Here is a 72089-nt window from a genome sequence, read left to right on the forward strand (position 1 = left end):
TCTGTCTGTCCGTCTGTAACACGATAACTCAAAAACCGCTAAATCGATTTTAACCAAATTTGGCACAAAAATACTGTGGCACTCGAGAATCTAGCCATTATTTTTTGGTTTGGTTGGGTGGTTGGTAAGGGGGTATGGGAGGGGGTTAAAAATTGAAAAAATCGTAACTCCAAAATTACGCGTAGCTAGCGAAACACGGTTTTCAATTTAAGATTAGGAATAATATTTGGAACAAAATTTGTAATAACATCAAAATCAGTCAAAGTCGCAGTTTTTGAGATAAAAAAAAAATTGGAAAAATTCCTTTAAACTAAAAGAACTGCCTACCAACTTTTTATTAACATATTTTAGTATGGGGGGCTATACGTGCCTCCCGGCGCCAATTTTTTATATTTTTATCGAAAAAAAAATCCTCTGATTATTATGTCTTATTATTTTGGAAACTGATTGTCACAAAAAAACGCTACGTTGAGATAGGATCTAGTGGAATCATAAGCACATATTCGAATAGAATAACCTGTTACTGTGTACAAAGTAATGCTGTGGAAATTATTCTCGGTCACGCAACGGAGCGCTAATGCCCTTTCACTTAATTGCTACGTGTCAGCACGAGGGTTGAATTAATTTATTTTTAAATTACCGTTGTATCGCATCGCGGCGACCAGGTGTGGTGAGGGAAGGCGGACGGAGAACGATGAAAAACCCAGAGAAAAACTACGGGAAAAAACAATGGAAGTGAAGGTGGAATACTTGATGAGACTAGAATTAAATTAAACAGAACATGCGGTATATATTTTATCATTTTCGTTGACATTGAAAAGACTGTTTTATAATTCTAGGTGTATCATGAAATCTTTACTTTAAATATTGTCGCGACCTAGCGCTGGGGTTGTTTGTTAGGGTCGCCATATACCAGGTTCTCTCTTAATCAAAAACAACCATTAGATAAGAATACATTTATTAAGCAAAGGTTTACAATGTGGAGTATTAATACAAAATTATTGGGACGAATTCAGGAAATGCCAAGACTCAATATACCGGGTGCGTCTCAAAAGTGGCTCACCCCCTATAACTTTTTTATTTTTTCAGATAAAACAACGAGATTTGGTATGTTAGTATATGACATAAATTGGGATTGATTGACGTATCCAATTGTTTTCGGTCACTTCCGGTTTCACCGGCAATCAATACAACCTTTGATTTTTAAATGGTATCGGTATTTTTTACTTTATTCGATAGAAAATGACACTCTGAATCGAATGACATATTATATGTCAATTTTTGACATAGTCACTCAAAAACAAATTCTATTTTAAATTTCAATCTAGAGTGCCATGGCTGTATTAAAAACACTAATTTTCAATCAAGAAGTCTTGGAAAAATAGATTTGATTGTCTAATGTTTTTAGTGTCTTGTCCTGGCCGGTTAAAAGATGCCCAAATCGTATTTTTAATCATATCTCAATTGCTTCAAATAGAACGAGGGTGGCTCATTAGCATATTTGGAAAAAGCATTTTTTTACAAATAATTTGATACCACACACTTGGTATTTTGAGTCAAATTGTCGTTATGAACCGCATGTTACAATTTCAAATAAACCGTATGCCAAAATGTCAAAAGTTGACATATGATATGTCATTCTATTCAGAATGTCATTTTCTATCTAATAAAGTAAAAAAGTACCGAGGGTGTCATTTAAAAATCAAAAGTTGTAGTCATTTCCGGTGAAACCGGAAGTGACCGAAAACAATTGAATACGTCAATCAATCCCAATTTATGTCATATACCAAATATCGTTTTTTTGTTATCTGAAGAAATAAAAAAGATATAGGGGTGAGCCACTTTTGAGACGCACACGAGAAGATGTTGCTTACAGGAACATCTTCATTCTTCGCTGTCTGACTAATAATGCAAATCAGTGACTGGCCAACTAACTGAACATTGGACTGCAACGGACTAACCAACTAACTAACTCTTTCCCTGTCTTCAGCATATCCTCTTATATTTGTCCGCTCGTCCTAATCATCGGCGAGTGCGTGCTCAAAAGTTTTCTTTGTATATTTCCACCACCGATGTTTAGTACGAGCTTGCCTTGAAACATCACGCTACACCGACCTGACTTTAATTGTTTTAATTAACAATGTTTACTATAAGAACATGTCTAGGTCAACGTATACGTGAACGATTCCCTTGGATCTACATCAAATTGGTTTACTGGAATTATATTTTACATGAATTGTCCCAAATATTTAAGTCTTGACAATATGGTGTCAGAATTAAAACTAAAAGATTGTCTTTTATTTATTTTTAGTCAAGCTTGAAGTTTTTCACTAAAAAAAAACACCTGCATTGGAGTACGTTTTATGAGTGGTTAGAATTTTTTTTAGAATGAGTGGGGTTAATCACTGCGACCTTACAGATTTATCAATCATGTCCCCTTCTTTGAGTTATAACTCATCATACAGTCCCATGGGTTTGACAAAAGCCAGTATCTGGGACGGTTTTATAGAGGGTAGTTCTCCATCTTTAATATCAGTCGTACTAAAGTTCATGGCACGAATTGTTGTCGTCTCGGCGCACTCAGTGATGAGGTGTACTGGTGTTTCACCATCTTCCCCACAGAATCTGCATTCGCCGTTTCTTCTTAGTTTCAATCTACTGAGGTATTCATTGAGGAGACAGTGTCCTGTTAAAAACCCCGTGACAATCCGAAGATTGTTCTTACTTAGACCCAGGAAGATCTGTGATTTTTCTTGATCATAAACCCTTTATGAGTGGTTGCAATATTGTTGAAATTTCCATACTTGGATTCAAAGTTCCCAAATGTTGTTCCCGATGTCGCTGATGTTGGCTTCTTGTAGTTCCTCCAAAAAACCGTACCCTAAAGTTTTAAAGCACCAGTTTTCAGTCCAGAGTGCTGGACACAGCAGGTGCTCTATGGTTTCTTCTTCTTTTCCGCATTCTCTGCAGTAGTCGTCGTTGAACATCTTCCATCTTGCGTGGTTTACCACCGTGGGGCTGTTTCCAGTGACACCTACAATAATTATGCCTACTAGGTCCTTTTTGTTCTCTAGTTGTTAGGGTAGCGCAGTCCTAACGGTGTTGCCACGTCTTTTGCTGCTTGCTGCAAGTCAACGAAATGTACGTCTAGTACAAAAGAAAAGTGTTTTGGTGTATTGTGGGAAATTGGTGTTTTATTTTGCTTCCATATAGAACATAAAATTGAATCTAAGTCCTACGGCGCTCCAAACATCATAATTTGTAGACATATGATTATCATTTCCTTTTTATTGTAAATGTTATTTATATTTTATAGACATTATATAGAAAAAACCCTTGGATTGAAATGAAATTTGGTATATCGATAGATTAGACCAAGACCAATATGATCGTATAAAAAACATGTCTCTGTAACAGTTACTTTTGACGTAAGAAAGTCAAAAGTCGATGTCGTCCGATCGCGACCAAATTTGATGGGTGAGCGATGATGCACACAGCCCTGCAAAGTTGGATACGACGTCAAAAGTCGATGTTAGTTTACATCTTCTTCAGGGTGGGACTAAGGATTTGATATTGAAGGAAAATGTGCATCGATTTCGGCATAATTGGGGACGGGCTACAGGATGACGCCCTCGACGTTTCGAACCGATGACGATAATCATCAGGATTTTTCTTAATTATGGGTCGATTGGAACCAAACTCCGTACGTTATAATAAATAGGGATACCCGAATGGGGTCCTGAGACGGACAGACAGTGATTTTAATACAAATTTTGTGAAAGTGAATCAAATTATTTTTTAATTTTTAATTTATTACCTTCTCATCATTTCAAACATGTCCTTAATTTAATAGCTGTTAATAAAAAGTTTTCACAATTTTTTTATTTTATAACTTAAAGTAGATATAATATTCTTTTTAAACCTTTATTTGGTGCCTGTAGCTGATGACATGTTGGTGAATATTAATGTTAATTTAGTATATAGGTATAACAACGTATGGTCTAAAAAATGGGCGTTCTATAAAAGGAAACAACCTACACAAATCTTTTTGGCTTTGGGTGCAAACATATATGCTTTCTCTCCCCTGCTAAAGCTCATTTTCTTTCGTCGTTTCTTAGGTCGTCGCCGAAATTTCTCCCACAAGTTATTCCATCCCACGAAGGTGAAGGGTACTCTCAGGATATTTTACACAAGAGCCCCCGCCATGATAAATCCCATCTATTTCTAGCGCGACCTGCTATTACTATTCCGACACTGATGTATGCCCTTTTTATCTCGGTCGACCGTGTTCGCTTCACGATCTTGGCTCCATCTATATGAAAACGCCTCGAACGTATCGTTCCTGCTAAATTCCTCACTAATGACCAGATATCCGCTGTTTCTTTGTGTCAATTAGGGAAATTTGAACTAAAGCAAAGTGCATTGTAATCTTTGAGGTTTCAGTAGAGCATACAGTACAAATGTTTCTATTTATTCTCTATACATCTTAATAAAGGCAAACTCAATACAAAAAAAGCTAATTGCAGATACAAGGTGGCCTATTATTATGAGGAAGTCCAATATCGTTGTTGTTGATAGAGAAATAAAAAAAGCTTTATACAAAAAAGGTTTACAAAAGTGCATGTCCCAAAAATATTTTGTGTATATAGAGTGTCCCAAAATATTGTTCTGTGGGAAATAGGGCAGCCTAAGAACATCTCATCACTGAGTGCGCCGAGACGACATGGTACGATTGATACCGGAGAAGGAGAACTCATCATCATTTAGCTTGTTCCGTCCTCTGTTGAAGAAAAGCCTCCCTTAACTCTAGCCATTTCTTTCTATTTTGTGCCACTTGAATCCAGTTTGTAGTCACTCTCTTAATATCATCTGTCCATCGACTAGTAGGTCGTTTTCTGCTTCTATAAGCTTCGTATCCTGGTCTCCATTCCACAGGTCTCTTTGTCCACCGACTATCTGTTATCCAACCACATGTCCTGCTCAATTCCATTTAAGATGTAAGACAAATATCACCGCATTTCTTAATCATGTTCGATTTCGTATGGTATGATTGGGTATTTTATCTCTAAGTGTACATATGTTCTTTTTTGTCAAAGTAAGTGTTTCAACTCCATACGTGAGGACAGGCAAGACACGCTGTTAAAAAACTTTCTTTTTAAAAATATTGGAAGATCAGATCTCAGTATATGATTTAATTTACACGACAAACCTATTCTTCGTAGAATTTATTGTGTCTGGTTATCCTTTATAATGCCAATCTCATGTCCCAAGTATTTTTTTTAAGTATTTATATATATATATATATATATATATATATATATATATATATATATATATATATATATATATATATATATATATATATATATATATATGTATATACACTTTGTTCCAAAAGTATGTTATTATGTTTAAATTTCCACTCAGTACTAGGTTTGTCATGTATTGTGTTTTTTATAAATTAATTTTTAAACCGACTTTTTCCGAATCATTATTTAGCATATCCAGCGTATTCTGTGCTTCCTATATGTTGGCTGTTAATAAAAACAATATCAGGAAGGAGAACTAACCTCTGTAAAACCATCACTGATACAGGCTTTCATGAAAGCCCTGATGATAGTGAGTATAACTGATGAGTATAACTGAGTATGATAACTGATGAGTTATAACTGATGCGCCCTGAGTATGATGAGTTATAACTCAAGAAAGGGTGACACTAATATAGAACTGTAACGTCGCGTGATTTCGCACACTATATCTACATATTTCACGCAGACAGTAGTATCGACTGACTAGTGAGAAAGAAAATCTAGGAACTAGTGGGGTTGCAGTCGGAAGGGTTTCAAATAGAATGAATACACTTTGTTAATTGTCAAGCTTTCGGAATTTATTTATTTTTTCCTCAAGACATCAACGTAGTAAAAAAAGACCTTCATATTTTTTTCTTAAGTTTTTTACCACGTTGATGTCCTGAGGAAGGAATAAATAAATTCCGAAAACTTGACAATTAACAAAGTGTATTAATTCTATTTCAAACCCTTCCGACTGCTACCCCACTCGTTCCTAGATTCTCTTTCTACATATTTCTATACGTAATGTCTATATTTTTCATCGCCATATCAAATATTTCCCTTTAATTTTTTAGATTTTTTTTCAAATAACGAAATGATTTACTTATACATGTTGTTTTATGTTGTTATCCTGTAAAATAGATGCCACTTCTCTTATGTGATCCCCACCGTATTTGTCTTGTTTTTATTTATCACTCGTTGACCCCTACTTGTCCCTATTATCCCCCTGATTCGTCCAAAGCAATAAAATTAATTAAAAGCCCAATAAAACTCCCTGGAAAACACAAAAGACCCACACCGAATTGACTGCTGTTTGTTTCAAAAAGGTGGAAAATAGAAAAAAACGAGACAGACCGTACAAAAGGTATAGCGCTACAGAAGCAGTCGAAATGTTCCTTTAAATAAATATTTGGCGTGGAAGGAAGGTCTCAGGTGCGCGAAGGAACAACTAAACGGATTTCTTTCCCCGACGCTAAAATTTGTTTCTTTTTGCCGTTTGATTGAATTTCCCGTCGATATAAAACTGGAAGGAAAAATTCCGACGATTTTGTCTTAAATTCTGCTTTCGAGGTAATATTTCTTTTCACGGAACATTTAAATTCGTTCGGTACAATCTCCTGTGCGATGGAATTCCAATCAATTTCTTTCGTCGGAGAATTATTAGCAGTTAATTTGATAAAATTATTTTGAAGAAGAGTAAATAAATTCAACGCTTCACAACGTCTTATTCACTATAATTTAATTAACCAGTTAATGAAAAATATCGATCGCTGCAAGAAAATTAACAGATTTAAAAAAAAAAAAATGTGTTTGCACTATGTGCCCATATTTGAAGTGAAACTTCTTACTAACAGCTATTAAATTGAAAGTTTGAAGGATATATATTTTTTATGAATGGCTTTTTATAAACTTCAAAAAAATAGTGATAATATAAAAACGTATACTATTTTAGCTTTATAATGTTATAATGTATTACTAATTTTTATTAAAAAATGATAATTCTCAAGCACCCGGCAGGATAACCCTGGCAGCTGTGGCCATTAAACCAAAATATTACTACATCTATATCTCTGACTACTACTAACCAACAATTTGTGTTCTGTGGTCTGTTTTAGTTTAAATGTTTTGTTTATTATTCAGTATTTATAGTGATTTACAGTAATTTTATTAAATTAAACGAATATTCTTGTTGATTATTGATTGAAACAAATATGACAGTATCCTTCAATGAAAATACGAGTTACTAACTCAAAATTCCAATTCTGAGCTGACAAATGAGCTAGATGCTTTACCTAGACCGTTATTCAGAAGCTACAAACCTAACGATGAAAATATGCATGAAAATTTACTTCCTAGTTCACAACCAGAGGATATTGGTACAGTATCAAGTATTATAGTGATTTTCTTAGCCACGTATGGCACAGATCATTACCGAGTGTTGCCACAAGCTTATTTTTCATGTCATGATTTGCCGCAAAACTTCGGCAGCATATTCTGCAGATAAAAATAAGTAAAAAAGTTCGTATAATTGTATGTCCTAAAATGCTTAATTTCGGCATTATATATTATATAATAATATATTAATCCGCATACAAGGTGTAAAGATTTCATTTTTATTCCGATTTTCTCCAAACTGAATGAAAATTGGGGTCTGCGAGTTTTTTGACATGAGAATTGCGATTTATTGTTCTAAATAATTATTTTATACAAAAAAAAATTATTGATTAATATTGACATCACAATACTGTGATGTCAATATGAATGCTTTTTGTAGGGGGCGCTATCTACATGTGTTTTAACTATTTTGAAGAGTAATAACTTTTCGTCCGTACCTGTACAAATCTATAGAGTGAAAAAATATACCTTTCCGTCACTTTTTACGTAAAAAATGTCTCTTGGTAAAAATCGCTACGAGCAATCGTTCTCAAGATATTTTGAATGGAAATAGTCAATGCATGTCATTACTGACAAAAATAAATGCGTTGGTAGATTAGATTAGATTAGAATAAGTGGGAGGGGGGTTAATCTCTGCGACCTTAGAGATCTATTGTGTCCCCCTTTCTTGAGTTATAACTCAGCATACAGTCCCAGGACTTCCTACGGAGACCCGTGTCCCTCACAGTCGAGGAGCTACGACCCAGGCCGGGTAGACGAAACGGTAGCTTGTGTCGCCTGTTGGGTTTAGAGGTAGGAGGTAGGCTCCCGACCCTTGGAGGAGGTGGTAGCTTGTATGCCACTTGCGGAGGATGGTCTCACGCAAGTGTCAGCCACCTCTCCTGTAGTTCTCTTTGGGTTTGGCCCCTTGGAACTTTCATTGTTACTGTTCCCAGTGTCGCTAGGGGGTTTCCCCACAGCTTCACCGGTGATGTTTTTATTACTATTATTACCAGATCTCATAGTGTTCCTATGAGTCGCTAGGGACAGTCGGTCCACTTCTACAGAGCCCCGCATGTAGAAGTAAGGGGTAAAATACAATGGGGTGCCCCCCGGTGCCCCAAGGTTGAGGCTGTCCGTAGCCCCGCCCGGTATCGTTATATGTCTTGGTGCAGTTCCCTGGCCACGACACTACAGTCAGGGACAAGACGATGAGTGAGATGCTTCTTAGACCAAGCCAAGTGCTAGGGGGGATCCCCCCCCCCAGCACCTGACCAGGAGCTTCCCCACCAACGACAAGGTCTTGCATCTCCTAGGGGAAGTTGTTATATGGGAGCGAAACCTGGGTGCCGCACAGTGATCTGGCTGGGTCAGAAAGCGGTCAAAAGTCATTTTGGTCATAATAAAGAGATTTTAAGAATACGAAAAAAAGACGATTTTTTTTATTATTGAATTTCAAAAAAGAATCCGTTTTTTCCAAAAAACTCAGCTTTTTTATTGCATCTTGGTGAACATCCTAAAGCGCAACTTTACCCCATTTAATCATGTTCGTATCTATTACGATTACCGAGATACCAGTGCTCGTACCTCGAATTTGTAGCACCCTGTATATTCAACTTAAGATATAAGTTAAAACGATTCGAGGTGAAAATATAATTATCACCACAAATCCCTTAAAAAATGCTTGGTTCGTTAATAACGCATCGGACAACATTCGTTATACAGAGTTTATCTCTGTTGTCCTCATGGGCGGGTCATGGCGGATAAATATATAATTTAGATTTACTTAGTAAGCCTTGGAGTATGATTCTTATATACTAGCTAGCCGGACTAAGGTGGACTTTAAAAGATAAATTTTGTGAAACTAGCAAGAACATCTTTTAAATTAACATTTTATTAAAACAATTTTACGTAAAATTAAAAACGCCCTTACCATTTTTTTTGATACTACTTAAAAGCAGTCCACCAGTCCTTACCCTACACGTAGATGTCTTTAATTTCTTCCACGAACAATTTTTGCCTTAGTTATAATTTGTTTTCCTTTTTTTCTTTAGGCTTATGGTGATTACGGTCCAAAATTATACTAAATGAACCCTCGATAACTTAAAAAAAATAATTTAGTAATTCACTTATATTGCGTCATATCTCTGGGGTCATTTAAGTATTTAAATAGCATCGGTTAAGTAAGATACCAGGAAGTTGAATTTGACCACTTATGACCTATCCCCAGATCACTGTGTGCTGTACCGCCGACACATGAAGGCATTAAGCAAGTTGCAACAGAGACACCTTAGACAACTCTTAAGAATCCGGTGGTTCCACCATGTCTCAAACGTATCGGTCCTCGAAAAAGCTAACTGTGGGAGTATTGAAGTCATGGTTACAAAATCCCGCTTAAGATGGGCTGGTCACGTATGCAGAATGCAAGAAAACCGCATACCAAAATCTCTGCTTTACGGTGAGCTTGTAGACGGTAAGAGGAGGCCGGGTGGACAACTCAAAAGGTACAAGGACATTTTCCACGAAAACTTAAAGGGGATTAACATGCAGAATTATTGGAAAGGAGCAGTTCACAATAGAACTCAATGGAAGAATTGTAAAAAACCAGTTAACAGCGACAACCAAAAAGTAAAGAGGCAACAAAGCAATGAGATTTTTGAATGTTCGGAGTGCGGTAGGCAAATAACATCACGTATCGGGCTTTTCAGTCACAGAAAAGCTGATGAAAGGAAACGCCTTGCGTGACCATCTTTTGATGCGTGCGAATACTCGTCAGCGAGTAATGGCAGCATGTATGTATATGTATAGTTGTCTGAAATAATAAATTTCGGAAATTTTTTTTTTTTTTTAATTAATCATAATATTTTTTTTTCGAAAAAATGGTGATAAAGCAGTTTCTATTGAACTTTTGGCACAATTTTTTTTTTAAATTGATGGTTTCAGTCTAATAACTATTTAGTCAACATGTTTAATTTATGTCAGTGATGACGGGTATTGATAATTTCGATTCCAAATAACTCGAGAACCAATACTCTTTGAGAACATTTTTACAAAGAGACCTTGTTTACGTAAAAAAACGTTGTAAATGTAAATTTTTTTACTCAGTAGTTTTATACGAATAGTGATGAAAAAAATATTACCCTTCAAACTAGTTAAAAAATTAAAGTCCCTAGATATACAGGGTGTCCCAGAAATAAGTGCAAATATTTTAACTGGTAGTATAGTTCAACACCAGAAACACGCCTATGAGGTTTTTTTCGCGAAAAAAAGAATTTTGAAAATTCGAAATTTTTTGAAAATTTTTTTTAGTTTTTAATTAAAAAACATAATTTTTTGATAATAAAGAAAAAATCCAGAAAGATCCAGTGGTTCTCAAAATTTTAGCAAAAATTATTTTTTTTTTGGAAATTTTCAAAGTAAAATAACTCCGTTATTTTGGACTTATTTGAAAAACGATAAAGAGAAAATATGTTTCTTTTATCGAGAACTACCACCCCTTAAAATTTTTGCACTTATTTCTGGGACACCCTGTATAAAGTACCGCAATTACCGCCATTTTGGCGCCAAAACTAGCGGGAAATTTAAATAGGAGGCCAGCCTTTCGCTCTTGCGGTTCGACGTCAATATGGCCGACCAACCCTTGACAGGTTAGCCGTAAAATAAAATATTATTACTTATGATAGAATTACCTTTATTATTTATAATTAAACATATCTACCTTCATTCTAACGTAATATCAGGTAATATATTGGTATTCGATTTTATAAATTTTATTTTTTTAGGCGTATATAAGTTAAGTGGTTATAAACGAACTAGTTGAAGCCTGGCGCATCCGCCACGACATCGGAAAAAAATACTTCTTTTTATTTTTTTAATTAAATAAAAAACAAAAAATCCGGCGACGACAGTTTTTAGAAGAGTCAATTAACTATATCTTTTGGTAAAAAAGAGCAAGTAGTTACCTCAGTAGAGACGACACAGAAAAACATTGGCATTTTATATATGTGAAGATGGTTTCCGTATAAGTATTTTTCATTTGTATTAGCATTTATTATATTATGTTAGCTTTTAGCGCAAAGTACGCCAACAGAAGTAAGTTAATAGGTAAGAAGAAATAAAGTTGGAATAACATTTAGCATTTTAGTACTTAATTTAGTCGAAGCAATAGGAAAAACTTTGTTTATCAATGAGCAGGAGATACATATGCCACGAGTAAACTTTGCCGATAATACCAGTTATGCCGTACTTAGTTTTGGCAAATAAGCATTATTTAACGAAAGTCTTTGGAACTATGAAGTATGTAGGAATAAACTACAAACTTAAATTTAAAGAATACGAGAAAATTTTGAACCATGGTTGGAACAAATAAATGTAATATTTAAGTTGATATGATACATACCTGCTATTTTTAAAATATATTAATATATTGATAAAAAGATTGTTTCAATTAGTATTACTTCAGGTAGTTTCAGCATTTTCGATATGTAATTGTGCACTTAATTTAAAAATAACTTGGAAAGACATGAAATGCGTAGGAGCTCTATATGTATACTGTATGATTAAGGTTTGTATGTTATGGAGTGATTTTTATACAAAACATTGATTATTAATTGAATAAAAGCAAGGTAATGCCACATAACACAATAAAAATATATTTTGCTCTGCAATTTAATGTCACATTTTTAAAACATACTTTTCAAACAACAAATTTCATAATGTTTAAGTATCATTATTATAAAAAAATTATACTGCTATAAATTTAACATTAAAATAACTAATTGCTATACATATATTAAGTAGGCATAATTTTAACTCGGCAGTATGTAAAACTTCAAATGAATCTTAACAATTTTATAATGTCATGTATAAAAATCAAATTTAAATCACACATTTTTATTTATAAATGATCAAATTTTTAAATATAACTTTACATACTTACATTATATTGTTTACTTTTTATTAGTAATTAAATAAAGCAGTAATTACAATACGAAACAAAAAATATTAATTACCATCAATAAATACATAAAAATTAATCTATTTAAGTCCATGAAAATAACTATATGCATAAACAACATTCTTGATACTAAGATCTGTAATTTATTTCTGCTTTTTTTTTTCATTGTTTTGATTAATATCTCGGTTAGTCCTCGCTAGTAAAACCACCTGAAGCCATGTCATCCAAATCTAGGTATGTACCATAACTTAACTTAATCTTTTAGGTAATTATCCGTTCCTTTGGTCTGATGATAATATATTGTAGATTTATCTAAATTTCTTACTGCGAAATATTGAAAACTAAACTATACTAAACATTTTAGGGAGTGATTACGTATAGATTTTACTTACAGTTAGCATCCTTTTAAAAAGATATGTATGGTAGTTTGCATGTAAGGTCTTTGTTTTGTTCTAGATTAGATTCCTGGAGGTGGCTCTCGGCCTAATCCTAATCCACTGCAACCTTCTCAGATCTATTATTGTGGTCTTGTCTTGTTCTATAATGAAGTTTTATGTACTAATGGGTATTATAGGTACTACAAATAAGATTGTTAAAAATATTCACTGGGGTATAAATACATTCAATCCACTACCTAACGTGTATTGAATAGCGACGATGTTGAAAATACATCAAATGGCGGACTTTTTTTGTAATACACATTTCTTCACTAAATATATCGACTCCTATACAGTATTAACTAATAAATTTGTAGCAATTAGTTGGCTTTATAATTATTTTAAAATATGTGGATAAATATTTTTATTCTGAATTTGACAGCTTCTCAACATTTGGCATGACAAATTCAGACAAATATGACATTTAAACAGTCCTACCACTACAGTTTTTGCAGAAATACCCCAAAAATCCGCCATATTGGCGCCAATAACATTGAACAAACCAATTGCGGTACTTTATGTATCTAGGGACTTTAAAAAAAATATGTAGGTGACGCCCTCTACAAATGGGAGTAATATTAACATCAAAATCAAATTTCTTATATCAACAAACTCCCAGACACCAATTTTCATCCAAATATTGACGTTACTTCAGAAATTATTTGGAAAAAAATCGAAATAAAAATGAAACTTCTACACCCTGTATCTCCAAAACTAAGCATTTTGTGAATATGCTGGCAAAGTTTCCGGAATACAATTCGGACCATCCCGTATAAACTGCACGTTATTCAGATTTAATTTTTCTGTGGATTTTACTAACATTTTTCCCAACTTTAATACGGCTCTTTTTAATTTCAAAAAATCAGAGGAAACGTTGAAAGAAGTACATAACATCGCTTTCCGCGAAATTTCATTATCCTCCGCAACTTCGTTTACGCTTTACGGTACCTTTTTTTATATTCATAAAGCGGCCGAAGCGAGTATTTCCTCCTGCCGGCATGGCGAGGCGCTCATAAAATCTTTAGTCACCTGCCGAACAAAACCGTCGCTTGGCGTGATTTCGACCGAAAAAATTGCCGTCCGCTCGTTTCGACAGCGCACACCTTCGTCTTTTTACTGCTGTCGAAGTATAAGCGCGACATGCAGAATGTTCACTGCGCACTTTCTAAATTAGACCGTTTTTTTTCCTATATAAATTTTGAGCGCCCGCGAACTCATTTCGGCTACGTAGGAGGCTGATAATTTTACACAGTTGAAAATTTTTAGCTGCTAGATTAACTCTTAGGCCCGGTTCCACAAACACAGCTTAAAGTAGAATTTAGAATTTAGAATGAGTGGGAGGGGGGTTAATCACTGCGACCTTACAGATCCATTGTATCCCCCTTTCTTGAGTCTAACTCATCATACAGTCCCAGGGCTTTGACAAAAGCCAGTATCTGGGACGGTTTTATAGGGGGTAGTTCTCCGTCTCCTATATCAGTCGTACCAAAATTCATGGCACGAATGGTTGTCGTCTCGGCGCACTCAGTGATGAGGGGTACTGGTGTTTCCCCATCTTCCCCACAGAATCTGCATTCGCCGTTTCTTCTTAGTTTCAATCTACTGAGGTGTTCATTGAGGAGACAGTGTCCTGTTAAAAACCCCTGACAATCCGAAGATTGTTCTTACTCAGACCCAGGAAGATCTGTAATTTTTCTTGATCATAAGCCCTCAGAAACTTCTTCGAGTGTCTTAGACCATTGCAAGATTTCCATTCCAGGTTGCGGATGGAATCTTCCAAGTTCTTGAGTTCCGCCTTGAGTTGGTTACCACTTGGAAAGCAGAACGGTTCTGGTCCAGTTAGTGGAGTGTTAGCTCCTTTCCTAGCTAGATTATTTGCTTTTTCATTGCCTTCTATCCCTTGGTGAGCAGGCACCCAGAGTAGGAGGACTTTGTTTTCTTTGCCTAATTTATTCAGCTTCTCTATGCATTCTTTGACCAATTTCGAATTGATCGATACTGAGTTGATCGCTTTTAACGCTGCTTGACTATCAGACAAGATGGCTGTTTCTTGTTTCCGATAGTTGCTATCTAAGATAAGTTGTACGCATCTTTCGATAGCGTAGATTTCTGCCTGTAGGATACTAGGGTAAGTGCCCATTGGTTCGGAGTATTTAGCTCTCGGTCCAAACACTCCGATCCCTGTTCCCGTATTGGTTTTGGAAGCATCAGTATACCAAGTTATGGTATGGTCTTTTAACTGCTGGGCAAGCGTTTCGCTCTTCCAGTCCTTTTTATTGCTCAATACTACATTGAGATGTTTCTCAAAGTTGTACGTTCTTGGCATATCGTCCACTGGGAGTTGCAGGAGTGGTATTTCCTTTTTGAGGGTGTTCCAAGCCCCTGATCTGACAATTCTCCCAGTACTAATTCCGTTATTGACTATTCTAATCATTGTCGCATTGGCATATCTACCAATGACAATGTGCAGTGGTGTTAGATCTAGAATGACCTCCATTGCTGCTGTTGGACAGGTTCTCATGGCTCCTGTGATGCAAACGCATGCTTAAGTATGCGTTTTCAGCTTAAAGTAGAAATTATATGATCGGTAATAAACGCTGAGCAAGGTGCCCGGTGGCGTAGAGGTACAGGCTCTCGTCTACCAATCTTAAGGTTGTGGGTTCGAATCCCATACCCGGCAATTCGGCATTTTTATTAAAATAAAAATAGTTTGGGTACCTAGGTCGACTCAGCCTTAAATGAGTACATGGGATTCACAATCCTGAGGTAATAATAGGCGGTTGAAGCATAGTGCTAGCCACATTACCTACCTTGTATACCGAACGGCTCTAGTATGGCAAGCTATACCTTGCTACTCCCAAACCAAACCAAGCCAAAATTACATTGCAAAAAGTGCACAAAACGTCGTCAAAATCGTAACCTCCAATCGTTACTACTTTTCCTCTCGCGTCCCGCGCCTCGTGTGTCGCGGCCTTCAATTTTTACTCCCATCGCGCGTAAAGAAGTTCCACTTAAAAAATATTATGCAGAAAACCTGCAAAAATTTGTCAAATTCAGTATCTTTGTTTTAAAAAAACTTAAATAAACTTACCTCGAAATATTTCGAGGGTTTTCATGATTAACAAATCCAGTCCCTCCTCTATAAAACATTCTTAAGTGAACTAAAAAAAACACGTGTTAGCAAGCCTGCCAAATAGTCTTAATCTTAGAATATGTTGGACTGCAAAACTCTTAAAATCTTAAAAATATACAGTAAAAATACCACCAGAAATGGCATATTATGTTTTTGAAACACTGAAACACCTTGTATAAGTAGGACAAACGAAAAATATTGAGACAAAAAAGTAACTTAAAACACTTTAAAGAAATAATAGATATTTCGATGAAGTCAGACTGATTTCAATGAATTTCAGAGTATTTCGATAAAGTCAGAATTTAACACAATTAAATGGCTCTAACTAGACTATTCTTTTGTTATCATGAAATATGTACATTATGCCGGGTCCAGACCAAGCAGACAAAACAACGACAAGAGAGAAACATTCATGTTTTACGACAAAGTTGTGACAAATCCAATATATTTCTGAGACATTTGTGTCTCATTTTTGTTTTGTTTCAAAATTCGGAGACTTTTCAATGTCCCGTCTCGAGTCGGTAAAATCAAAGTGTCTGTGTTTTGTTCGTATATTTTACGACAAGTTGTCGCCACAGTGTGGATGGCGTGTGCTGCCAAGAGTAGGAGACCAGTGAAATCACACATGGTTAATAAAACTCATTCGCGAAAACTAAACTTTTGACTTTGTTGTACTTTTGTCCTTGCGGTGTGGACAATTTGTCTCAAGTTTGTCTTATCAGAATTCCCCATTTTTTGTCGCAAGTTTATCTTGTTTTTGTGCAAATCGGCATTACAAATTGCTTGTTATTCGGCCATCATTTTCAAATAATTTAGCCTTTGAGAAATTTTAATTAAGCTCTCAATAATTCTTTCTTAAATATTTCTTTATTATGATCTGCAAAATATCACAGAAGCGCGGTAGCTATATTTAATAAAGTTCGCAATTAACTGCGTTCGCTTATTAATTAAACTAAATTTCTTTAATCTACGACTTAAGCCGGTTTTTAGCAGACTTTTATATTAATTAGCCTTAGAATAGGAAAAACGTTTGAAGGATAAACTGTTAATTTTAATCAGAAGATTAATGAGTCGCCGTTTTCTACTATGCAAGGGCGGATTTTCATTTCAACTCATTTGTTATTCTAGAAATAATCTCCCTGGAATTTTATGTTTAAACTTACGAGTAATGTTGAGACTAATTAAGCAGTATAACTGTAGCTATAAAAGCTTTTTATTAAAGCATAAATAATGTATCTAAATTAAAAAACATACTTTAAAAATCTATTATCCATTTCTTCAAACGTTTCTTGGCGATCAAAAAAAAATGTGTGTATTATGTGCACATATTTGAAGTGAGACTTCTTACTAACAGCTTTTAAATTGGAGGATTTGAAGGACCGGACCGACCGCACAGTGTGAAATTTACGGGTTGTAGCTGGAAAAAAAATATTTCAGCGGCTCTTTTAATGAAATATTAGTCTCTTTCGTTTTTATATAAGAAATTTTATCAAGGGAAGGTAGATCATGCACCAAAATAATCGTAGTAGGGCATATACAGGGTCTCTCATAATGTTTAGTACATATGGGAAACTTTTTTACTATATTATCAGTGATTCATAAAATGTTATTTTTAATAAAAAATTTTGTTGATTAGAGAATAGTTTTGAGGTTAGTAACTACGGAGTTTAATATACGGAATGTCTAAAATTCTACAAAATGTGGCGTTGCCGAACCAAAATACATAATCTATAAGAAAGGCAAATAAGAAAGTACTGTATACAAGCAAAATACACTATAAAATTTTTGTGGGTCCAACCGATTTGGAAAAACTTTCTAAATCGGAGAAAATCATACAATCAAAGAAAATAAAATAACCAATTGTTGATTTCTCGACGAACCTTACCGCACAAAGAGACTATTTGAGGTTTTTCTTTCATTTTGGTACTCTTGCTAATACAGATAATCGAAAATCTCCCGTTAACCAATCAGAATTTTTAGATAAGAAGATATGTTTATGCCTATTTTGCCTTTTTCCATTTGTTCTCGATTTTCTGACAAAATATCTATTTCTTATATTTTCTTTGACAGCTCTTGAAAGATTACTAGAATCAAAGCGTTCCAATATAAAATTCACCACAGCGCTTCGCCGCTTCTTTGGAGTGTTAGAAGTACAAACCTCATATACATCCTGACGAGTGAAGCGCGCAGCCATCTTAAAAAATATATATGTATGGCTAAAGCGCACCTAAACGCAGCTAATTTTTTTATGTCGTATGCTTTAATAAGTGGCCTTTCAAGAAATGACACAGTTACCGTGGTATTATGTGGTATTATGTAACAAAAACATATTTAAAGTAGCCAAATTACAATTTTTCATAGGTAACTGCAGGTACTTCTTTAACATTTCTTTTCAGTCAAACTATAAGGCAGAAATATTTTTAAAAAATGATAGCTTACCACGTATGCCTAATATAAAAATCATATCAATGTAGTTATTCCGTGAAAGTAAACACTTCTCACTAAAACGCCTGCAAAATTTGACTAAATGGGCTAGATATTTTAGATGATTTTATCGTTTTGTCCGAAAGATAAAGTAATGAGCATTTTTAAATGATAAGCTTGATTTTAAAAAAAACATATGTTCTTTTATTGATGAATGGACATTCCTTGAATAAATTTTACAATAAGTTAGGACCTGGGATAAAGTTGGTAAATCGAATTAATTCCGCCTAGAACGTCAAAATTTCACACTGTGGACCGGTTTGAAAAAGTGACATAAAATACTGTTTTAATATAAATGTTATTTTCAATTTATTTTTGTGGTCTGTACATTTTCTGTTTCCCCAATAGCCTGCAAATTTTGTGGAATACCACCCAAAAGACATACTTTGCAAACGCCTAATAATGCTAACGCTTAAATTTATTTAGGAAGAGAAAACATTTTGAACCTAACCAACAATTTCTATTTGTAGTGGTTTACAGTAATATTGTTAAATTATACGAATATCCTCGTTGATTATTGGTTTGAAATAAATATGACGATGTCCTCCAATGAAAATGCGAGTTGCTTAACTCTAATAATCCAAATTCTGAGCTAGCAAATGAGTTAAATGCTTTACCTAGACCGTTATTCAGCAGCTACAAATCTATCGATGAAAATATGCGTGAAAATTTACTAGCCAGCAGCACACAACCAGAGGATATTGGTACTCAGGTACAGTATCAAGTTTATATAATTTTAATTTTTTTTTAATATAATGATTTTCTTAGCTTTAAATCAAATGTTTTTCGCTGTTCACGCGATTACTTTTTTTCTCGCTAGCTCGTGTGTCAAGGAATGGTCAAGGTCATGTCGTGTTACCGCGCATAAAGAATTTTCACTTCAAAAAAAATTTATCTACTACCGTTTAGTTATAACGTTTTTACATCACTATTTTTTAGTATTTCAGTTACGTTATGAGATTCATAACACAACTAGTTTTTATAATAATGAAAAACAACTAACGAACATCTAATAGTTATTTACAGTACAAGTATGTTTATGAACATGATTACAACAACGAGTGTGAACGATTAGAACGACGAGGTCGTAGACCGAGTCGTTCTAATCACAAGAGTGTACACATGTACAACGTTTTATCTAGAACCTTGCCAGGAAAAATAAGAAAATGCTGTTTTATTTTTCGTTTATTAGTCGCCCACCTTTAACACCTTTAACAATGACATTTGTCACATTTTTTTCTGAAAAGTCAGTTTGCCCTGTCAAGTAAACGCGAGCACTTTTTGCCCAGAAAAACCATTTCAAAAAAAAAGTAAAAAAAAAAAAGTAAAATAAAAGTAAAAAAAAAATAAAAATAAAAATAAAAAAGAAAAGAAAATAAAAAAAATGATTTTAAAATGATTTTTTTTTTCTTGAAATGGTAGAAATTTACATTAATGATAATTGTATTAATAAAAGAAAAGATATTGAGGATCTTAGTAATATATATTCTTTCTTACTCCATTTTATTAAAAATAAAAATAATATTTAAAATTTGATTTTTTCTTTATTTTTATTTGTAACTTGTGATTAACCTTATATGTTTTTTACGTCTTTTTTTATTAATAATTAAATTTACCTTTCTATGTCAAAATAATTTTTAGTAATGTCAGAAATCATGAATATTTAAGAAGATTTTAACTTTTATACAAAATTTTAGTTCCTTTCTTCCATATAGAAATTGATATATTTTTCTATTTTTATAATTAAACTTTTTACACGTAAGTTTATATAATATTATATTATATTCAGTTGACTTTTGTGATGTTTTAGCCTTGAAAAAGGAAATATATTTTCCGAAAGCTCGGCGTTTGTAATAAATTGTTTAATTTTTTGCCTCTAGACCGCTATCCCCAAGAATTTTCTTCTTAGTTTTGGTTATAATTGATCGGTCAAGACTTCCTCTTTGTACATATATATATATATATATATATATATATATATATATATATATATATATATATATATATATATATATATATGTATATATATATATATATATATATATATTAATTTTTGATACAAATTCCTACTGCTAGTTATTATAAATATTAATAACATATTTTTTGCACTTCTTCAAAACAATTCCTGCTGCTGATGATGATGACGGTGATAACAGTAAAGGTGTAACTGAAATAGATTGGGCTGTTGATCGGTTTGGCTCGCACTCGGGCTGGCATGCTTCCTCAGCGATTCTTGATCCCAAAATGCGCTGCGCAACAATTTTCTTGTTTTCTTTGTGGCTCGCAACATAAAATAAAACATTCATAGACTTGATGCGCTGTATTTCCGTGCAAGATTTTCAAAATATGCTAAAATTACTTTTTCATTGCATTGATTTTTCACCTTTTTGTCATCACACCGTCTCAAAAACTAGTAGTATGTTTTTTCATATTTTGATCGCGACTTTTCCGGCAATAATGATTCCGTGGCACGTATTGCGGCAACTTCTACATCTGAAGGGAGTCTTTCGGAATCACTCATCGTAATTTTTAAAATGATATTTCTGGACAAAAAGTGCTCGCGTTTACTTGACAGAGCAAACTGACTTTTCAGAAAAAAAAAACTCTCTACTTGATGAACAACGTTTGTAACTATAGTCTGAAGCAGGAATAATTCCCGACAATTATAATTAAAAAAATGTGACAAATGTCATAGTTAAAGGTGTTAAATGTGGGCGACTAATAAACGAAAATTAAAACAGCATTTTCTTATTTTTCGGTTGTAGATAAAACGTTGTATATGACACGTACGTTTAAACATGATTACAACACTCGTGTGATTAGAACGACTCGGTCTACGACTCTCGATCTACGACCTCGTCGTTCTAATCGTTCACACTCGTTGTAATCATGTTCATAAACACACTTGTACTGTAAATAACTATTATAAGTCTGTAACAAGCTTTTTAAAAATATTATTAATTCTTAATTTATTTCAATATTTATTGATTGCGTTGCGTCCATATACCGCCTGATCACCCTTTGAAATAGTCACGTACAGCTACCATTCCATTGGAGAGGATATTGCACGAAGTTTATACGTGTGATCACGTAAATAACTTCCAGCCAGCAGCCAAGCTTTAATTAATATGCATGAAATTATTACACCTCTATAGCGCGTCACTCTGATGAAATATTAGTACCCTATATGATAGTTCAACTATCCTCAAACTATATAATTTATACTATCCCCAAATACTATATGTGATAATTTTTACCTTGCATATTTATAACAGGAAAATAAGACTTGAATCTTAGAAAAAGCCTTCAAAAATAATTTTCATAGCAGGTAATCATAGATTACATGTTACGAGTAGCAAACTGTTCATTAAATTTCTTTTTCTTTTAATTATTGTCAAAACTTATATTAAAGTACTTTGAAGTGAAACTCTTTCACGCGCCTTTTTTTCCTCCCACAAAAAATGGTTTGGACAACTATATTATAACGAAGAATAACAGAATTCTGCATTAAAAGCATATATTTTTAAAACAAGTATAAACATAAATATTTTAAAAATATATTTTATCCAACAGCCACTACTTATACAGACATTACTAACATGTATACATGCATATAAAACAAATAATAACACACGCGTGAGGTTTTGAAGTTATAACAAACTAGTGTGTTATAACTTGTAACGAAAATATTTTCGTTACATTTTTCCTTTTATATCGTTTATCCGTTTTTTTTATATATTATCGATTTTTTGCGGAACCTCGATAGTAGTACACATCACTAGCGATGGTTGTTAGTTTAAATTGTTTAAATATTTTATATATTTTCTGGTTGCCTATGGGTTACCGATAATAATTTGTTTATTTTTAATGAAAACGAAGGTTTATTATTAATATTTTGTTTAGTGTTAAATAATTAAGATGCAATTGTTACACACATTTTTTTGAAGGTATGTAGGAAATTTTATCGTATTTATTATTTTTACTATTAATTATACATTTTTATATTGACATTTGGTACTTAACGCATGTCTAAATGAATGGGAGAATTCTATAAAGGGACTTGTTTTGCCGAAAATCTCTCTCTCTCATCTCGATCTTCTTTGCTTAAACACCTAGTTTTTTTCCAGACACCGGCACGAGGTACGACTTGGAAATTATTTATTAGTTTTATTTTTTTTAAACATTTCTTACTATCTATTATGATTTAATTATTTGATTTAATTATTTAATTAGCTTGTAACTTTAAATTCCTTTTTCTATTTTCTCTTTTTATCTTACAGTTCATTTTTTTTATCATCATTTCTTTATCTTCTTATCTTAGTAGCACGTGTATGGTAGTTTTGTACAAATTTTTCTAATACTTTAACTTTTATTTAGTACTAATTATTTTTATCTTTCTTATTTATGTACTGAGACGCAAGCTGTCGAACAGGAACCCTCAGAGGTGTTCGATTTAGTAATCTCAGTGGCCATGCATAGCATCAATCACTGCAGGAGTACTCTCAGAGACGAACCAGGAGGGACTCTGGTAAGTAAGGATTTTTTATAATATTTTTATTATACGACTTATGTCACCTTTAACGAATCCTTGCTTGCCAGAAGGCAACTCTTGTTTTATCTGGACCCTGTAGTGGTGGTGGCTATTGGCAGGCCATTCGACAGATAGATTTTTGTTTTTTTGTTGTTTTTGGGTCACTCTAGGGAACGTATCTTTATCTCGTATCTGCCAAATTTATCTTATCTTACCTTTATCTTATTTGGCGGATGCATTATCTTTGTTCCTAGAGTGACATATCTTTTTTTTAGTTTTTATCTGTCGAATTGCCGCATTTATCGTTTTTCGTATCTTATCCTATCTTTCTATTTACCTTTATCTTTCAAACTAGTTTTTTAATTTATCTTTTAATATCGCATTTTAGTATTAACTTTTGTTCTAATTTAAATTTTCATATATTTCTAGTTTTTTTATCTTACATATTTTTTTATCCTTTTTACACGTGTCTACAAATTAAATCAAATAATTTACTGTAACAATATATATTTTTTTTCAAGTCGTACCGAAGTGATTGTGGTGGTCTGGAATTTTCTAGAGAGAGAGAGCAAAATATTTTTCTTTTATATTTTTTTTATAATTCTAATTTATATTCTTTATATTCTTTAAATAATTTGGACAATCTTTTCAATTATAACTAATTTAAACTGTCATTGCCTATTTTCTTTTGTAAATTTTAATTATAATTTTTACTATAATAATTAGTAGTTGGATTTAGATATTGATTATTGTTTATTTGAATCACTAATATGTTGTTTAATCATAAGTTATTTTTATTGTACCTTCATTGGCAACCAACAGACAGTTCAATTGGTAATTTAAAACACCACCACAAAACTGGGTACTTATCAATTGTGTTGAGTAGAATACTGCTGTTTGTTATCTTCTCGGAAGATACGAGAATTGACCCTCCCCATAAGTAGCTCACGCACTGAGACTGGTGGAGTCTCACAAGCTCTCCAACGTTAGCCGGACAATCACGCGACCCACCAGCGGACGAGTGCAGCGAAGAGGGTGAGGCCTTTCTCCCAACCAACCGAAGCAGAAACACTTAAGTATTCCAGTTGCATATCTAATCTCATATAATCGAGACTGTCACAGCCAATTACATTGATTGTTTATAATTGTTAATTAAATATAAGTCATTAATGAAATTTTCTATTGTCTTATTTAATTCCAAAGCATACTTCCACAAACCAGTAACTTTTAGAATTTTGTGGGTTATAAACTTCAAAGCCACGCCATTTTATAGAAATGATTAAGCTTTATTCATAAATTACTAATGCAATTATTTATTTATATTAACATTAAATGAAAATGTCTCCAGATGCTGTCCCTCCACTGCTTGAAATAGGCTCTGTCATTACAACGGCTCGTTCTGGAACACTTACAACACCGTGAATCTTTTTCTCAATCTCTATTTTATTGTTGATGGACTCATCGATATATCCTTCCGCAACCGTTGCAGATCGCCATCCTCCGTGTCTTTTTAACGTTGTCATGTTCACTCCTGCATTTGCCAGTAATGTAGCGGATGATCTTCTCATACATTGGCCAGTGTATTGCTCAGGTTGTTGTAAGCGCAAGTACTTGCGGAAGATCTTCCTGAACTTTAAAATCTGATTTGCTGGTTGATAATTCACTATTTTATCGTTAAAAAATCGCAATTTACCTAAATGACGTCTTAATGTCAGTGCTATTTATTTTTTACAAAAAAAAACGCACATCTATATTACATAGTAACAAAAACGCACCCTGATAATTTATTAATTCGCAACAATAAAAGTAGAATTGGTAGATCTTTTTAAATCAATTATTCATTAGAGATTGGACATGAAACTGTTGTATGGCACTTGCCTGTTATAACGTATAAGTCACTTGAGAAAATTAGCAAATTAAACATTTCCCAGCATGACTTATATGTAAGATAACACGCTAGTACCATAAACAACTATTTCTGTCATTAAAATAACTGAAATTCTTATTTGAAGAATAATGTCTTAGGTAGAAAAAAATATTCTTAATGGAGCATATATTATTTTCTAGAATTTTTATATTCTTGGTTTAAAAAAATATTGATTTTCTGTGTAAAATACTTCGTTTCGAAGATACAGGGTGTAGAAATTTCATTTTTACTTCGATTTTTTCCAAATAATTTCTGATTTCTGTAATAACTTTTTGTCCGTACGTATATTAACTACTGAGTGAAAAAAATATATATATTTCTATCATTTCTAAAGTAAAAAAGTTCTATTGGTAATAATCGCTACGGTAATGGTTCTCAAGATATTTCTCATAATTGCCAAAGGTTCTACAGAAACTGTTGAAATTGTTTTCTCTTTATATTTATTCTAACTATTTTTCTACTGAAATTACTAGTACAAGCGAAAGAATAAATATTAATATTTGAACATTGTATTAATATTGCAAATTTTTGTTTTAGATTTACTTAGATTGCCAATTTTATATAAAATATTATGGTAATTTTTTAACAATATTACTACAGGCAGGTTGCAATGCAGATTTATCGCCATACCATCCAACTGTGCATGTACTGTAAAATCTAATATTGAAAATTAAATAAGCCTATTGATAAATGTTCGCCGAAGTGGAAATTTATTTCGAGAAATGAACTTAGCGACTGGAGGGTGTTTTGCGTTATTTCGTTATCGAATTTGTGTTTAAGATTAGCATATTTAATAAAAAATATGGACAGACTTAAATTAAACAATTCCAAATGTTAAATTTAACTTTTAATTTAGAGTGTGTTATTCTATAAACTTAATTTTAGAATTAATAAGTGTAATTTTTATAAAAAAAACTCACCTCGTTAACAGCACTTACTGGACGAAGTAGTGGAGATCGGATCGCAACACAACGATCTACAAAATATGGGTGAGCTGCGTTTTACGGGGATACACTTTCGGGTGGACATGATCCTCATAGATTGTGTATCTCAAGAATCGGCGAATTGGTTGGTGGAAATCGCACCTAAGCTTAAAAATTGGCAAGGGCCGGAACTGGTTGCAGTGAAGGGAGAATACCTCCCTAAAGGGGCGGCCATCACGGTCTTTCTTCCGAGGAGCAAGGGGAAAGATACCACCTACCTGCTGAGCCTTATCCAGGGTCAGAACTTCAATGTAAGGACATCGAGTTGTCGAGTCATCAACTCGAGGGAGGAGGGTCATGGTCAGGTCCTCACAATAGAAATTGACCTCAAATCCAAGGAGGCAATAGAGAAAGAGGGACATATCCTCTATTATAGACACGGGACAACACCAGTATCAGGTCTAAGGAGAGACCAAGTTAAAGAGGTGGAGAAAATGGGGACAGATCCCCAGCCTCCACTTAACGGGTTCCTCAGCCGGAGGCAAGCTCCTCGACTGTGAAGGGCGGCACGGAGGGCCAAACTCCAACCGTGGAAGGGTATGTACCCTCGGAGGATGAACTGTTGTCAGAGGAGGATGGGAAATACCATGTCCCCTCTACATCAGGGGTATGTTGGGTTATATACTGTGTGATGACTCAATGAAGGGGGATACAATAGATCTTTAAGCTAACACACAACCTAAATCACAACCTAACCCACCCTCTTAGTCATTCTACATTCTACATTCTAACAGCACTTAAGGCACAAATCACATTACTACCGCTTTTCCGTTCAAAATATTCTAATAAAGTTGCGATGAGTTTTTTACATCTAATAAGCTTGTACACTTTGCACTAACAGAGGTTCTAAAAAGAACAATAATTATCGACTGCAAGGTCTGCTAGTAAAGATTTTATACTTAAAGTATCACAACACTATTTATATAAACCAAAATTCCGTTATACAAAACTAAAGTGTCAAAACGAATGACAGTGTCAGGAAATAAATAAATGCGGCAGCTTGACATTTTTTACAGTAGAGCTACCACCTAAATCCCCAGCGCGAAATTTAGATTCCAGTTAGTCAACCCGGCGCCGAATATCTCCATGGGTACCAACAATAAATTTAAAAATCGCGCCCTCGATTGCGTAACTAAAAGTTTAATTGATATCAAATATAAATCGCTCTGTGCTTATATTAAAAACTTTAAATTAACAAATAAAAAAATACATTCCTTGAGTGAAAAGTTCTGATTATTAAAATTTCTTGAGTTGCTTTTACGCCGACTAGAAAAATAGAATACAAAATTGAATTATTTATTACGGACATACATAAATTTCGAACATAAACCCGGCGGAAAAGTTTTAAAACTAGTATTTTGATTCGGTTCCCACAAAGGAGACACTGGGGCAAAAGTTTTTAAGAAAGTTTTATTAAAACTTCGGTCCTTTGTGTTTCATAAAGCGAATTCGATGAGGAAAAACAATCCGAAAGCATGCGGTAAAATTATTTTTACATTATTCTCTCTGTTTCTTATTTCTGAAATATATAATATATATGAATTTTTAAAACAAAGACCTGGTCACAACTCAAGATAACTATTTCTTCTTCTTCTTCTTCTTCTTCTTCTTCTTCTTCTTCTTCTTCTTCTTCTTCTTCTTCTTCTTCTTCTTCTTCTTCTTCTTCGAGTATCTTTTTCAGCTTTTTTGAGTAGACTAGATTATTAAAATCTACTGTAGCACGTGTGTTAAATTTTTTTTGAAAATAATAAAAACAATATAAGCATACCTACAATTGAATTAGAAACAAAATAAACAGAACGAATAAAACATTATTTTTAATCGATTTTGTTCTCAAGTATTTAGATAGAAAATTTTCTAAGCAAACTTATTAAAATCGGAGTATACATATATACTAAATGGAGTTCTTTCCTTTACAGCAACCGGATATCATTTTTCTCGAAGCTTGGGCAATACTGGGGCCCCTTATAGCGAACCCCTGTCAAATCAAGCCCAATATTTTTCCTGTCACGCACCACTGCCTTTATAATGGTCTGCAGCGGTAAAGGTTTTGTTGAGAGCGGTAAAGCCATTCCATTCTAATTAAGCTAGGGTAGTAAATTCTGAAAAAAAAACATACATCAAATTATATGCTTTAAACCATTAATAATTAATAAGAGATTGTAGCGAATATCTACTTCCATGTCCATGTCCATTAAAAATAAAATAAATGTGGAAACAAAAAAAAATACTCAGTTTTATTTCCTACTAATTTTCTTTCTCGTCTCCCTTGTCCAGATAAAATCCTATCTTAGAAAAGTAATAAAGACTAGAGTCTCGTCTTTTTGTATATTTCTAAGGTGTTGCATTTTCCATGAGGCCAACGTACCTACTGGGCCAAACAATAAAGCCTTCCCTAGAAGTAATCCCGAAGGACTCGATTGTCCTTAAGAAGTTCGAAACCTTTGCGTCTGAGAGATTTTATAGCATTATTTCGCACTGAGCTTTGCTACATTTGCCTGGTTCATTAAATGACTCCTAGCTTAGAATTTTATAGCTTCTTTATTATAAATTGAACGACTGGCCATTGTGACGTGATTAAGTCAGCGAATTGTTTAAATTTAAAGTAGTTTAAAGTATTTGGTTGTAGGTTATAACTACATTTACAGGGTGTCCCAATGTTCCGTGGATAACTACTACGTATTTTTGGAACCAAAATAAGTTCATTGGACAAGAAGAAAAAGAAAAAGAAAAAGAAAAAGAAAAAGAAAAAGAAAAAGAAAAAGAAAAAGAAAAAGAAAAAGAAAAAGAAAAAGAAAAAGAAAAAGAAAAAGAAAAAGAAAAAGAAAAAGAAAAAGAAAATTATTTCGAGGCACATTTTCGTTATGAACCGCATATTATAATTTCAAATAAACCATACGCAAAAATGTCAAAAGTTGACATGTGATATGTCATTCTATTCAGAGTCCAATTTTCTATCAAATAAAGTAAAAAATACCGAGGGTGCCATGTAAAAATCAAAAGATGTATTCATTTACGGTGAAACAGGAAGTGATCAAAAACAATTGAATACGTCAATCAATCCTAATTTATGTCATATACTAACATACCAAATCTCGTTTTTTTATCTCAAAAATATAAAAGTTTTGAGACGCACCCGGTATAATTTCCTATAAATTTTGTTAATTAAGTTTCTTTCTCTGAAAAACTGTGTTCGGGCTTAATAGTCAATTAAAAATTAGTGGTTTTTGGTTATCTCCGCAAATACCTACTTTTAGTACTCCAATACTCTAATTTGTTATTAAAGTCTAGTTTTAAGTTAAATGCCAAAATGAAACATAATTATTTTTAATCAGTTAATGTTTCCTTGCTATGAATACAAAATCAATAATTATTAATCATACGCATCCTAAAATTCTCTGATATAAGCCGAATTATTCGTACAGTAGCAGCACCAGAGTAGGAAAACCGGCCGAACACGAAAACAAATACTGCTCAGTAAATATTGTCGTTTCGGTGTCAAACCGCGATGTTTTAATGTCTCTATATGGGAATGAATGTTTATTCTGTTGTATTGTTTCTGATTGTAAATTGACTGAAAATATTACCAATATTTTAATTTCTGTTTATTTGGGTCCAATAAACTGCTCTCGTTCTAATAGACTGATGATCAATCAACGAACTAACTAGAGCAGTCCAATGCACCCAATATTTGAATAGCTTTTGACAGTAGAGTAAATATTTTCAGTTAAGAGTCCATTTCACTATTCCGAAAAAGTAGCGAAAACATCAACAAAATATACCTTATGTTTGGACTAAATTTTTTCAAAAATAAAGACATAATTTGAAATTCCGTTACAATAGGGAAATAGATTGAGGTTGTGTGATTACAGTGATATATAATTTATATGGTTTTGTAACAAATTGCTCGCTATTTTATGGCAAATGCTGAAGCTCTGCAAGTCTTAATTAAGTCTTTACCAAAGTACGTGTGTTTGGATTTTTGGGTGTGGCTTAACATGACAGGATCGGGCTAAGTTTTAGGCAGATTTCTGAAATATAATATATATTTCCTTTGGCCACACACACGCTTTACCCGACCCCTGAGAGCGACCCGAACAGTACATCGTAATAGATGTACTTCGTTCTGCATCATTCGAGAGCTCTGCATTCAATTCTTCAAGGCATCAATGTTCAACATTTGCAGTCAGACCTTTTTCGCTTGTTAGCAGCCTAGGATGATCTAATTTATCATTACTAATTGTGGATGGTTAAAAAAATACAACAAAGCACCAACATCTTTTTCATCTCTCAGTTCATCTAAAATATTTAAAAAATCCTTGAAGACCCTGGCTTTGCAACAGAATGGAAACTATATCTCAGTTAATATCTATCCACTATCTAATACCACGTTTTATTACTGCGCATCATATCTCTACAGGGTATTCTATTTTCGTGTGTTTTATGGGATTTCTCGTTTATGAATAGAGATACAATAATGCATAGGTTTTTCCTAGCCTCCTTAGGTTCTGAAACACAGGGCGAATTTAAGTATATATATATATATATATATATATATATATATATATATATATATATATATATATATATATATATATATATATATATATATATATATATATATATATATATATATATATATATATATATATATATATAAGAACAAATACTAAAAACAGAATTAAATAAATGTTTATAAATAAAAAGTGTACTTTTCTAAACATTATTTTTAAGTAAGAATTTTAATTAGAATCTTTCAAGTCCTCGCCATATATATATATATATATATATATATATATATATATATATATATATATATATATATATATATATATATATATATATATATATATATATATATATATATATATATATATATATATATATATATATATATATATATATATATATATATATATATATATATATATATATATATATATATATATATATATATATATATATATAAGAACAAATACTAAAAACAGAATTAAATAAATGTTTATAAATAAAAAAGTGTACTTTCACTAAACATTATTTTTTAAGTAAGAATTTTAATTAGAATCTTTCAAGTCCTCGCCTATAGGTGGCCGCGTGTTTTAAAGCGTTAGGACTTTACGCTTCCATGACGTTGGAGCCGTAGTAAGGCAGATTCGAATCCTAGTCAAGGCGACTTTTTATAATCGTTTTTTTTAATTTTACATATTTTTAATAAAAGCTTTTAGTGTTTATCTGCTAACTCAACAGTAACGATTCAAACAGCATAAAGTTTTTTGAAAAAAATTATTAATCTGAGTATTATATTTATGATACACATTATTTTCATATAACACCGTACGCCCATGCCTATTTTATGAATGAAATTGGGCGTGTTTTGTTTACAACTGCGTTCCCCTGTCGATACCCCGTAGCTACAGATCCGTTGGTCACACTATACATTTATACGATTTTTTACTTATTTTTATGTGCAGAATCTGCTGCCCAAGTTTCCGGAATACAGTTCGGACCACCCTGTATAATTTTAGATTATCCAACGATGGATGACAGTTATAGTTATTATATCTTTTATTTTAATTCAAAATTAGAACGCCATTTTAAACTCTCAAACCATACTTAATTTGTATTTTTCTATAACCACCCACAAAAACACCCAACCAGACGCAATTAAATATATAAATTTTAATTAGAGACCATTAAAATGAAAAATACAAAAGCCGGCGCGCCATTTCAAAAATTGATATATCGCATATATAATAAACGTGTCAGTAATTAACACATTAATTAAAACTTTCATTCACAAAAAGCCCGGTTTAATTTGATTGCCAATTTAATATCCACGGCATAACTCTAAACGATCCTATAAATAGACGGAGGAAAATAAATATTTTTGTTTGACAGCACAAACGGGCATAAAATATAATTATTATTGTGCTGCGTGGGATGTTTTTATTGATTAATTAAAACGGAACAGAATAATAACCTAAAAACAACGACCAGATAGAAACATGTCCGGTTTTGTGCATAAGGTTTGCATCGCATGGCGTTTTATTGCAGCATCTGAATTTTTAAAAAGTTAACTTTGAAATTCATCTAGGTTTTTTGCTTTTTTAGGTCACAAAGGTCTATCTTATGAACCGTTATAGCTATAGACAGTTGAAATTTTTACGGATAATGTATCTATGTTGCCGCTATAAGAACAATACTAAAAACAGAATTAAATAAATGTTTATAAATAAAAAAGTGTACTTTCACTAAACATTATTTTTTAAGTAAGAATTTTAATTAGAATCTTTCAAGTCCTCGCCTATAGGTGGCCGCGTGTTTTAAAGCGTTAGGACTTTACGCTTCCATGACGTTGGAGCCGTAGTAAGGCAGATTCGAATCCTAGTCAAGGCGACTTTTTTATAATCGTTTTTTTTTTAATTTTTACATATTTTTACATATATATTTTTACTTTTTACATATTTATTATTGATTAATACAATTTTTAGTAATATGTTTCTTCATTTTTTTAAATTACTTATACGCGCATTCACAATTTCAGCTAAATCGGAAAAAAAGTTTATAATAAAATAGTGTCTAATGTTGTATAGATAATGAATGGTACGGAACCCTTCGTCGCGCGCTCGCACTTGACCAATTTTTTTAACCATTTTTGTATATTTTATTTCTGTAACTTTAAGATGAAAAAAAAATATTGTGTTGGTAAAATGTTAATTACAGTTACTTATTACATCTTATATTGACGCCACGCCACGCCGCTGTATTATATTATAAATATTGCTCATATAATATCAAATCTCAGCAAAAAATATACACGTTTTTCTCTAACATATTAAAATAAAGTATTTGTCAGTTTTAAAACAAATGATACCTTTATTCTAATGGAGATTTATTTCATATTCATATGGAAGGAAACAGTTTCGTGCTGAGTTCAAAATTTTCTTGACAATCCGAAAATATATGGTCTTTTTCTCGGCGAATATACGTGCGGTGCCATGCATTACTCTGTTCCATATTTTATTCAGAATCATTTTTTCCCTTTAAATTGGTGTTATTAGATAAGTTATGAATTTTTAATGCTGTTGGAAGTGGTTTGGTGTTTATGTCACGGAAAAATATATATCTTCTCAATATATAGTACAGGGTGAGTCTTAAATAAGGGCAAATATTTTTAGGGGTAGTATATTTCGACCCCAGAATAACACCTGTGAGGGTTTTTTCGCAAAAAATTTTGAAAATTTGGATTTTTTGGAAAAAAAAACTTGGAAATTTTGTAATTTTTAGTTAGAAAACTTAATAATTTCATAATATGGCAACATATGTAGTAGATTAAATTTACAAGAAAGAATGATCCAGTGGTTCTCAAAATTTAACTAAAAAACATTTTTTTCCAAATTTTTAAAGTAAAATCTCGCTTATTTTGGACTTATTTAAAAAACGGTAAAGAGAAAATATATTTCTTTTATCGAGATCTACCAGCCCTGAATGAATATTTGCATTTATTTATAAGTCACCCTGTATAGGGTGTCTGAGAAATAAGTGCAAGTATTTTAAGAAGTGGTATATCTGATCAAAAGAGAGATATTTTCTTTTTACCATTTTTAAAATAAATTGACTAACTATGAAATTTAAAAAACAATGGCAACATGTTGAGAACCGTTGGCGATGACCTGTTGTTAAGATTATTGTTCAGATGACTACCAAAGAGAAAAAAATATTTTGTAAAATATTTATTTTGCACTAAATACCTACTAAATACAAATAAATTGTTCTACTGATAATAATTATAAAAAAATGAAAACTTATTTATTGTAAATGTTAATGATACAGTTTGAACAATCTTAAGTACAATCTCAAGTAAATGCCTGATAAAGTATATATATTATATATTCATTTTAATAGATATCATAGTACGTATCATTCAGTGGAAAGCCCAAAGAGACGAAGGCTTATAAGTGGCGGACACATTGGAAAAATATGTTATGAGTACCTTTTCATTCCATAGTTGTGTACTTTTTTTTCGGTGCACCATTTTTAATACTTAGAGTATGTATAGTCATACTTCTGTTTTGATCTTGCTGGAAGCAATCCAGAAATGGCTCTGAATGCCTCTTCTTCAATGTCAGACGAAATACTTTCCAAATCGCTCATTTTTTAAACTAGTGACATTATTATTATTTACTGTCATATTGACATTGCCATGCATGGTGTTATTTGGACAAAGGTATTAAAGTAATTGATTTTTAGGATAGGTATATAGTTAAGTACAATAATTTTTAAAACTTATTGTGTGTTTTTATAGTTAGACGTAGATAAAATATTGTATAATACACGCGAGTTAACTCCATTAAGGTACTTGTTTTCTAGATTTTTTCATGAAGTCGTCTGACTACCGCTAGTGTAGTCACCACCCTCCATTTTTAAAGCTTACCCAGGTGCAAGGAAGTGTATAATGTTAGTATTCTTCCAACTTTTCAATGTAATTACGATAACAACCGGCCTCTGAATATAAAATTCGATTACAACCTATTAGACCATAACGAGAGGCTTATTGTGTCGATAACCGTCAAAACGCTACGTAATTATGTGTCCCATCGGTGCTGTCAATTGATTTATGCCGAACGGCTAATGAAGTTGGAGCTTAATTTGAAATAAAATATTAATTAAAATAAATTATGGCGCGACATGCCGCTCTGAACGAGACACAAGGTCGATATGAATCTGCCCAGTTTAATAACGACTCGACTGTTTAATGAGCTTCATAAAAGTTTTGAAAATTATTGCCTGAAAGTTTATTTAGAACATGATTGAATATTAGGATATAGGGTGGTATAATATACTACAGGGTGGCGCCTCTCATACGACTCCGAGGATACAATGAGAACGACAGTTTGTATTGAAATGAATTGATGAGTTAACAGCATCATTAAGATATGCGCGTGAAAGGTGCAAAACAAGTGCGTAGCACACGAGTTGTGTAACCGACCTCTACTCCAAATGAGATCGGACCAAACGACCCCTCTTTATAACTACCACAAACCATTCGAAGTGAACAAAATGGATCGGAAAATGTGAACAGATATAACATTCCTTCAGGACGGACTAACCTGGTATACAGATTGGTCAAAGGAAGTGAACGGCTGAAAGAACAGGAGCTGGAGTATTTGGAAAAAGACCAAGGGTAAGCTTATCCTTTCCCTTGGGTAAATATTAAACAGTATTCCAGGCAGAAATCTTCGCCATTCTACAATATGCGAGAGAAAACAATAGAAGAGCTTATTCAGGTAAGCTTATCAATATATGATCAGACAGTCAGGCGGCACTTGGGGCGCTTATGAGTCCAAAAGTATTGTCGAGACTCGTCTGAGAATGCCTAGGTGAACTTGGAGCTCTGGCACGAAGGAACAGAATTAAATTATTCTGGGTGCCGGGCCACAGCGGCATCCAAGGCAACCAAAAAGCCGTTCTAGGTACGGAAGGATCATCAGCAACCTATCTTGGTCCAGAGCCAATGACATAAGATTCAATAAAAAAAAAGCTTCACAGCTGGCTTCGAAATTAAGATCGATGGGAAGATACGCAACTTAATGGGCGAATTCGTGACAAGGCTGATTTGATATCCCCTTACATCTAAAGTGCTGTACGGTGGGCCACCACTCGTTCTCTAATTCGGTCAGCGAAGGCATATCGAAGTCGGTGTGGAACTGAAGGCGACAGTGTTGCCATATTAAAATGTGTAATATCTGTAATACGTTTGACGAAAATATCTTTGCATAAAAAATACGTGTTTATGTATTCCAAATATACTCATGTTAAACATAGAATAAATAACAAAAATAAAAATTCTTTTATAGGTACTGAATATTTCGTATGATATGAAATAACAGCTATGTGGATTTCGAAGCCAACTCTGATGCCGTTCTTTGTTTATTCTTATAATATTATGTTAAATTATTTAATGACAGAAAATCTGTTTTCGAAATTACTATTAATTATACATCTACTTACAAAATTTATTAGGAAAATTATATTTTCACTATTTTCCATTGTTCAATAATGCTTCAACTAATTTTATCCAAATGTAACTTAATTTTTCTATAATTATTATAAAAAACCTCATTTCTGGAGCGATGCGTTTTGACCAAATGAAACTTGACATAAATGCCAATATGCATCACCGATCCAGTTCGGAACTTTCCAAAATGTTATTCTAAAGTTATGGAGATTCTGTCAATATCTTCCAACAAGGAAAGGTTGAAACTTCTCGCAAACTCTCTGACTATATAACAGTTTCGCGAATAGTCACGATTCGAATGTTTCGGAGACAATGGACTGTTGTTGGACTGTATATAGAGTCTAGAATTTTAAAATGAAATTAGCAAATTAAAATTAGTTATTATTAGTTTTACTATAAATTACTTTTAAAGTTCTAGAAGACTTCTGATATACAGGGTGGTCCGAAATGTATTCCGGAAACTTTTTCCATAACAGCATTCATATACCCCACTGCAAAATCTTCATCTTTTAAACCTGGATAATTTTCACCTCAAATTAAATAAACATGTTATAATAATATAACCTTCTTTTAAAACTTTTAATCAATATTTGATTTAATTACCAATTTTCTTAAATAAAAATGCATGGTTATTTCCTTGTGTATTCCATTCTTCAATTTTTTGGGGCTGTAGCTGTCATATCATCATTATCTCTCTTCTTATCAATGTTGTACTTGCGAATCAAATATGCCAAATCTCCTCTTGTTACTAAATTTATCCTCTCAACTTTATTATTTTGAATATTTTTTCTCGCATCTTCAATTATTCTATCATTTGATACCCCTGCTGATAATTGTCCCACAATAATACTTTGTTCCACCTTTGACAGTCGCTTTGTTCTCAACTCATCTGTATGGCCCACGTGTGTTTCCACAAATTTGGCTTGAATTTGACCTGTATTTTTTTATGCATTACGTAGGTATTAGACACAAAAAATATCATGATTACCATCTGTAGTTATTTTCACTAAAATTCGTGAAGGGCAGGTTCCATTTATACGAATACTACCTCCAGTTTTCATATTACGTTTGCTGCATGAACTAACAAATCCTAAAAATGAATTTTATTAACAATGAACAGACAAAAAAACGACAGCATATTCTGCAGATAAAAATAAGTAAAAAAGTTCGTATAAATGTATGTCCTAAAATGCTTAGTTTCGGTTAGGTTTATTTTTATTTCGATTTTTTCCAAATAATTTCTGAAGTAACGTCAATATTTGGATGAAAATTGATGGCTGGGAGTTTTTTGACATGAGAAATTTGGTTTTGATCTCAATATGAGTCCTACTAGTAGAGGGTACCACCTACATATTTTTTAACTGGTATGAAGAGTAATAACTTTTCATCCGTACCTGTATAAAATTACTGAGTAAAAAAATATACATTAACGACGTTTTTTAAAAAGGTCTCTTGGTAAAAATTGCTGCGAGTAACGGTTTTTGAGATATTTGGAATCGAAATTACCATTACCTGTCATCATTGACATAAATTAAACATGTTGACTAAATAGTTATTAGACTGAAATCATAAATTTGAAATGTTTTTGTGCCAAAAGTTCAACAGAAACTGTTTTATCATCATTTTTTTACAAAAAAATTTATGATTAATTTAAAAAAATAAAAATTTCTCAAATCTATTATTTCAGTGAAATAACTATCTACTCAACGTGCTTATTTTTCGTCAGTAATGACATGTATTGTCTATTTCCATTCTAAATATCTTAAGAACGGTTGCTCGTGGCGATTTTTACCAAGGGACCTTTTTCACGTAAAGAACCTCTTAAATGTATATTTTTTTACTCAGTAGTTTTATACAGGTACGGATGAAAAGTTATTACGCTTCAAAGCAGTTAAAACACATGTAGGTGGCGCCCTCTACTAGTAGGAGTCATATTGATACCAAAATCAAATTTCTCATGTCAAAAAACTCCCAGACACCAATTTTCATCCAAATATTGACATTTCTTCAGAAATTATTTAGAAAAAATCGAAATAAAAATGAAACTTCTACACCCTGTATCTACGAAAGTAAGCATTTTAAGACATACATTTATACGAACTTTTTTACTTCTTTTTATCTGCAGAATATCCTGCCGAAGTTTCCGGAATACAGTTCCGGACTACCCTGTATACCGGGTGCGTCTTAAAAGTGGCTCACCCCTATAACTTTTTTATTTTTTTCAGATAAAAAAACGAGATTTGGTATGTTAGTATATGACATAAATTAGGATTGATTCTCATATTCATTTGTTTTCTGTCACTTCCGGTTTCGCCGGAAATGACTACAACTTTTGATTTTTAAATGGCACCCCCGGTATTTTTTTTACTTCATTCGATAGAAAATGACATTCTGACTAGAATGATATATCATATGTCAACTTTTGACATTTTTGTTTAAAACAAAATTTAATTTTAAAAACACTAATTTTTAATCAAGGAGCCTTGGAAAAATAGATTTGATCGTCTAATGTTATTCGTGGGTTGTCCTGACTGGTTAAAAGATGCCCAAATCGTATTTTTAATCACATCTCAATTTTTTCAAATGGAACGAGGGTGGCTCATTAGCATATTTGGAAAAAGTATTTTTTTACGAATAATTTGACACCACACACTTGGTATTTCGAGTCAAATTATCGTTATGAACCGCATGTTATAATTTCAAATAAACCATATGCAAAAATGTCAAAGTTGACATATGATATGTCATTCTATTCAGAGTATCATTTTCTATCGAATCAAGCAACGAAAAACCGAGGGTACCATTTAAAAATCAAAAGTTGACAAAATCAAAGTCATTTCCGGTGAAACAGGAAGTGACAGAAAACAATTGAATACGTCAATCAATCCTAATTTATGTCATATATTAACATACCAAATCTCAATTTTTATCTGAAAAAATAAAAAAGTTATGAGGGTGAGCCACTTTTGAGACGCACCCGGTATACATATACTTCTGATATACCGAATCAAGAAAATCCTAAAATTATTTTTGCATTTTAAATTGGTGAAGTCAAATTATATGGTAATAAAGAAAGCAACAAGAAAAACACAAAGAACGAACAAAAAGCTATTTAAAATATCTAAATACAACAATTCAAAAACACTAACATAAGAATAATTAAAAACTATAATTTTACGCATACAACGTTAGATATTATTTAAATTTTCTACGTAGAGGACAGCATCTGGCTATATTCTGTTTTATATATTTTCGTTTTAAAATATTTATTCGCATTGTATAAAATATGGCACCGTCCAGAGAGAATTTTTAATTTCGGTCTTGACAAAAGCCCATTTTAATTTGTGTATTAAACCCTGACATATTGCAAAATATATTATGTAACGAGGGAGTATTTATCATAGAATAAAACGAATTGTTAACTGTTTCATTAATTAAACATTTTACGGGCATATATGTTCGAATTTTAAGTTCTAATAAATATTATACATGGTCAGGTAATAGTGCAACTATTACCTGACCATGTATAATATTTATTAGACCTGACCTTATCTAGCTCCTAGAATAAAAAATTCACAGTCCTTTACAAAGATGCAACCGGGAGGCATTGAAAATAATGAATAAAAACGTAAAAATATGATTAGTGTTAATATGAGTGTATTACATATATATGTTTAAATAACGAATGTTATGGATGAATGTTAAATAACGAAGTTTATGGCGCTCTTCTGTGACGGCTTTTTATGTCTTAATAATTATAAATAGGGTGTTTTAGAACTCGAACCAAAGTCGAAATTTTGCAAAATCTCAAAAAAGAAAATCTCTCGAAAATAATAAATAGTAAAATGACATTTACCCTCTATGGATATACATATAGTAAAATGACATTTACCCCCTACCTATGGTCCCATATAAACTGTATACTAAAATAAATAGCTTTGACATCTAATTGTCGTTTTTCTTGATATACTCCCCTGATTTTATTTTATTTTTCCAGAGCACTAATACTCTCTTTATGTTATTTTTTATTCCTAGAAAGATGATTTGAAGAAGAAATATTTCGTTCATATTTTTGATGTCACTAAATAAACCCTTGTATAATATGTTATACTTCTAGATGTTATAGTAATGCATTTTCGTACAGCAAACTTTCATTCCCTATTCTACTCCCTAAGGGTACGAATTTCATAAATTCCTATGTCCAAATAATTAACTCATGTCTTTTAAATGATCCTTTGTGCAAATTTTTATGTGTATAATCCAGAGGTCACGAAGGTTTATATAATGTTTTACTAACTTTACCCATTTGGTTGATGAATTTCAAAAATCTCTTCTTATTCTTCTTTCTGTAGAATTTCATTCTTCTAGTAAATGATTTTCATACAACAAATCGTTCGACATAATTTTACACTCTAAGAGGATGAATTTTCTAAAATCGCTTTGCATAACTAATTCACTAATCACTAATGTCCTGTAAACGAATCTTTGTGCTAATATTGATGTATCCAAAGCTAGTGGTATGAACTGACTCCTAAAATATCTAAAAACTTGATATATAATCTCTATAATCTAACTGACACACCATTGACAATGACAAATAATTGATTTCTGGAGGTATTTTGTGTAGGTGTTTTTCAGGTATGTTTTAATATTTATTCGTTTTACATAAAGAAATACCGATTAAACGATATAATAATACTTCATAACAAATCTGGACATATATACCTTTCATTTAAAAAAAGAATCATCAAGATTGGTGAGGCGGTTTCGGCGGGATGGATGTAACAAAAAAACCCTTTGAGCTTTTATATATGTATCCCACTTCGGTGTCACAAGCTGAATTTTTCAGGGAAGGAAGTACAAGTACGTGATATGGGGACCCTTATTCCAAAAGTAGTACAAAATTAGACCGGGAAAAAGAGCACTATCATCAAAAATCGATATATTAATACCACCGTGTAGAGAAAACAAATACTTATTTTTTGATCCAGTACAAAATAAAGTCTTCGTAGGGAGTAATTTTTTATAATTATTTACAAAAAAAAATTTCCATTAGCGCTTATGACCGAAAAAAACTTTAAACATGAATAACTCATTTCAATCATGCGAAAATTTGGTTTAAAAATGGACTTTTTAAATATAACTTTCATTTAACGAAAAACGAAGGCCTAAATGAAAAAAAGAAACAATTTATAAGTTTCGCTTATGTCTTGACAAGGTAACAAAGCAAACCCCATATTTTTTGCTTTTAAACTAATAAAGATATATCAATAAACAATTAGCGATGTCCGACTGCCGCCGCCGCGCCGAGATTTCCTATACGTATACGCGTGATGACGTCATGGTGTGGCAAATGTAGCATTTTAATTCGATTTAGGCTCCCATATATAGGATAACAGAAACATTTTCAATGTTAAAACTTGCGAATTTTGTTTAAGTGCAAACCTAAAGTATGTACCAGGATGTATTTCAGGAAAATATTTTAACTTCTGCGGTGTGGCTCAAAAAAGTGTGAGTGATACTTTAAGTATAAATTCTTATAAATTTTGTAATAGTTTTCTTTCAAATGAAAACACGCCTTTTGTTTCTAATTTTTTTTATCTATCGCTTGATAAAATCATGAAATATCGGTTGGTTTTCATATTTTAATCTGGCAAATATTTTTTGCGAGGAACCTCTATTTCAAGCGGATTATTTAGAGGCAATTTTACATATTTATATAATTCTACATATCCATTTTTGGAAAATCCAGGATCATTGAATTAACTGACCGATATAATTCGAAAATATTTGAATAATTTTATAAATAATATTTAAAAGCAGAAAATCGCATAGGAAACTTTATGCTGAATTGAATGTTATTGTTATATTTTATAATTTAATTATTCTTTTAAATCAAAACAATAAATCAGTAGCTAACTATTTTTTCAATTATGATATGAAACGCTCTATGTTGTGTATAAAAAAATATTTTTATGCAATTTTTAAAAAAATATTTTTTTTTATTTTTTTTTAATTATTGTAGTTGTATTTTTTCTAACTAGAATCATGTAAATAGTACAAAATCGATATATAAAAAGTATAATAATAAATATAATATAATATTAACACAATAAGAATTATAATATGGTATTAAACTCATTAGCCTTTACATACATATGGTAATATATAAATATAATTAGAATATTAATCGTGGTGCACAACAATAAAGTTTAGATCAAAAGAAGAAGAGGGTGATAACAAATTCCGACAGGCTGTTGCCAATAATTTGGGCGAACAAGGAACGGTTGAAACGGCAAGAAAAAAGAAAACTCTCATTGTTAGACGTATTGATATTATTAACACAGAAGAAGATATAAAGTCACCTATACAAGAAATTACAAAAACGACTTCGTTTGAAATTAAACTATTGGTAGACAAAAGAAGGAGAGACAAAAGAACAGCCATAATTACGCTAGCGCAAGCGCCCGCACTAGAGATGTTGACATCAGGACAAATTAAAATTGGGTGGACAAGTTGTAAGGTAATGGAGCTTTTGACACCACCAAAATGCTATCGATGTTACGATTTTGGACATTTTGCTGATAAGTGTGGTAAAACCGATCACATGAAAACCAAATGTCTCAGGTGTTGCGAAGAGAGGCACAGAGCAGTAGAATGCCAAAATCTACCTAAGTGTTATCAGTGTGACAAAGAAGGACATACAGCAGGGACGATAGCGTGTCCCGCTTACAAAAAAATGGTAGAGGATATTAGAAAAGAGCAAAAACAACCTTAAAAATTCTGCTAAAATTTGCCCAGTTAAATGTAAATCGAAGTAGGGCGGCACATGCCCTGCTCTGGCAGGACACTATAGACGGCGATGTTCTCCTGATTACTGAGCCAAATAAATCGCTAGTCAGAGAAAAAGAGTATATCTGTGATCGTAACTTAAATACTGCTGTGATAATCCGAAATATATGTGATAGGACTGCTGTAATAAATATAAAAACGGGGAATGACTTTTGCAGATCTGTATTGTTATTGTGCGTTACGTGTCACCAAATGTAGAATTAAGATATTTAGATGGGGATCTACAAAAGAAGATGCCAGGGGACGGCTCGTTGCAGATTGGCTGGCTCAAAATGACCTGTTAGTGGCAAATAATGGAGACGAACCAACTTTTGTGCGAAGAAACAGCAGATCACATCTTGATGTTACCTTTGGTACGACAAGAGCAATGGTACTGATGAGAAATTGGCGCGTTTTGACTGAGGAAAATCTTTCCGACCATCGAACAATAAAGTTCGAATTCTTAACCGATATATCTTCTAATACAAGAGAGGATGCAGAGAAAGGCGTGTCCGGATAGATCGCGAGAGTATAACCGGGAAAAATTACTGAAGACATGGAGCGACAGATGGAAACACAATGTCGACGGGAAAGCGCAGTGGACAAGACAACTTATACCACATATAAGAAACTGGATAGATCGGAGCCATGGAGAAGTTACCTACGCTATGACACAATGTTTATCAGGACACGGATGCTTCAAGAATTATTTATATAAAATGAAACTTACCGATAGTCCAAAATGCATCTACGGTGACCACGATAACGACACAGCAGAGCACACAATCCTAAAAGATAGAAAGAAATAAATTAATGGAGAGTCTAAATACAGAGAAACTAACTTACACTAACTGGGTTCCAACGATGCTTAAGTCAAATGAGAACTGGAAAGCAGTCCGGGAATATATGGAGGCGCTGATATCTGCAAAGGAAAACGAAGCCAAAAGGTTTGGAAAGTAAAAAAAAAAGAAGAATAATTTGAGTGTACTTACCATACTGCTCTAGTACTGCTTTGTACTTACAACACTCGCTAGTGTCCAACTTTGACTGAAACTGCCTCCCCCAGAAGTAATGCCGAAAGGTAGTTCCTTGGGGAGATACTCAAAGCGGTTTGTGGAGGTTTTTTAGTCGGTAAGGGACCTCAACCACCCCGACAGTACCATTTACGGTCTCTGGTTTGCAGATTTTTCCCCCACGAAAAAAAAAGGTAATAAATAATATAATATTTCAACACAAAATAATCAACTTAATATTATACCATATATACATAAAATATAAATAAAAATTTTCTATAGTACAAGTGTTAGAATAATAAAAAAAACATAAAAAAATTTAGAAAAAAAATACACTTAAGGGTTGTACATTATAGAAATACTCGGCACTGTCAATGATTACAATACATTCTTTTCCGATATTATAAAATCTTTTAAGTACGCATCCATTTGATAAAGATATGTAGACTTAATAATAAATGAGATATTGTAAATGAGTCTTGTTACTTATCAATTATTTTTAAAGCATATTATGTGTTCAACATACCAAAAAAATATATATTATCATTTCATCATACAAATCCAGTTACAAACCAATAAAACTTCTAATACTTATAAATACCCGACTGAGATTCTGATCTCAAACGTCTTGCTGTTATCTGATCAGGAACTTTTTGAGTAGTCTTAGATTTGTTTATAGGTGTGACACTAAGAATTACATTATTGTTTTCGTTGCTGGTTTTCTTGGAGAGTGCCTCACTATGCTGTTGGATCTTATCGTTCTTGTATTCTTCTCCTAATAATTCTTTCTCTAGTAGAAAGTCGTAGTTTTCTTTTATTTATAGGAGCTGGAGTTGAGGGTGCACTGTTGTTAGTTATTATTTCTAGTTCCTCTGAATTTTGTCTCAAGTCCTCAACAGTATACGATCTATTTTCAATGTACAGTTTATTCCCCTTAATGTAGGAAATTTTGGTAGGGTTCTCTCTTGCCTTTTTTAAATGTCTTCTTAATATCTTGTTTTCTTCTCTTTGTATCACAGTAAGATCTTGTGAGATTGACACACCAGTGTTTTTTAATTTTCTACACTGCCTAAGAACTTCAACTTTTTTTAAATTAGATATAAATTCTACTTTAACTACACTCTTTGATTTATTTAAATTATAATAATTTTTTAGGTCCGCGACTTATAGATCTATATCTAGGAGCTCACCAAGTTTTTGGCAAGTTTCTTCTGGTGTATTTTTTTCACTGCTTTCCAATCCAAAAACCAATATGTTATTTTTCCTCGTAATACCATCAAGTATTTCTATTCGGTTCTGCGGGCCTGTATTTTCCTTTTCCAAATATTTAATTCTGTTATTTGCCGTTTCGATCTGTAACAAAATCCTCGTTTCTAGGGCTTCTATCGTAGATTTAATTTCGATTTTGCTTTGCACAATTTCTTGCTTAATGATTTTCAATGCTTGCTGTATTTCATATGCCATTATAAAATCAATATATATGTAATATATGATACTCTGTATAATTTATACTTTTCGTAAATAATTTTTTAAAAATCGATCACTGCGTTTGACCTACTTGCTAGACTGATGACTCAACACACATCTACACTGTACGACGCTACTTAATAGACTGTAAATAAATAAAACGATAATTGAAAATATTAAGATATTTCTGTAAGAACTATTAATTTTCGTAGCTTCCCGCAATACCATCCTCCAATCCGCCACACAGCACGAACGAGGCATTTGATTAACCTCTCTCAATTATTCAGAGCCCGATAAAATAAAATACCTAACTGTTTTCCGTCCCTACTTCGAACAGAATAGAATGGCCTAACGGTCGGCAGAAACGAAGCAGTTACGCCAGTAACCCGTTTATCTTGTTATCGTATTTACTAAACCATGTATTTTATTAAAAGCTTTGCCAGTTTAAACCGGGGAGAAGATGAATGACAGAAATCGCCCACACGCGGATGTAAAATCGCGCTCGTTATTTAACGTTCCCGCCCAGAAAATATACCACGGCTCTAGTCCATATTTGAGCCGGTCAACTGACAGCTCCTATAGAATGTAGAATGAGTAAAAGGGGGGGGGTTAATCACTGCGACCTTAAAGATCTATTGTGATTGTGCCCCCCTTCCTTGAGTCATCACACAGTCCATAACCCATATCATACTCCTGTTGTAGAGAGGACAGGGTATTTACCATCCTACTCTGATAACAGTTCTTCCTTGTTTCCTCCTTTCCATACTGGCTTTTTTCTCTCCCTGCCGGAGAAGAGGTGAGACGTTCTCACTCCCTCGCGTGCCCTTTGATGGAGATGAGTCAGGTTGTTTCTTGGTTTCTTTACTCTCCCCTTTTCGGAGGAGTGTTTTCGCTTTTGCTTCCTCTGGAGCAAGTCCTTCGTGGAGCAGTCGGAGGTATCTCCGTGCTTCTGCTCCGCTAAGACCTACTCTCAGAGGATCGTCTAGCATGCCTGGTTGACCCAGGCCGGGTAGACGAAACGGTAACTTATGATAGCTCCCATAAGTCAATAGCAATGAGTAAAGAATATAACGACAAATATCACCCGAGACGAATGACTAAAGAATACAAGGACATTTAACGCTCATATACACCCAAAAGTATCGTCGAGACTCGTCTGGGAATGCGTAGGTGAACTGGGAGCTCTGGCACGAAGGAACATAATTAAATTACTCTGGGTGCCGGGCCACAGCGGCATCCAAGGCAACGGAAAATCCGATGAGCTAGCTAGGCAAGAATCTCAGCATCCTATCTTGGTCCAAAGCCAGTACTGGAAATACCCAAATGTATGGCCCGTAGTGCACTGAAACTCTGGATAAGAGAAAAGCAGAATATCACTGGAGAAACAGACAGGGACACAGGCACAGCAGGGTCTTTATCCAATGACCTAGCTTTAAACCGCAAAAGAACTGCTAATGCTTAGCAAGAACAAAGTGCGGATTACAACAGGTTTCTCTGAACAAGCTCAACCTGTATCAAGGAAGTCTTTGCTGCAGACTCGCGATAAAGATCCTCAAATAGCGGAGCACATATTACGTCAATGCGAGGCTCTGGATCGCAAGCGACAGTTTCTATTTGGGAAAGCTAGGCTAGAACCGGAGGAACTATGCTCCCATCTTATCAAAGACCTGCATAAGTTAGTTCAGGGTACAGGGATAGGAGAATGGGACAAACACAATAGGCCGCACAGGTCGCAGTGTTTCCGGCAGAGAACGGCCCCTTGTTATTTGAAAAAAAAACAGATCTGAGAAGGTCGCAGTGGATGAGGTCGAGACCAACCTGTAGGAATCTAATCTAATAATGATGGCAAGAGTTCAAAAATTACTGTCTTTTGCGATTAGGTGTATTCGTTTCCGAGAAATTATGGTATTCCATATTAGGAATACTATTCAATATTTGGTTATGTTCCTCTATGTTATTACATCATCTTAAATAAATCTATACTAATATACCCTACCTATAAAAAGTAAATTAATTTTGTGTGGCGACCTAAATATTGACTTTTCCAGTGTGTGTTCAGCTAAGGAGTCTCTGCAGTCCATTTTTCATTCTTTTGGTATACTGATGCATGTTGACTCACCAACTAGAATAACTAAAACTGGCTCTAGTACTATAGACTATGTCGTGTCGTCTTTTGACCCGGAATTCGTTGACTGTAGAGTCCTTCACTCAGGTTTCTCTGATCATGAGGCAGTATTGACAAAGTTTTTGGCAAAATCCAAATGCAAAAATACCTCGCGCAAATTGGGCCGTATTTTTTCGGATGAAAATTTTCTAAATTTTCACCACCTATGTCTAACAACTGAGTGGGTTGTCCTCTCGGCTGACGTCGATTCCGAATTTCCTAGATTTATGGATACCTTGTCTAATCTGGCGTACAAGGCGTTTCCTCTTAGGCCTATCCAAATTAAACAAGGTATACCCTGGTCTACGACAGGCTTGGGTATATCTGCAAAAAACATGCGCTCATTATCTCACCTTAAAAAATCATGGACAGCGTCTTCTTTCATAATTACGTGAAACTTTATAGAAAGGTTTATCGTAAGACTATAAAACCTGCCAAGGACATTTATTATAATGCGAGGCTAGCCAAAGCCGGCAATGTCGCTAAGGAGACTTGGGCTATTGTAAATGACTTAAGGAATAAAACTTCTTCGTCTGACACAGTCTTTAATTCACCTGAAGATTTAACACTTGTTAATGTGGCTAAAAATTTAGTGAACACAATAACTCCTTTCCATGATTCACTTTCATATCTCCCTAAAGCAAATAAGAATTTACACAGTTTCTTCTTGACGCCCGTAGCATTAGATGACCTCCGTAGTACAATTAATAGTATTAAAAACAAATCCTCGTCTTGGACTGATGGGCTTACTCTCAAAATGTTCTCTGAACTTTCTGAATGCAAATTAAATCATCTTACTACTTTAATTAACGAGTCATTTCAAAAAGGAGTTTTTTCAAACTGCCTTAAGACAGCAATAATTATTCCTCTGTATAAAGGAGGAGATAAAGATGAAGCTTCGAACTATCGCCCAATTGCATTCCTGCCCACATTATCTAAGATCATTGAAAGATTGGTTAAAAAAAGGTTTCTATCTTTTCTTAAATATGAAATTCTTACTACCCATCAATTTGGATTTCTAAGTAACAGTTGCACAAATGATGCTAAGTTCGATCTTTTGCTGGCTGAGGCGCGCCGCTGACTCAGGAGAAGAATCGATACGGCCACCGAGTGGGGGTTTAAGATTATTATTTGTAGACATTGTTATTGTCAACTCTGACGCGTAGCGCATCTCTCGCGTAACTCTGACGCGTAACACGTGCCCGACGACATCAGAAGTGGTTGAGAACATTTAGTGTTGGTGTTTTGTGAAGTTTTATCTGTTCCATGTTCAGATACTCAGTTATAAATCCCAATTGCAAAAAAAATCATGTTGTGAGTGATATCTTTAGAAGAAAGCTCTACATCGAAGTCTCAATAGTACAAAACACCAGATAATACAGTACACGTCCACAGTACTTTTGAAATAGAAAAACGACATTACCATAGAAAAACGGCACTTGAGGACCGATACTGAAGGCTCCAGTAGACCATATGAATGGTTGGTCTGTTTTGGGTGAAAGTTTCTTGAAAAGGAATTGTCTGTTTAGAGGATATAATGATCCAAAAGTTAAAGTAAATTAATTAAAAATAAAAATAATTAATTAATAGAAACGAGACCCTCAAATAACCCATTGGTTTGCTATATCACAATTTTGATCGCCGTCTCAGGCAAAACAGTGATCGCCATCTTAGGCACAATTTTGATCGCCGTCTCAGGCAAAACAGTGATCGCCACTTTAGGCACAATTTTGATCGCCGTCTCAGGCAAAATAGTGATCGCCACCTCAGGCACAATTTAGATCGCCATCTCAGGCAAAACAGTGATCGCCATCTTAGGCACAATTTTGGTCGCCCTCTGTAGGCACATTGATCGCTCTCTTCAGGTATACTGACCGCCCTCTCTTGGCATACTGATAGGCATATTAACCGCCCTCTGCAGGCATACTGACAGCTCTCTATAGGCATATTGATTGCCTTCTCAGGCATTCTCGTCACAATTTTGTTTTATCGTCATCTTGAGCATAATCTTAAACGTTAAACTCATGCATACTTTGTCAATAATTGCTGGTCTCTCGGTTGGCCTAAATTATTATTCTTTTTGCTTTGTTTTGTCGTTACAGAAAATTAGCTTTCGAGGACGAAAGTTCTACAGGATGGCCGTGCTGGCTGAGGCGCACCGCTGACTCAGGAGAAGGATCAATAAGGCCACCGAGTGGGGGTTTAAGATTATTCTTTGTAGACATTGTATTGTCAACTGTGACGCGTAGCGCATCTCTCGCGTAACTCTGACGCGTAACACGTGCCCGACGACACTTTTTAATAATGTATACTCTAGCTTGAATAACCATCACTCTACAGCTACCATTTTCTGTGATTTCTCTAAGGCTTTCGATTGTGTAAATCATAATATCTTAATTAACAAATTGCAATACTATGGTTTCAGGGGAGTGCCGCTCGAATGGCTTAAGTCATATCTTGGCAACAGAAGGCAGCTTGTGAGGATTGATACGTCTATGTCCTCTTGTAAGCCTATAGAATGTGGTGTCCCTCTGGGTTCAGTACGTGGCCCTATTTTGTTTCTGGTGTTTATCAACGACATTGCAAATCTAGACATTAGCGGTAAAATCTGCCTCTTTGCGGACGATACTAGTTTCACTTGGAGCGGCCCAGATGTTACGAGACTACATATATGATACTATATCCAGTGACTTACGCACCATTAAATCTTAGTGCGATTCTAATCTCCTATGCCTCAACCTATCAAAAGTTTTGTCATATAAAAGTACTATACAACCTTTTGTACTTAATAACACTACATTGACGTCGTGGACTCTGTGAAATTCTTAGGATTTGTTGTAGACAACTAGTTAAAATGGGACTTTCATATCGAAGCTCTGTCAAAGAAACTAAGCGCTGCTTGTTTTTTCGCTAAGATCAGTTTCTAAGCAACTTAACTTCTCAACCTCTAGAATAGCCTATTATGCCCTTTTTGAGTCACATCTTCGTTATGCCCTTCCATTCTGGGGTACTTGCTGCGCAACAAAATTTGATCGTATTTTCAGACTTCAAAAGAGAGCAGTTCGATATTTATTGGGGCTGAACAGTAGAACTCACTGCCAGAATTTCTTTAAAAATTTCAAAATACTGACTCTTCCTTCTTTATTCATTTTTGAATCCGTTTGCTTGCTATTCCCGAAAGGCCATCTCATAATTATCCACTTAGGAATGCGGAACACGATCTTTATCTGCCAACCCCGAGCTCAGAACTAGTTAAAGGTTCAATACTGTACAATGCCAAAAACTGTACAATCATCTGCCTTTGAATATCAAGTCGCTTTCATTCTTTCCCGCATTTCGCAAAGCTCTAAAATCATACTTACTGGAGAGAGCCCTATATACGGTAAACGACTTTTTTGTTGATGTTTAATTATGAACAATTTTGAATTTTAAAATTTTGATCATCTCACATACTGGTCAAAAGTCAAGTATTTAATATTTTATAACTCTAAAATTATATTTATTTACTGCGTACTGTTCTCCAATTGTCCATGTATATTCTTTTTGTTATTTTAATGACTTAAATTTATTTGAATTGTATTATTTGTATTGTGTATTTTTTGTTATTTGTATTTTTTTTCTGCTTTTGTTTGTTTTGTGAGTGCTTTGTCGATGAAACCGTTTTGGCTTTTTGTACAATAAAGCGTTGTTTATTTATTTATTTATTATTTATATAAAATCCTTAAGTGACTGACTCACTGATTAATCACGATCCTAAACTGCTTGACGTTTAAAGCTGATTTTTGGCAAACGGTTTGACTGTGGGGTGTAGACGTTCGATAAGGAGGGGTTTCTCGAATTTCAAATTCCAAGAAGGTGAAAACGCCCCTCAGGTATTACAATATTTGTTATTTAAAAAACGGTTAGTCTATCGGGAAAACGCTTGGACACGCATAATTTATTTTGTTTTTTTTTTACATATTTTGATTTTTTTTTAAAAATCGTAGAGGGTGTTCCAAAAAGTTGGGTAATTGATTAACTGCGATTATGCTGAAACTGCTTGACGTAAAAAGCTTATTTTTGGCAAACGGATTTTTCCAAAGTCAAATTCCAACGAGATGAAACTATTATATAATGTCGCCATATTGTTTTTTCTCATGTTGACATAAATGTGAGAAAATTTTATACAGTTTGTATGTTAATGGAAATTCTTGCTTTGCTTTATCATCACCATTACAAATGATTAATTCGACGCGAACGAAGTCGCGGGTACACGCTAGTTATGATTTGGTTAGGTTGTTAATGACAAATATATTATTGAGACGTCATAAATAACGCGTATAATTTAAAAACTTCTACCGCGTCTTCACTAAAGAAAAGTAATATGAGATAAAATATCACTTCAGATTAAATTGTCGTGTTTCCACCAAAGCAAACTCCGATAATAGAACAAAAAAATCTGTAACGAAACATTCTTCGACAACAAAACCCTAAAGCTCGGTTGATGACAATACTAAAAGAAAATAATGAAATACTTAGGATGCATTGAAACACGTGCTTGATAAGATAAACGTAATAATAAAGGCACAAAAGAAAGCATATCATTGCGCAATACCGAATGGATACACATACTGTCTGTTACAGAGATATTCAATTTTTACATCCGATGGGGACTGCAACGAAGCATAAACGGGGAGATAACTTGCGCTTTTGTGAAATACATTGTTAAAGTTATGTTTTAAAATCTGAACTAAGACCTCATTTTGTTGTGATGATAAAGGTATAAGACTAATGACATATTCTTGTTTTATCTGCAATATGAAAATTCTTTTATTATTACTACTACTATACAGGGTGTCTCAGAAATGAGTGCAGATATTTTAACTGGTAGTATAGTTCAACCCCAGAAACACGCCTATGAGGTTTTTTTTTGCGAAAAAAAAATGTTGAAAATTTAAAATTTTTCTTGACATTTTCCGGGAAATTTGAAAAACCTTTTTAGTGCCAATTGTTTATTCACCTGAGATTTCCCTACGGTGTATCTAAACCATGCAGTGTTGCAACCTCCTATGTTATCCACATTCTACATAATTCGGCGAAACATAGTTCTACATTCATAAATTCATAGACAAATTTCTACTCAAAAAATTAGGAATGTTAAATTTAATCTTTTATCAGTGCTCATTATTAATAATTATAGAAAAAAAACACATTAATTATTTTTAGTACTTACCCTTTCAATGAAAACTTAACAAAAACCACCGAAAATTAACAAAAACATTACGTTTATGACGTTTACGAAAATCTTTGTTATGCTGCAAAATAACTTTATTTTGGAATAAATTTAATAAAATGATTCATATTATTCACAATCAGGTCACAAAAAGAAATTCCTAAAATGTTTATCGTAATTTAGAATTCAATTCAAGAAATTTAGAAAACAGCCCAACTATATTTTTGTTTTGTTTGTTTTCTTTCATGTTTCTCTGTTTTATTTGAACCACTGTTTTACAAAACACCTTGAAAAGCGTACATTACTTTGAATACCTTTCTGAATGAATAAATGTTGAGAATTATTGTCTCTTATCGCCACTTGACGAACTACTTTCAATCTAAGAAAATACATGTTTCACTCAACAATTATTGACAACGTATTTTGTTTTTTCGCTATTTTTTCGATGCATTTCGACAATTCCATCGACCGCCTAACCGGTCGTTCTTCTTTGGCCTAACCGTCAGCCAAGAACCGCCGCATGTGAACTGGTCCTTTGAGTCGCCGGTCGCCGCGCCGTCGTGGCGGGCTTGCGTCAGACGACGATGTTAAGCAACGTTGCCGTAGTTACAACAATTTCAAATTCAAGACATTCGAAGCAATCAAATTCGTATTAAATTTTAAAAATAAAACAGAAAAACATGAAAGGAAATAAACAAAACAAAAATGAATTGATTATTCGTCGGACTGTTTTCGATGTATTGAATTCTGAATTACGATAAACATTTTAGAAATTTCTTTTTTGTGACCTTATCAATAACCAATTCATTTGTGTTTTGTTTGTTTCCTTTCCTGTTTTTCTGTTTTATTTTTAAAATTTAATAAGAATTTGATTGCTTCGAGTGTCTTGAATTTGAAATTGTTGAAACTACGGCAACCACGCATGACGCAAGCTCGACACGGCGGCGCGACAAAGGAGCAGTTACCAGTGATGCGCCGCTCTCTTGGCCGACGGCTGACGCGACGATTAGGCTGTCGATGGTATTGTTGAAATACATAGAAAAAATAGCGAAAAAACAAAATACATATTTAAAATTGTTGAGTGAAACATGTATTTTCTTAGATTGAAAGTAGTTCGGAAGTGACAATAGTGGCGGTAAGAGACAATAATTCTCAACATTTATTCATTCAGAAAGGTATTCAAAGTAATGTGTGCTTTTCAAGGTGTTTTGTAAATGAGTGATTCAAATTGTGATGAGGCCTATATGAAAATAATGTGTTAAAAATGGGGACTGGTATTTTAGTAGTTATTATAATAGCATGTACAAGTAAAGCAGCACAGTGAAGTGTATTTTAGTTAAGTGTATATCGAAAAAGAGAACTGTCGCAGTTACATCGATCTGTCATAAGTATCTTTTTTAATGTTGGGTAAGTTTTTTAATTTAACTTTTTTAACATTTAACTTTTAATTTATTTCATGTAATATCACAATCTTAAAAATATAAGGTGCACCAAAATGTAATGCATCTCTGCAAACTCCTCAGGTGTTGTGATTTTATGACCTACTTATACTTTCTTGTCCCTATGGCAACACAGTGCGTCGAATTAACTGAAATCCGGGCTTGTTCCGGGTAATTGGATGTAGTTGGCGATATCTGCCGGCGGTTCTCAAAATGTTGCGATTATTTTTTTAAATTTTCAAAGTTAAATAACTCGGTTATTTTCAATTTATTTTAAAAATGGTAAAGAGAAATATGTTTATTTTGACCAGATCTACCAACCCTTAAAATATCTGCACTCATTTCTGGGACACCCTGTATATACAGTAGGTATGTCTCCGGATTGTCTTTACAAGAGGAAAAACATTTTTATTATTCGCATTTTGAGAAAAATGCATTGCTTGTTCTAAAATGGTTAATCCCGTTTATACTGTCCCAAATTTCCATACCGTCTTAGAGAATACTAAAAAAACATTAGAATATATAGTGGAGTGCTTTAAGCCCTTATGAGATACAAACCTCGGAATTCATTTACTGTGAACGAATTTTTATAAAACGTTTTGCATTGTATTGTTAATAAGATATACTACCAAGTTTACCTATTTAGATTCGTTGATTTTACCTTAGTATTTAAATAAACACACACATATACAAATGCATACACATACAAGATGGCTCCGGTTTCCGGAAAAGCTCTGTATCAGGATTCCTAGTTCAGATTTTCACTCCAAACCTTTTACAAAATATATGTTTAATAGTAGTTGACATTTCAAAAATATTTTTATAGATATACAGGGTGAGTCAAATATATATTATTTATTTATTCGAGTTTAGTGAATTTGCTATAAAATTCTGGTTTCAAAAATATTTTAATACCATAGAGTCTTTGAATTATGACTAAAGTGTGACCAACGGATCTGTAGCTACGGGGTATCGGCAGGGGAAAGCAGTTGTAAACAAAACACGCCCAATTTCATTCATAAAATAGGCAAGGGCGTACGGTGTTTTATGATAATAATGTGTATCATAAATATAATATTTAGATTAATAATTTTTTCAAAAAACTTTATACTGTTTGAATCGTTACTGTTGAGTTAGCAGATAAACACTAAAAGCTTTTATTAAAGCTCCCTTAAATATTTTGAATCATTTTATTATTATGTGTTGTTAATATAATAGAAGAAATAATTACAGCTGGGGGTTGGAACCTTTGGTCTTACACAGCAAAATAAAACACTAAATCAGTACAATACACCAAAACACTGTTAATTTTACACTGGACGCACGTTTCGCTAACCATGTCTGCCATCAGCAGATGATCAAGACTGAGTCTTGAGGTATATTTGTTTATATATCTGTACTAACTATATTTTTTTCTATAATACATAATTTTAGATATAACTAACTATTTCCAGCAAAAAAAAATCTTGAAAATAGTTAACTTTGGAAGCGCAAACAAAACATAATTTTACTCAACAGTAGATCCAATATTGCCTATTACACCAGATATGGTATCGCTCCGCCAGCACTTTTTAAAGGTTGGGTCATTGTCTACCCATATGTTTCATCCAAATAGATAATACTTGGCTATATTTTCGAATTTCGCGTATATAATTATATCTCTCTCTGCAATCTAATGGGCCGCTCCATTAATATTTATCTGTTATTTTGACATTTACGCCAAAAAAATTCATTTGATTTTAATAACCCCCTTACACAAATAAACCAAATGAGATTTCATCCACGTTTATTTATATTTATTTTAGTTTAGGTAAAATGTGTGCTTTTTATTTTAGCCAATATTTAATTTTAATATTCTAATTATATTATTATTATTCTACTTACCTATATAAATTAGCTATTATTTCTCTTGTCTGGCTATGTAGCGTCTTACCCTTAACAAATTTATTCATTTTAAAACACAAATATACGATCAAACTTGATATTAATAATTAAAAACTACGAACGAAAAACATTATAACAAGATAACAAAACAATAAAACACAACTTAACTATCAAATATACGAAAAATATAGGAATAAAGTTTAGGATAACCGGTATAAAATAATGAAATAAAATAATAATTATCAAAAGAATAACACCGCCACTGGACATTTCAATAGTATTCAATATTCCTACTCTTTTCAGAAGAGACCGTGAAGTTGGGGATAAAGCAAGCGAATAGGAAAGGCGTAAAAGCCATGGCAACCGCGTGGTAACAAATCCTGTGACGTACTCTCGCCAATCATGTTCGATGAATAGGCGGCCATGCGCGGCGATGCCGGTTTGCCAATGATATCGTTGAAAAATCTTGAACTTTCATAATAAGCAGATTATACAGAATGAAAGAAATAAATTATTAAATAAAACATATCGAACAATATATGAACTACGTTAAAATTCAATTTTGCAATTTTATAGATAAACGTGGCAATGTCGATTTTTTTTTTCTCGCATTCCTTCCGTAGCTTCAGATCCGCTGGTCAAACAGTACGTCCATGAGGACGTCAATATAGACGTCCAGGAACCTTCGTAGGAGAACTTCTAATCGAGACGATCGACTTATTGTAAGTTTATCGCTAAGAAACCGCCCTTTGCCAGCTTTTCAAATTGATAATGAATTGCACTTAAGAACGCACTTATTGCACTTATTAACTAACGGACTACAAGACGAAGATTAAATGAAGCAAATCTTATGTCAAGAAGGCCTGCTTCGGGACCAGAACTTACTAGATGTGTTGACTAGGCCCAAAAGCAAAGGCATGGTCTTAATGTAAAAATTACGAAAAATGTTAGTGCTTTTTTTAAAACCGAATATTTCCAACAAAAATAAAGCTAATGAGATGAACCAAAAAAGAAACCATCGAGAAAGGATGTATCTAGATGATAAAATCATTTTTAAATTTCTTGCTGTTTTAACATATTTCACAGGGTGTTTCAAACTTTCATCAAAAATATCAACATTTTGTTTTCGCTCGTATAATTAACAGATTTGGAGTTTCATTTTTAATTTAGAAAAAGATACTTTAGTCATATACTTTTCTAATGAAACAAACCTTTATTTTTTTACTAGAATCCAAAAATCAATTAATATCTAGGGTATTCCATTACAAAAAACATAACTTTGATGTGTAACTTTTTTTGGTTACACCCTGTAGAACTCTACATAATTTTAGAAAATACTTTAAATTGACTTACATAAGCTCAGAAAATTTCATTTCAACACAAACTTTTGTTCTCCTTGCAAAAACCGCGTCGTATATGACGCGCCATTCTGTATAATTCGATTTCAATCAAAATTTCAATGATTAGAATATAAGCAGAATAGGTTATTTTGCTGTGTAACACCAAAGGTTCCAACCCTCAACTGTAATCTATGGTTATAATATATACTCTGTTTTTTTTTTCTCAGGTAAGATTTCGATGACAGAAGAAAAGCAGATGACGCCACATACCAATCTATTTATTTTACTATAAAAAGTTAAATTAGTCTAATATTTTTTAAGTTAATTATGGATGGGTTTAAATATAAATCCGTCAATTAATCATCCGTAAATATAAATGCGTCGTCTCTTGTTGTTTTTAACCAGTTTTATTGGCTTATTTAAAAAATGACAGATCATATTTCAATTTTATTGATTTGACGGAACGATGAACAACAAACAAACGCCGATGCGTATGAAACGTATGAACTAGATGTTTGAGGCTTGTCAAAGTCTTGCCAAATTATAGGTTATAATTTTGTATCAACTTATGTCAAATATCTGCGTTTTGGAAGATGATGCATTTTGATTCGTGTTATTACGTGTGTTTTGTGTCTTTTGAAGTCAAGTGGATGAAAAATCTAGGGAAAATTAACTGTAGACCCAGAAGTACAGTTTATAGTTAATACTCGCTGCCCAGACAGAAAGTCTTATACACCAATAAAATTACCATCAATAAAGTTTGTATACCATCTCGTCGTAGATAAGTGCATCTCCATATGTGGTTTTATTTATTCCAGTGAAATATTACAAATTTGTATTTGTACATAAATTATATTGATAAATATAATAATAAATGCATGAAGTTTCTTGAAACTTGAAAGTAAGAAATATTTCTTTTTCATATTTTTTTGGTATATGGTGTTTTGTTCTTGTTTGTTTTATATTAACACATACAATTTTTTTTTAATAAAGTAACTCGATTACATTTTTTCAGTTTTATACAGTTTTTTTTCGCAATATTTTGAAGTAATCACTTATCAGTCAAATTTTAAATATATATTAATTTCCTGTTATGCGTTCCAGTTGTAACAACTTATTTCTTTGTAAAATAAAATAAACTACTTTGAAATTAAATGACCGACACATCTATTACTGTCAAGTATCTTGTTGTTGGACAGACTATAGTCTGATTTCCCTCTCCCTAGTTTCCGAATAGATATTCTAAAAACCATATTTATTTATGTATACAGAGTGTCTTAAAACTAAATTTTTTGGCTTTAGAATAAATATGTTTATTTAAAAAAAATTATATAAATGTCTTTATATAAATACTAATTTTTCCATAGCAAAAAACGTTACAGCGATTTGTAGAAAATGCACTTTTTTGAAAAACACCCTGTAACTCGGAAACATCTTCGTCTCTCTCATCATGTTTTTGATCAAAATTGAACTTTAGACAACAATATTAATTTACGCCTATGTCCTTTATAAAGGGGTGTCTCCTTTTAAAATGTCCAATTTGACCCATCCTGTGTGTTTCGTATGTACAGGGTGTACCATTTTGGTTGAAATCATATTCATTTCTTCATTCATTTCATGTCATTATTTTCTATCAAGTGGAAGATGCCGTAGGCAAAATTGTCATTGCCCTCTTCTATTCATAGCTACAGTGTTTTTTTGAAAATTTTGCAATTTGGGACACCCGCACCCCCTGTATCTCTGTTATCATTAAAGGTATCGAGGTGAAAACTGTTTATTGTAGAACTTTTTACGTAGAATGCAGTGTCGTCATCTGTTATTCTACGAAAAGAATAGTTTTAAAGATATGAACTAAAGTTATGTTTTCTTAATTGGAATATTCTGTATATTTATAAGTTATATCATCTGGCTTGCCATAAGCTTCTCAAATATATATATATATATATATATATATATATATATATATATATATATATATATATATACAATATTTAAAAGTTTTTCTTAAAAGATCATATCTATTAGCAGACCATGATTGATAATGAAAGAAACTAAAGAATTAGTAAAAATATACTACTATCTGTCTCACGTTTAATTTTGGGAGCTACTAATAAATTCTTTATATATTAGGGAAGCTCTCTACCGCTATTTGTAAATCTTGGAAGCTTATCATACTGGAACTTTTAGATATTTCTTTACCTTAATTTACGTGAAATATACTTTCAGCAAGATGGGGCTGCCCCTCACAACTTCGAAAATATTAGAATGTTGTTAAATTATTATTTCTCAAATCAATGAATTGGAACTATTGGACACATATAATGGCCTCCCTGATTCACGGATTGATCCGTTCTCGATTTCTGATTTTAGGAATTTTTATATCGTGGCAACTACAACAGTGTCGAGCACCTGGAAAATGCTTAATAATGCAAGCATTTAGATATTTGCAAACCCCTCCCGTTATAGTAAATTCCGCTTTAAAAAAAAAAGAAAAATATATTCAGATATTCAGTGGTAACAGTTCAAAAGGAAAATATATCAATCCCAAATAAAATTTTAATATGTGTATGATTATTTTAGTAAATACCATATTGATTTTTTTATTATTTATCACGACCTACTCATAAAAAAAAATATTTATTTTAAATATTGCAGTAAATAGTGAAAATAAATATAGATTGATCTATATTTTTGAGAAGCTTATAGCAAGACGGATCATAATATGATTTATAAATATACAGGATGTTCTATTTGAAAAATCATAACTTTAGTTCAGATTTTCAAAAAAAATCGTAGAAGAACAGACTACGCCACTATATTTTACGTAAAAAGTTCTACAAGTTTCTTCAAAGTTTTTACCTTCTCGATAGAATCCACAATAACGGAGATACGGGGTCCCAAATTGCAAAATTTTCGAACAGACCCTGTAGCTCAGAAACGAAGAGGGCTATGAAAATATTTACAACATTTTTCGTTTGACAAAAATATGTTTGTTGACAGGATTGTGCAAAAATCATCCTCCTATCTTTACTAATAACGAAGATACCGTATGATTTCGACTAAAATGGGACACCCTGTACAATACAAAAATTTATTCTGGGTGGTATATAACAGCTAAGGTATATAAATATTTAAGAATAAAAATGTATTTATCTAAAACTTTCCTTAGTACTATTTTACTATTTATTATATCTTTCTAAGCTCTTATTAAAAAAACAAGAGAGTTTGCGAGACTTAGTCTACTACCCGAAGTTAAACTAAAAAAAAACTTTAAATAAGTAACAAACCTAGCAGATGAATTAATCTATAAAGGTGGGAATACAGACTGTTTTTTATTCCTTTTCCTAGTTTTTTTTGGCTTCTCCAGACATAAAAGTTTCTTGTTCAAAAGCACTTTTCAAGAGATCTGGACAAAATTACGCGATTAATGCGATAGAGAAAGGACCACAGAGAAGTCTTTCTTTTAGTTTGATCAACTTGAGAAAGTTTATCCTAAAAAGATTATTTCAATCTGATAAAGCCTTTGGCAAGTTTAATTTAGTTCCAGTAATAATTTTCTTTGAAAACAATACTTTAATGTTGAAGTTTAAAAATCGATAAAGGCGCATTTATGCTGAACTTGCGTTGATAAAATTAAATTGATTTTTGTACGCTAGAATGTGTTAGCATTCTTAAAGAGATTTAGTAGTTACACTTGTAATGAAACCTACTTTCTAATAGTATAGTAGTATTTTTCTAAAATACACTAACCGGCACGAAAAACAAATTTTCAAACAAAAATCCTTAAAATTTTCATATTTATTTTAAAGTTTTATATATTGTGTTCTAGTGGACAGATTTTGATGATTTTTAAGCAACTTAAAGCTATATTATTTACAACAAAAATAAACTAATTATAAACAGTTATTATTTACATCAACAAAACTTGCCTTCTTAACAACACTTAAGGGATATAAAGAGCCACTACTACCGCTCTTCCATTCACGGCTATTAAGCTTTCTTCTATACATCGCACTAAAAGAGGTTCTAAAAAGAGCAATGTTTGCCTGTAAGGTCTGCTATTAAAGTTTTTTAAGCTTAAAATATCGCAATACAATTCACTTAAACCAAAAACTGGTAATACAAAACTAAACTGTCAAAACGAATGACAATTGTCATATAAAAGTACTATACAACCTTTTTGAATGTTCTAAATGACTTAAGGAATAAGACTTCTTCGTCTGGCAGAGTCTTTAATTCACCTGAAGATTTAAACACTTACTTTGTTAATGTGGCTAAAAATTTAGTGAACACTATAACTCCTTCTCATGATTCACTTTCATATCTCCCTAAAGCAAATGAGAATTTACACAGTTTCTTCTTCCCGCCCGTAGCATTAGATGAGCTCCGTAGTACAATTAAAAGTATTAAAAATAAATTCTCATCTGGGACTGATGGGCTTACTCTCAAAATGTTCTCTGAACTTCCGGAATGCACATTAATCTATCTTACTACTTTAATTAATGAGTCATTCCAAAAAGGAGTTTTTCAAACTGCCTTAAGACAGCAATAATTATTCCTCTTCATAAAGGAGGAGATAAAGATCAAGCTTCGAACTATCGCCCAATTGCTCTCCTGCCCACATTATCTAAGATCATTGATAGATTGGTTAAAAAAGGCTTCTATCTTTTCTCCTTAAATATAAAATACTTTCTACCCATCAATTTGGATTTCTAAGTAACAGTTGCACATATGATGCTATGTTCGACCTTTTAATAATGTATACTCTAGCCTGAATAACCATCACTCTACAGCTACAATTTTCTGTGATTTCTCTAAGGCTTTCGACTGTGTAAATCATAATATCTTAATTAACAAATTGCAAAACTATGGATTCAGGGAGTGCCGCTCGAATGGCTTAAGTCGTATCTTGGCAACAGAAAGCAGCTTGTGAGGATTGATACGTCTATGTCTTCTTGTAAGCCTATAGAATGTGGTGTCCCTCAGGGTTCAGTACTTGGCCCTATTTTATTTCTGGTGTTTATCAACGACATTGCAAATCTAGACATTAGCGGTAAAATCTGCCTCTTTGCGGACGATACTAGTTTCACTTGGAGTGGCCCAGATGTTACGGCACTATATGATACTATATCCAGTGACTTACGCACCATTAAATCTTGGTGCGATTCTAATCTCCTATGCCTCAACCTTTCAAAAACTAAAGTTTTGTCATATAAAAGTACTATACAACCTTTTGTGTACTTAATAACACCACTATTGACGTCGTGGACTCTGTGAGATTCTTAGGACTTGTTGTGGACAACTCTTTAAAATGGGACTTGCACATCGAAGCCTTATCAAAAAACTAAGCTCTGCCTGTTTTGCGCTAAGATCAGTGTCTAAGGAACTTAACTCATCAACCTCTAGAATGGTCTATTATGCCCTTTTTGAGTCGCATCTTCGTTATGCCCTTCCATTCTGGGGTACTTGCTGCGCGACAAAATTTGATCGTATTTTCAAACTTCAAAAGAGAGCAGTTCGATACTTATTGGGACTAAACAGTAGAACTCACTGCCAGAATTTCTTTAAAAATTTCAAAATACTGACTCTTCCTTCCTTATTCATTTTTGAATCCGTTTGCTTAATCCGCAAGCACATATTCTCTATTCCGGAAAGGCCTTCTCACAACTATCCACTTAGGAATGCGGAGCACGATATTTATCTGCCAACCCCGAGCTCAGAACTAGTTAAGGGCTCAATACTGTACAATGCCAAGAAAATGTACAATCATTTGCCTTCGAATATCAAGTCACTTTCATTCTTTCCCGCATTTCGCAAAGCTCTGAAATCATACTTACTGGAGAGAGCCCTATATGCGGTAAACGACTTTTTTGTTGATGTTTAATCATGAACAATTTAGAATTTTAATTTTAATATTTTGATCATCTCACACACTGGTTAAAGGTCTAGTATTTAATATTTTATAACTCTTGATTTTATGTTATTATAACATGATTTTATCCATTTACAGTTTTCCTTTTGTAAAATTTTCTAGATACGCCTGTGTTCTGCAATGACCATATATGTTTTATTTGTAATTTTATGACGTACATTTTTTTTTGAATTGATTTGTATTGTATGACGTTTTTTGTATTATTTGTATATTTGTTTTTGTGCTTTTTTTGTTTTGCTTTGTCGATGAAGCTGTTTTGGCTTTTTGTACAATAAAGCGTTGTTTTTTTTTTGCACTTAATAACACCACTATTGGCATCGTGGACTCTGTGAAATTCTTAGGACATGTTGTAGACAACTCGTTAAAATGGAACTTGCACATCCAAGATTTATTAAAAAAAATTAGCGCTGCCTGTTTTGCGCTAAGATCAATTTCTAAGGAAATTGACTTATCAACCTCTAGAATTGCCTATTATGCCCTTTCTGAGTCACATCTTCGTTATGCCCTTCCATTCTGGGGTACTTGCTGCGCAACCAAATTTAATCGTATTTTCAAACTTGAGCAAAAGAGAGCAGTTCGGTATTTATTTGGACTGAACAGTAGAACACACTTCTTTAAAAATTTCAAAATAATGACTCTTCCTTCTTTATTCATTTTTGAAATTCGTTTGCTTAATCCGCAAGCAGATATCTGCTATTCCCGAAAGGCCATCTCACAATTATCCACTTAGGAATGCGGAGCACGATCTTTATCTGCCAACCCCGAACTCAGAACTAGTTGCAATACTGTACAATGCCAAAAAAATGTACAATCATCTGCCTTTGAATATCAAGTCGCTTTCATTCTTTCTTTTTTATTGATGTTTAATCATGAACAATTTTGAATTTTAAAATTTTTGATCATCTCGCACACTGGTCAAAGGTCGAGTATTTAATATTTTATAACTCTTAAAATTATGTCAATTTACTATTTTCCTATTGTATGATTTTATTGATGCGCATTTTTTTGTGTTCTGCATTTGTCCATGTATGTTCTATTCGTAATTTTAATGACTTAGTTTTTTTTTTAAATGTGTTGTATATTTTTTATTATTTGTATATTTTTTGTTCTTTTGTTTGTTTTGTCGATAAAGCTGTTTTGGCTTTTTGCACATTTAAGCGTTATTGATTTATTTATAATGTCAGGAAATAAATAAATAAATGTGACAACTTGACATTTTTTACAGCAGAGCTACCACCTGAATCCCTAGCGGGAAATTTAAATTCCAGTTGGTCAGCCTGGCGCCGAATATCTCCATGATTGGCAACAATGAATTTAAAAATCGCGCCCTTGCCTCGCTTGCGTAACTAAAAGTTTAATTGCTATCGCTTATAATTATCTTTCTTTTTTGGATATAACGATTAATAATAAATGATATCACGAACAAACACAGTAATTAAGGCAATTAAAATCTTAATTAAAACAAAGCTTCGTAAGACTTCGAGAGAATAGCACAGAAGAAAGTCCCTTGAATTATTGAAAATTTACGTCTCCCAGTTTCTTTCGGTCAAGACGAAACATCCCGAAAGGGTAAAAGCTACGCCGGTGCCATATTTTTCCTATAATCTAAGCTTTTCTCTGGATCGCTGCGCCGGAGAATTGCGGTCCCCATTTCTCCAACTTGGGATATTTGTCACGATTTCCTGCGAACTGTGCTTTGCATGGAAACTTTTAAAATGGCCGCGCGATAAGTATTGCCGAAGTTGGAAAAAGGCCCGCCGAGAGATAATAGATATTTCGAGTTTGCTAAATGGCAAATTTACTAACGGAAATCGAACTTCCAGGATATTAATTTACAAAATATACAGGAAATATTTGAATTAGAGGAGTAACTAAAAGCGATACCAATTAAACTTTTAGTTGCGTAATCGAGGGCGCGATTTTTAAATTCATTGTTGCCAACCATGGACATATTCAGCGCCAGGCTAACTAACTGGAATTTAAGTTAATAAAACAGTTTTTGTTGAACTTTCGGCACAAAAATATTCAAATTTATGATTTCCGTCTAATAACTATTTAGTCTACATGTTTAATTTATGTCAATGATGACAGGTATTGATAATTTCTATTCCAAATATCTTGAGAACCATTCATAGCGATTTTTACCAAGAGATCTTTTTTACGCAAAAACCGTCGTAAATAAACGTCTGCATAAAGGAGGAGACAAAGATGAAGCTTCTAACTATCGCCCAATTGCACTCCTTCCAACGCTATCTAAGATCATAGAAAGGTTGGTGAAAAGAAGGCTGGCATCTTTTCTGTTTAAGTACAAAATACTTACTGAACATCAATTTGGATTTCTAAGCAACAGGTCCACAAATGACGCTATGTTTTCCCTCCTTAATAAAGTTTACTCCAGCCTAAATAACCATCACTCTACAGCAACAATTTTCTGTGATTTTTCTCTGAAATGGGACATGCATATCGACGCTTTGTCTTCGAAGTTGACGTAAGCTCTGACTGTTTTGCATTAACATCTGTTTTTAAGGAGCTTAACTTTTCAGTGGCTAGAACTGTTTATTATACACTTTTTGAGTCGCACCTCAGATATGCCCTTCCATTCTGGGGTACGTGTTTGGTTTGGTTTGGCGACTCAATTTGACCGCATTTTCAAGCTCCAGAAGAGAGCTGTTCGATATTCACTGGAACTAAACAGCAGAACTCATTGCCAGGACTTTTTTAAAAAATTAAAAATATTAACTCTTCCTTCCTTATTTAAATTTGAATCCGTTTGCCTAATACGTAAGCTTGTATCAGCTTCTCAAGAAAGGCTATCTCACACTTATCCACTCAGGAACGCGGAGCAAGATCTATATCTACCTACCCCACGTTCAGAGTTAGTTAAAAGTTCAATATTATACAACTCGAAAAAAATGCACAATCATCTGCCATTTGAAATCAAACCCATAATATCATTTTCTTCATTTCGCAAGACTTTCCACGCCGTAAATGAATTATATTTTGATAATCGAATTTGATCTTCTAAACACTGGTCTAATGTTTGCTATTACTATATATACCAATGCCATCGAAATGAATTTATTTAGAGTTCATTGATATTTACTATAAACTTACTAAATATTTTTGAATCTTATTTTTGTTTTTTTTATTCTTTGACAGTGTAAAAATTTATAAATGTTTATTTTAAACAGTAAAACTGACAATGTAATTTGTACAATGTTTTGTATTCTCTTTTGTTTGTTTACTTTACCTTTTTCTACAAATTGTAAATTTTTTTGAGAATAAAGGCATTTATTTATTTTTATTTTAAAATGTATATTTTTTAGTCACTAGTTTTATTACTCTTCAAACCAGCTAAAAATATGTAGGTGGCGCACTCAAGTAGGAGATATATTGACATCAAAATTAAATTTCTCATGTCAAAAAACTCCCAGACACCAATTTTTATCCAAATATTGATACTAGTTCAGAAATTATTTGGAAAAAATCGAAATAAAAGTGAAAGTTCCACACCCTGTATCTCCGAAAATAAACATTTTAGGACTCATATTTATACGAACTTTTTGATTTATTCTTATCTGAAGAATGTGCTGCCAAAGTTTCCGAAATACAATGAGGACCACCCTGTATAATAAAATAAAACGCGACAACGGGATAAAGAAAATTCTAATTATTTTTCTTATTAAAATTCGTGTTTTAAAATTAACGTCTTAAGCTTTCCACTCTATTTCTTGATTAAAATTACTAATGAGGTAATTATACGAGCAGAAAAAAGAAACAGACCTGTCCTTTTGTTTAGAATTATTTTTAGTTCTTTTTAGAGTTTTCCTTGGATTTATATTAATGGATTTCAGAATAAGGAAGTAAAAAATGAGAAAGAATATTTGGGATAAAGAAAAGAGAAACATGATAATTTTTAATTCTGTATTTCCTCACCCTATTTAATGGTCTAAAATTATATTTGAAGGGTTAAAGTTGATTCTCACTATACCTTCCATAGCAGCTCCCTTCCGTTTACATAAAATGTTATATCATGTAAATGAATAGGACAATACACACGATCCGTTCCGTTTTCCTTCCGTTCCAGATCCTTTCCTTCCATATTCGATACATTTTTTTGGCGGATGGACTGAAGCGTATTGGAAACAGCGTTGTCAAGTTCTTACATTTTTGAACCAGCTCGGTTACAATTTTACTGATATATATTTATTCTTTCGAAGTGAGAGAAAAGTTGTCAAACATAATATATTTTTAGCATATTTAATTAGAAACCCACTAAATTGTTAGATGTTTATCTATAAATAGCAGCACAAGCGATTTATATGTTTGTAGATTGCGTGTATGTTCTAAAATACTAAACATAAATGTGCAAAGAGTAAGTTCCCTATTAATACTGCTAAATTTCCTAGAGATATGAAAGGAATTTTGTGCTTTACTGCTTGCTTGGGGAAAGTTGTTTATAGAGGTAATAGGTGAGGTGAATATATATTTTCGACCTCACACACCAACTTAAATTGCTTCCTCAACCCCACGATATAATAAATATTATTTTTTCTTTGTTGTCGAGTAAACAGTTTATTTTAAATTTATAAATAATTATTAGTTATTTTTATACAAGACGATAAAATGGTATTTTATCGTTGACCGAAAAGATTAATTAATTTCGGGAGAAGATAATGCAATTTTATTGTCGTGTATAAAACAATATTTTTTTCCATAGTGAGTTATGTCTTAAAAAAATATTCAGAAATTATTATTTCAAGGAATGTATTACTAGTAGAAAAAATATTGTGCTGGGTTGGCGTTCTTTTCTATGTAATTTGACAAATAAATAAAGCTGTCTCTTTAGTTGTCAGTTTAGAGTCAAGGGGCGCAAGGGGTAGTGAAGCGATACATATACCCTAGCTTACCCAAAAGTCAACCTCACCTTCACGTGGTGCACCCTGTTTACACAAACGAGGCTCTGACCTCCGAGTATATGCGGTATAAGCTTATACAATCCTCAGACCTACCATCTTTCTGGGGAAGAGGAGCAGTAAACTACTCCTAGCCGGCCGAGAACGTAGCACAAGGGAACTATCGTCGCGGTCCTCACTGTGCCATAGTCATCCCGTGCTACAGTTGCAACCAAAACTGTGCGGCAGCGTAACTGTTACAGTTAAACCTTTTCACGCAGCTAACACACATCAATGATGGAACATTCGAGTGGGACAAAATCATCATCCGGAGGTAAAATACCCCCTCAATCGGATCTCCGAGAGGGGATGCCTACTGGAGCGTATCATCGGAGAAACAAAAAACATCAATGTTTCACGTTTGCGGCGTGGAACGTCCGCACTCTACTGGAAAAGATAAATTCAAATCGACCAGAGAGAAGAAGAGCTGGTCTCTCAGGAACTCCACCGACTAAATATAGATGTTGGCGCTCTTAGCGAAACCCGCTTCGCGGATGAGGGTAGTCTCACTAAGGAGCATTATACCTTCTTTTGGAAAGGTCACCCCGCAACACACAGGAGAATTCATGGCGTAGGCATTGCAGTCAAAAACGAAATCGCCACCAAATTAACAGAAGTACCTATTGGTGTCTCCGACCGTCTTATGACCCTAAGGTACCCCATATCAGACAAATCTTACGTCAACATCATTAGTGCCTACGCTCCCACCCTAGACGCTAAAATTGAGGATAAGGATAAATTTTACCAAGCCCTACAAAATGCTCTTCAACGAATTCCAAAGCACGAACGAATCATTTTGTTAGGTGACTTTAATGCCCGTGTCGGCAGACAACAGGAAATATGGCCTGACGTATTGAGAAAACATGGAATGGGAAACGTAAATAGCAATGGTGAACGCTTATTAACAACATGCCACAGAGTATAATCTATGCATCACCAATACGTGGTTCATGTTGAAGGACAAGTTTAAAGGTACCTGGAAACATCCCAGATCAGGTCACTGGCATCAATTGGACCACGTAATCGTTCGAAGGACGCATCTAAAAGATGTCAGACTCACGTAAGTCAGAATAGATGCCGAATGCGGCACTGACCACCGACTTCTAATTTCAGGAATGAAAATCCAGTTAAAAAAAAATACCGCCGACGCCCCCCGGGAAGCCATCAAAGAATCACTTCCACCGATAACTTTAATCTCAATCTTAGAAGCTGAACAAGGCTGGACACAATTAAGGGATGCGATTCATAAAACTAGCGAAGCAGTACTGGGAAAGTCCAACAAAAAGAAACAACCAGACTGGTTTAACGAAAATCAACCTCATATACAGACCTTCTTGGAACAAAAGCATAGAGCACATCAAGCAGTCACTGCAAATCCACACAATCCAAGGCTGGTAGACAACTTTAAAGCAGCCAACAACACCCTTCGTAGAAATCTGCGCCAGTTAAAGGATTATTGGTGGTCACAAAAGGCTACTCAGATTCAAGAGTACGCCACGCATCACGATTATGGTAAATTCTTTGAGGCTGTAAAAGAAGTATACGGCCCAACCAAGAAGATAAACTGCCCAATCATGGAACAAAATGGCGAACTTCTAAAAGAGGAAGAGCACATTAGAAACCGCTGGAAAGAGCATTACAGTCATATCCTTAACCAAGAAAACAACCCGAATATGGAAGCACTAAACACAATACTCAGTATAACAGCCTCGATGTATTAGATACTCCAATAACAGAACAGGAAATAATGGCATCCATAAAACAGCTTATAAACAACAAATCAGCTGGCTTTGACGCGATCCCGGCGGAAATCTATAAGTGTGCAAGTAAAGAACTTATTGGTCATCTTAAGGGTCTCTTCGATGTCATATGGGAAAGCGGCGAGGTACCTCAGGACTTTTGCAACGCGAATATAGTGAATATATTTAAGAACAAAGGAAGTGCATCAAACTGCGGAAATTACCTGGGAATTTCACTATTGGCGGAGGAAAAATTCTTGCAAAAATTATGTCACATCATCTTCACTGACATATAGAAAAAATCCTTCCAGAATTGCAAACGGGTTTTCGCACCAACCGTGGCACCGTCGACTCCATATTTTCCATCCGCCATCTACAGGAAAAAGTAAAAGAGCAGCAGTCTAAACTTTATGTTGCATTCATGGCACTTTGGGCAGTTACGAAAAAGTTCGGAGTACCCAACAAATTTCTTACAGTGTGTAAAAGCCTCCATAACAACAACCAATCAAGAGTGTCACATCATGGATCACTGACCGATCCCTTCCTGACAAATACAGGAGTTAGGCAGGGATGTGTCTTAGCGCCTCTCCTATTCAACATATTCATGGCAGCGCTCTCCATTATAGTGGACAGCAAACTGCAGGAGAGAGGATTAGGCATTAGATACAGATATGACGGCGGTCTGTTCAACATAAAAGACTGAGGGCAAAAACACGAACAAAATTCATCACAGAACTTCAATACGCTGATGACTGCGCTCTAGTTGCAAATACGTTACAACAATTACAAGAAATGTTGAACACATATACCTGACCATACGAGGCTTTGGACCTGAAGCTAAACATCGACAAAACCAAAATCATGTGCACTCCCCCGGAAGATCATAACGATGCTATAAAAATCGGAGAAGAACTATTGGAATATGTAGCGGAATTTAATTACCTCGGCAGTTTGATTTCGGAAAAGGCCAATATCGACTCTGAAATTCAGCACAGGATTAGCAGCGCCTCAAGAGCATTCTGGAAATTAAAAGGCAGGGTTTTCTACAATCATGACTTGAGTACAAAAACGAAACTGGCAGTCTACCGAGCAATTATAATCCCCACCATGTTATATGGGAGCGAAACCTGGGTGCCGTACCGCCGACACATGAAGGCATTAAACAAGTTGCAACAGAGACACCTTAGACAACTCTTAAGAATCCGCTGGTTCCATCATGTCTCAAACGTATCGGTGCTTGAAAAAGCTAACTGCGAGAGTATTGAAGTCATGGTTACAAAATCCCGTTTAAGATGGGCTGGTCACGTATGCAGAATGCAAGAAAACCGTATACCAAAATCTCTGCTCTACGGTGAGCTTGTAGACGGTAAGAGGAGGCCGGGTGGACAACTCAAAAGGTACCAGGACATTTTCCACGAAAACTTAAAGGGGATTCAGAATGAGTGGGAAGAAGCAGTTCAAAATAGAACTCAGTTGACAGCGACAACCAAAAAGTAAAAGGCAACAAAGCAATGAGATTTTTGAATGTCCGGAGTGCGGTAGGAAAATAACATCACGTATCGGGCTTTTCAGTCACAGAAAATCTCATGAAAGAAAACGCCTTGCGTGGCCATCTTTTGATGCTTGTCGAATAATACTCGTCAGCGAGTAATGGCAGTATGTATGTATGTACGTTTAGAGTCAATATTTTTTAATTCTCTTTCGTGTCGTTTCGATTGCTGATTGAATTGGAGCCAGAAATCGCTCATAACGAAATAAGTAAAATACCAACAGATGTTCAGGCTGAGGCGACAAACGCTATATCCAAACTACTTCCATTTAAATCCCGAAAAACTTATGAAAAGGAGTACAAAAATTTTCAAAACTCGAAGCAATTAAAAAACGTGCGAGAAGAAATCATGTTTTTAACCTAACCTCGCTGTTAAAGTATCATTTAATCTACTTTTGCGGTTAAAGTACTATTTTATCTACTATTTTTGATATATATATATATATATATATATATATATATATATATATATATATATATATATATATATATATATATATATATAATATATATATATATATATATATATATATATATATATATATATATAAAGTAATTTTAATAGTAGCTATGGAAAAAAATATAAATAATATTATATATTTACTTAATGATATTGTGTGAAATAAGTAATTATATTATTTCATTGTGT

This window comes from Sitophilus oryzae, unplaced genomic scaffold (genome assembly GCF_002938485.1).
Source record: "Sitophilus oryzae breed Bouriz unplaced genomic scaffold, Soryzae_2.0 scaffold_2019_pilon_pilon, whole genome shotgun sequence".
Taxonomy (NCBI): domain Eukaryota; kingdom Metazoa; phylum Arthropoda; class Insecta; order Coleoptera; family Curculionidae; genus Sitophilus; species Sitophilus oryzae.